Consider the following 61,302-nt stretch of genomic DNA (forward strand, 5'->3'; position numbering starts at 1 on the left):
GTGTTCTTCCACAACCCCCTATGATGCCAGAAAGTCGCATTGTCTCTTTCTTTTACTAAATGACTAAGTTCTTTGTTTACAATGTAAACCTTGTTGTTATAATAAGCTTCCGGTCTTTCGGAATACCTCGGGAGAAGTTGACCAATAACCACGTGTTTAACATGATAGCAATTTATTATGTAATCGGCAAAAACACTGATATCTCTTGCTATTTTCACGGGCTCATTTTCAGAGGACAAATCGTTGCCTCCAACCTGAAGAAAAACCGAATGTGGCATATATTCTTCAATTATATGCATAAATTGTTGCTTTTAAACACATTTATTACCGGGGCGAAGAGTCCCTCCCCCCAAACCAAAAAATTCCACCTGGATGTCGGTTCCGTCTAAACCTAAATTTAACCAACCTCGATCACAGTTTTCATGAGTAAAAGTTTCTAAACGACGAATATAAGAATTACCAAAAATTAAGGCACGCCGGACCATGGTTCAAAAGCAACAAACAATTCAAAAATAAATAATAATAAATTAAAAATTAAGTTATTAAAAATATATAAAATAATAGTTAAGGTTCGCTTTTACCTTCTAATCTGTGGATTCTTCGATGAATGCCTTTCTACAGTTTATTCGGTTTTTCAGATAAATTCAAAACGATCTTTTCTTTCTCCCAAAACAAAGGCGAATGACCGCATGTCCAAGCACATGTAGAAATTTGATATTAATTACCGATTTTAAGAACTGACCAATCAGATAATGTAATTAGATGATCATGCATTGAACATGATGTAGTCCTTGACCTCATGTTGATATACTTAAACAAAGAAATGCCTTCTACACACATGGCATTAATAAAATCAATATTATCGGAAATTCCAGCCAAAAAATCTTTTATTTACAATAAATGTTATTTTGTGGAAATTATTCCGCAATTTCATGGTAGGGATTTGCATAGCTGACTATATAATCATATGAAAAGGGCTTTATTGCGGTCTACTATTGTTTACGCAACCAACACTGATATGGTTTTTCAGTTCTCATGAATTTTCGTACCTTACATCTGAATCAGAATTGTCTCTTTTTAGCTGTCTTTCTTACTTCTTTTTTCCTTTATATTATTGTCTAAGTAGTTACTACTAGCCAGTCAACACTGAGGTTGTGAGTTCAAACCCCGCTCGTGTGGGTGCACTCGACTCCAATCTTAATTGCCTAGGAATGTCAGTGTTCCTATCGAAGGTCCATGATTTTCTCTAGGCGGAGTGGCATCCTCCACCAATAAAAACTGGCCGCCACTCCATTTGAACATAAATGCGGTACTTAATAGTGGCATAAAAACACCAACAATTAATCAATCAACCTTTATATTCTCACTGATCATGATCATTGAAATTTAAAGTATTTCTTAAACAAAATCCTGATAAAAAATAAGACAAAATTCTAACATACTATATCACTATATCACAACAGAGATCAGTTGTGTGTTTTGATATGAGATCGGAATCTACTTCTACAAATGGGGGATAGTAACTATGGCAACAGTTTTACATATTCCAGGCCTAGTCCAAAGTCAGCATTAAAACTGAATTGCAATCGTTATTCTTTACCTTCATGCGCTTGATTGAGTCTTCTAAATTTTTGATATATTGTAAAAATATAATTGAAAAAGCGCAAATGGATGTTTTGAATTTTCAATGATTGTCCAAAAACACAAAAAAATGAACAACAAAATAACTGTTCTCTGGACATGACTTAACATCAACACAAAGTACACATTAAATGTAAGAGTTTGTGTTTGATTTGACTCCCTTTCCTCGAAAGATTTTATATAATTTATAGTTTACTCAATTATAATCGAGCCTCTCCGTTTGGTTTTTTTCTTAAGTAATTACTTAGCCGTTTTTGATTACTTGATTACCAAATATTTCATGTATCAGAAGTGCAACAAGTTAATATTTCTAACCTATGAATGTACGTAAGGAAATATTTCTCAGATTTTTTTTATGGACTTGGGAAGATACATTTGTTTAATATTTCATTTGTCCTTTTCCGGAAATCTCTTTCGTAAAGTAAAGTAGCATGAGAGGAGGGTCTTTGACTTTTTTATTATGGCCTGGGAACATGGATTTTTCATAAATGTTCGAGTTTTTTGCTCACCTGGCCCAAAAGGTACACTTGGGCTTTTTTTGTGTCACTCGTTGTCCGTCGTCAAAGGAAATGGTCCGTCTTCGTTATCTATTTTTTTTACTATATTTTGTTATCTATTATTCATGTGTTTCTTTGTCGAATACATTCTCCTATTTATTTGTATTGTTGTCCTGTAATATAATGCTGTCATTTTAATGTTATATTTAACATTGACATTCAAGTGCAAGGTTTGGCATGCCACAAAACCAGGTGCAACCCACCATTTTTTTTCTTTGAAAATGTCCTGTATCAAGTCAGGAAAATGTCCATTGTTATATCAAAGTTCGTTTCTGTGTGTTTAACATTTTAACGTTGTGTTTCCGTTGTGTCCTTTGTTTTATCTTATATTTGAGTGTGGATTCACATGACTATAAGACGTGTCACGGTACTTTTCTATCCCAAATTCATGTATTTGGTTTTGATGTTATATGTTATTCCCATCGGATTTTGTCTAATGATTAGTCCATTTCTGTGTGTGTTACATTTAATGTTGTGTCGTTGTTCTCCTCTTATATTTAATGCGTTTCCCTCAGTTTTAGTTTGTTAACCCGATTTTGTTTTTGATCCATAGATTTACGACTTTTGAACAGCGGTATACTTCTGTTGCCTTTATTCGTCATCATTTAACTTTTTTACCAAAATCGGCTCATCTAAGTAACTACTGGGTCAAATTAAACCGAAAGTTAGCCTGTTATGTTAAACTTAACCCTGCTAGTCCGATCAATTTTTTTAACAAGGGATCTCCCCATGCACGTTTTATCTCGTGTGTGCATCTCCTTTATTACCACAAAAGATATCGACAACTGCTTTCTAAATTGTTCATTATATCATAATCAGACTTTTGTCTTTCTTTACCGAAGCAATCCAGTGACATCTTACAAAAGTTATACACCCATCACTCTTAAGTTTAACGGTTTGTCAATAGTACTCATTAACTATGTACTGTAAAGACCTAAGATATTTTGATTTCAGATCTTTGAGTAATAACTAGAAAAATCATGTCATGGTCAAAAGTCAATGTCATATTTTAAATGTTGCCCATTGTTACAGTTCCATTCATGTCCAGTGCAGGATGTTTATTCAATATTGTCGACATCGCGATATCTACAATGTTAACACGATATTGTGTCAACATAGTTTACATTGTTTGAACCCTTATATAATGTTTACATCGTTGACATCGCGATGTATACAATGTTAAAACGATGTTATGTCAACATCGTTTACATTGTTTGAACCCTTATATATTGTTTACATCGTTGACATCGTTAACATTGCGATGTATACAATGTAAACACGATGTCGTGTCAACATTTGACATTGTTTGAACTCTTATGTATTGTTTACATCGTTGACATCGTTAACATCGCGATGTTTACAATGTAAACACAATGTCGTGTCAACATCGTTTACATTGTTTGAACCCTTATATATTGTTTACATCGTTGACATCGTTAACATCGCGATGTTTACAATGTTAACACGATGTTTTGTCAACCTCGTTGACATTGTTTGAACTCTTATATATTGTTTACATCGTTGACATCATTAAAGGGAAATCACACTATACGCATCGTTCTCGGTGCCGCTATATATAGTTTCGTGACTGTATTATGACGTCGCCGTTTTCGTGTCCGTCGTAAAAGTTACTAATTTATAAGATAGCGAGACGCCCAAAGGGATGTTTAACTAAAGCAGGAAAATGATAATGAAGATATCATGTTTTTTACAACTGTTATAATTAAATTAAAAATACGTGGTCATAAGGAAGGGTCTGATTGTATTGGGGTTTACGGAATACAGGATAATGGGTAAATACTGCAGAATAAAAGGCAAAAAAAAAAAGAAGAAAAGATTAGAGAATGATGAGGTGCTAAAATATAAAGAATAAAAATATCGGTGACACAAACTAAATATCAATTAATGAATGACTCTCTATTCAGACCCTTATGATAAAAAAGAACGTATCTATTTAAAACACATAATCATCATGCATAATCATTACTAAGAACGTTTCAAATTCACAGCATATTCAATATTATTAAGCACCCTCTCGAACCATTTTCTCGAAAACAAAATAGGTGACATATACTTTTTTCGGCAGCGTATCGTCGCGATGCGGTATGTAGGGTTCAGGGTATATATATTTTTTTTTTGGGGGGGGGCAGGGGGAGGGGAGAGGGATATCAATAGGTCAAGAGTAACAGCATGTTAGCGTACAGCTTCCGGAATCTGTAGTTTTCTGTTCATCCAAGGAGGTTATATGATAACCTTCTTGGTTCATCAGAGTGTTGTTAATAAGAACAATGAGTTTCGACTTTCATTTTTTCATATCACATGCAGGAAACGTCGTTTACAAAATTACAGATATAATGAATAATAGAGATAGGTCATTTTGTACATATGCCGGGGGGAAACTTGATGCACAGCATTATTATTTACTGTTTCATTGCATTTAATAGAAAAAGAGTACTTTGTGGCAAATAAACCAAGATTTTTATAGAAAATCCACAGCCTTTATTACAGAGATTTTTGTTATAAAATTTGAAACATAGTTTACTCATTTCCTTTTCTATGATGTGTTAGTGTTTATTTTTTACAAAAACATAAAACCAACCTGTAAATTCTAAAATACCTCGTGCTGAGTCACTAAAGTCGAGCGCACCCTTAAAGGTGTACTTGATTTGGGCCATATTTTGTTTTGTTTAAACCAATAACTACATTAATAAACTTGTTTTAAGGAAATCAATGCTAGCACTGCATGCAATAATCCTATATCTATCAGCCATCATGTCGCCAAATATGAGAGTACAAGGATAAAGGCTGTGGATTTTCTATAAAATTTCCATATGCTTAGCATTGAATCAACACAAGGGTACATAATCCTTAAGGGCCGAGTTTGTGGCTTTTTAATACGTCATTTCAGGTTTTATCTTCCCGGTGCGAATGGACAAGTTAGTGAATTTATTCTGTTTGTAGTCTAAATGGAACGTGTTACTTTTCAGCCCGGATACCCTCAGTATTCCGAAGTAGAAGATTCTAAATCTGTAAATCCGGATCCGTAAATTATTTTTAATACGGCATGAGGCAGACATTAGTTTCCCTATACAACAAATGCAATTAAAAAATTCAGATGACTTCAACTTTGACAGTTACTTTATAATAAACTGTTACTGTAAGTAATGTTAAAACGTTTCTATAGATTGATGAAAATATCAATTAATAATCGAAATACCTTGAAAAAATGTTATTATATTTTGAAGTGAAAAGGTTTAAGTCAACACAATAGTTCCAAGCATTGCAAGAAACGCTCCTATGTTAGCAACGTCGTTCTCTGAGCGTTAGTCATAGTTCCCGCCAAAAATCGATAATAACATTATTTCCGTTTTAGCGGATTTAAAACATCGGTGACCTCCCTTTTTATTTATGCTTTTAAAATCTCTCCTGAAGCTGCAACTAATGCAGAAGTTTGAAGGAAAAAACATTAGTAGCTTTTTTTTATTTCAAGAAAAATCTATAATAAATAGAAATTAAAAATGGCGGGAAATGTTCAAAGGCCTTGAAAAATAAGGAAACTGAGAAAATAAATGTGTATAAGGTGAAGTTACAATTGAATGTTTTAGTTATACAAGTTAAAGATCGTTTTTCTATAATTTCGCCTTTAAAAAGGATGTCTGCTGGTCATGTTTTTGAATTCTTGTCATATTTTCGATTTTCTCAGGTTTTATCCATCCAAATGTATTAAATTTTTTTTTACACGACACCCCACTTTTGTCTTCATAAATCTGTTCAATAGATCATTTCAGATTTAGTGATCCGGCGGCATGAAATCCTTGTTATTTTTTCTTGGTTTAAAGGGTAAAAAACAATTCCAATGTTAACAAATAGTAAAGTCTGAAGAAAACCCTTTTCCCGCCATTTTCTAAATGTCTCGTATTTTGAAAACTACACACGAGACTAATGATTTTATTACTTTATTTTGTTTAAATATCAAAGTTGTTTTCATTTTAAGCAACCACATGAAATCCTTGTTATTTTAAATTAGAGCAGCAGACATCCTTAATTAGCAACTAATAGCGCTATTTCTATATTTCGGTATAACGCGATTCTTTATTTTTTGATGACGTTATGTCTCGAAAACAACATACCGCCTAAAATGTTGTAATAAGTATGATCTGTCTGCATGCAAAATTTCAATGAATTATTATTAGTAGTATAAAGATGCGGTATAAGTTCAAATGAGACAACTTTGCATTTAAGTTACACGTTTTATAAGTAAACCACTATAGGTCAAAGTATTGTCATTAACACGGACGTTTGGTTTTTATCGTGTAGCAAGCTATAAAAGGCACAAATAAACACTAGTGTAAACCTATTTAAACAGGAAAAATAACGGTCTAATACATGTAAAAAACGAGAAACCAGAAACACGTATGAACAATTCAACAAACGACAACTACTGAACAACAGATTCCTGACTAAGGACAGGTACAAACAAATGCAGTTAGTTTAACGTTTATATACGTACCATAGACCCAATATAAAATATAAACACGATTTTGACACAATATTGTTAGCATTGCTACGTGAACAATTTAAACAGAAAGGTATATATATAAAAGGGGAGGTGGTATGATTGCAAATAAGTCAAATTTCCAGTACATACATACTAAATGGCACATCTATAGATAACCGTATGGCCTTTAACAATGAGCAAAGTTTATATTGCATAGTTAACAATAAAAGACGCCGACATGACAAAAGGAAAACAATTTAAACTATATAACTAACTGCTTAACTTATTCTAAAAAAAAGAACGAAAAAAAATGTATATATAACAACAACAAGATGTTGACACTATATTGTCAACATTGCACGATCGTATCGATCTGCCACAGTTGATCAATTTAATCAACTCAGTCAACTCTATTTTTTTTTATATTTTAAACGTTGCACGATCGTATCGATCGTATCCAATCGTTACGATTGTGCCACAGTTGATCAATTTAATCAACTCTATATCTTTTTACATTTTAAACGTTGCACGATCGTATCGATCGTATTCAATCGTTACGATTGTGCCACAGTTGACCAATTTAATCAACTCAGTCAACTCTATTTTGTTAACGTTTAAAACGTTGCACGATCGTATCGATCGTATTCAATCGTTACGATTGTGCCACAGTTGATCAATATAATCAACTCAGTCAACTCTATTTTCATATTTTAAACATGGCACGATCGTATCTATCGTATTCAAGCATTACGATTGTTCCACAGTTGATCAATTTAATCAACTCAGTCATCTCTTTATTAAAATTATAAACTGATCACGAAAGTATAAATCGTATTCATTCAATACGATTATGCCACAGTTGATAAATATGGTCAACTCAGTCAACTCTGTATTTTAATAGATGTTCTTATAATCTTAGTCTAATACAATAACATACGCATGTGGCGCTAGCCGGCGTATTGACACAGCCTATGGTGATATAAGGCATATTAACACAGCCTACGGCGCAAGAAGGCATATTTAATACAGTGTTACTTTAATTCTAATTTAAACCTTAACCCAAGTCTCATACAATAACATAGTCTACGGTGCCGCTCAGCGACATATATACATAGCCTACGGCACAAAAAGGCATATAACCCTAACCTAAGTATGACACAATAAAATAGCCTATGGCACTAGGTGTTATATTGTGTAATTTTCAATTCTCAGTACATGTGTTTTTCATTTTTGTAATCTCAGTGCGTCTTTAGGAAATCTCAGTGTGTAATTTTTTATTCTCAGTGTGTAATTTTTAATTCTCAGTGTGTAATTTTTAATTCTCAGTGTGTAATATTTAATTCTCATTGTGTTTTTTCAAGTTTTTAAATCTCAGTATGCTTTGTTGTAATTCTCAGTATGTGAATTGTTCAAAAATAGTTTAAACATAGTTTTGACGAGAACGGCTTGCCATAAACATACGCATACGGCGCTGGCGGCGTATTGACAGCCCACGGCGTTAGAATGCATGTTTAAGACAGTCTTAATATTATTCTAACTTTAACCCTAACCTAAGTCTGATACAATAACATAGCATTGGCACAATCTACGGCTCTAGAAGCTGTATGTATTACAGTTTTAATGTCACCCTTACTCTAACCCTAACCTTATTCTGACACAATAACATAGACTTCGGTGCCGGGCGATTTATTGACACAGCCTACGGTGCTAGAATTAAGGCACATCAACACAGTCTACGACGCTAGATGGTTTATATTTGATACATTCTTACTATAACCCCAACTCTAACCCCAACCTGAGTATGACACAATAAAATAGTATACGCCCCTAAGTGTCATATTTACACAGCCTACGGCGCTAGAAGGCATATTTATTACAGTCTTACTATAACCCTAAATCTAACCCTAACCTAGGTCTAACACAATAGCATAGCCTACGGTACCGCTCGGTGACATATAAACACAGTCTATGGCGGTAGAAGGGGTATCAGGTCCGTTCGCGCCCAATACACTTTCGCACCCTACATGTTCGCACCTCGCACGTTCGCACCCAAGGTCCGTATGCACCAAATTTAAAATCACAAGTTCCAGTTGAATAATTGGAAAACCATGATTGTTGTTTTGAATTGCCTTGATGTAAATACTGCATGTATTTAGCTTCGTACGAGTAAAAAATTGAAAATTTTAAATGAAAAACACAAAAGATAATTATTTTTTTTACAGATTAGCCCCTTTGACCTCAATTAAATAAAAATAAAAAAAATTATAGCAATACACTAACCAAAATTAATTAATATTTAAAATAGATTCCACCCTTAAAACCCGGTCGTCAGAATCTCACTCTATTTAGAAACAATGATTAAAAATATTTTTTAACAATACACTATCCAAAACATGATTAAGATTTATTCAACACAAAAAAACACGTTGTCTCACTTTACTTTGAGACAATGACAACAAATATACTAACAAGAATACACTTGCCAAAACTTGGTTACAAAGTTATCAAACACAAAACCAATAAAAATTGGGCACGAACGTGTAGGGTGCGAAAGAGAAAGGGTGCGAACGTGAATGGGCGCGAACGAACCCGGATTCGGTAGAAGGCATATTTAATAGTCTTACTATAATCTTACTTTAACCATAACCTACGTCTGATACACTAACATAGCCTACGGCGCTAGGCGGCATATTGATACAGCCTACGGCGCTAAAAGTCGTATGTATTACAGTCTTACTGTCCCTGGGAACAGTATACACAGTAATATATATGTTCCTACTCCAACCCTAACCTGAGTCTGACACAACAACATAGACTTCGGTGCTAATCGATAAATTGACACAGCCTACGGCGATAGAAGGCACATAAACAAAGTCTACGACGCTAGATGGCTTATATTTAATACAGCTATAAAAAAATGTATATGCGCAATTAAGCCAGCATATATTTACATACTACAGCACAAGCAGGAACATTGAAGTCTCTTTCCTCTAATATTCATTTAATAATAATTTTTAAAAAAAAATCATGTTTGTTTACTCACTTCAGTTTCTTCATTTTAATGATCTATATATACTACTGTCATAAACTGGCTACTACAATACACATTTTGTCACATTCATATTTTTATCTCCTAAAACTGTTGCTATAAAACTTCTTCAAACTTGAATTAATGTTAAAAATGTTTTATCAGTGTTAAAAGTCTTTGAAACAGCAAATTCCTATGCTTCAACTTTTGTATATTTTTCAATTGTGTGTACAATTTATGTTCACTATATTATTATCTCCTTACCCATTCTGACATATATTATTTTCATAGAGTTTATCTTGATCAGTGCTGAAGTGGGAAATACAGTAATACAAATTATTTTGTTAAATCTTTATTAATAAAATTTATTAAGTAGTTACCATTAACAAATTGAGTTAATTGATTCCATATATGGCGTTCAATCGAGTCTTTCGGCATGAAAACACATTGAGTTGATTGATTCGACATTTGACGTTCTATCGTTATCGATCGTATCGATCGTCACGATCGAGTCTTCATCAAAATACATTGAGTTGATTGATTCGACATATGACGTTCAAACGTTATCGATCGTATTGATCGTTACGATCGAGTCTTCATCAAAACACATTGAGTTGATTGATTCGACATTTGACGTTCAATCGTTATCGATCGTATCGATCGTTACAATCGAGTCTTCATCAAAATACATTGAGTTTATTGATTCGACATATGACGTTCAATCGTTATCGATCGTTATGATCGAGTCTTTGTCATAACACGTATGTATTGATTTAAGTTGATTGAATCGACAAACAATGTTCAATCGTTATCGATCGTATCAATCGTTACGATCGAGTATCCATCATTAATAAATTGAGTTGATTGAATCTACAAACAATGTTCAATCGTTATCGATCGTATCTATCATTTAAGATTTGTTGAATAAATCGATCGTTAATGTGTCTATTCAATTCATTCTTTTTAATTGAATTGAACTAAAACCTGAAGGAAAAATCAACTCTTGTCGAATCAATCGATTGTCGAATACTGTACCTTAATGGATGCCTTAAGAAAGTTTATTGCTATAGCAAATCAAAGTGATGGATATCACACTTGTATGGAAAGATTGGAAGAGTTGTTTGGATAATTTCTTATTAAGGTATGGTGTGGACAAAAAAAAAACATAAATAAAGCACTATTGCTGAAAATTCTTCTAGTAAATGTTACCAACTTTTCTTATAAGACATAAGCTAAGAACTTTTAAGTTTCAACAAAAATAATCTAAAAATGTTGTTTGGGGGCATTTTGTCAGTTAAAACATAGGATATATGACATTGAAGATTAAAAGTTGTAGAGTTCCTTTTGATCAATTTATATTTTTCAGAACAGGGCATTTAAAATGTACTTTTTCAAAGTACACAAATTAAAAAAACTTATTTCAAATGCAGATTTTTTCTTGATTGCAAAAATATATATTCACTTCTTAAAAAAATTCAAATGATTAAAATAGACATAATGATTGATGAGAAATAAACTAATAAAAAATGGTTTGTTATAATCAAAAGTTTTAAATTTTTAAGCCAATTACTGATAAAAAAAAAAATGAACTAACCTAAATTGTTGATTAATTGCAAATGATTATTGGAAATTTATCAAGTAAATAATTGGCCTTACTAGAATAACTTTTATATATTTATACTTCATTTTTTTAAAATCTTGTTAATTCTTAATTAATAATTCATCTTTCAGACATAGTTTACAGATTCACTTTATATAATGTAGATCAAAAGTAATAGCCAATAAATGAATCTATCATCCTTATATATATCAAATATCTAATATATACATTTGTGTATTCAATTATGAGGTCAAAAATTCATTGATATTTGTTTATTGAGATGTATATTGAAGCATAGATATTATAGGGTCTGTATGATTATGTAAGAATGAGGTTGAAGTAATATGGTCAATTTGATTGACAGTAAAGGTCCACCATGTCCCTTAATGGTTGATGATAATGACAGTTGTCACTCGTCTAGTAGTGTATCAATACACAATTATCTAATCAATATGTTTAAAAAAAAGCCTTTCCATCAACACACCTTAATGACATACATTCCTGAATGAACTGCTCCAAAAATATACCCATTTGTTTACAGTTTATATGTATAGTATGTGCACATACATGAGAACTATAGGAAACTATTTTTCAGTGTGAATACATTTAGTAACAGAAGCTAACCTGTCGTGTCGTTAGGGAGGCCAGTGCCTAAGGAATGATTTAGAACAAGTTCCAATCTTTCCAAAAACTATCTAGAATATACCATTAAACTACTGAACCTGGGTTGTCTCCCTTGAGGTTGGATGTGGGATATTTTGCTCGGATAATTTTCTTGTGTTTTTGAAGCTTTTTACAAGGAATTTCGTCAACATATTTGGTGAGCTAGAACAATTTTGTACAATCACTATATTTTCACATAGCATGATAAGAAATACAACTTTAAAATCAATAGATCGGCAACACAAACTTTGTCAATGTGTAAAGTAATGAATAGTGAACTGTTTTAATCCACCCGTTAGATTATTTATTCAAAATGAACAGTGACAAAAGTGTAAACAATGAACCAGACTTAATATACACTGAATTGCAACCCTGTTCCCTACAATGCAGTCAAAATACTTATATACACAATAACTTTGATACGGAAATTACATCAAATAGCTCACAAGACATCATCAGACAATTTCTTGGTTCTCAAAGCGAGCATATGGCAAACCCGTTTGATTATACCCCGTCTACCAATATGTCTAACCAAGACCCTGACCCAAAGACATTAGTATTACAGAGCATTGAAGATCAATGTAATGGCCTACCCAAAGACACTTTCGTTACCCGATTGGTTCAATTTTGTGACAATGACGCAATAGCTCTAGAGCAACTACGATTACAATATTTTGTCATAGCAAAGCAAAGACCGGACTTTCCGTTTGCATCTGCAATTTTGAAAAAACGCATGCAACCAAAAACAAAGAAAGGCGAGCCATTGGTAAATAAGCTTGGTCGTGATTGCTTTTCCCTCCGTCTTGCAACTAAAGGCGAATTTTGCAATGATTTAAAAGAAGCTCTAAGTATTAAATCATCGATAAGGGACACTACTTGTGTGGATGACTTTGTCACATCTACCCCGCAGCTGTATGTAGATAGTTCCATTAGAGACACTTTGATACATGTCGAAAGTTCAATAATTGAATTAAAGATTGCCCACGAGAACGACAAATCTGCTTTACTGTGTAAAATTGATAGTTTACAAAAACAAAATGTAAAACTTAATGATGATTTCACTAAGCAAAAGGAACGCATGAATAACATTCAAAATCAATTAAACTTGGCTAGAACTGCAAATAATAAACTAAATGATAATTTAGCATGTGTTAAATCGGAACTTAAAAGTGTGTCACTAAAGCAAGTAGATTTAGCTAAGGATAACTCGAATACCACAGAAACAATGCGCTCAGCAAACAACAAAATAAAAGAAATCGAACTTGTTATTGTAAACAACACAACGGCTGTTTCGAAATGCGAAGCTAGAATCTCTAAAGTATCTGTCGTAGCAAATGAAACAAAAACCCGTTTGAATTCTGAAGCAGCACGCATCACAAATATAAGTGATATCCGCTCAACTGGAATTTGTAGTGTTAAAAGTAAGGTGCTTCTGTTAAGTGACCAAGTAAAGGACGTCAATACCGCTTTAGAGGATTTTCAGACAAAAGTTAATTCATCTATGACATCCACTAGTGAATTACGAAGACGCGTAGTTAATGTCGAAAAGAACGTCCAAGCGAGTAAAAGTAAAGTAATGACTTACGCAGCAGCCGCAGTTCAAACATCAGATAAATCTGTATCTGTTGAACCTGTGGATTCTCCGATTAGGTCCGAGACACCTCGCACTTCAACTTTATGTCCGACATCACCTGCACACGATCGAAATCGTGTATCTCAAGAGACAATATCTAATACGGATAATCAAGTTAGAAACATGCCAACTTCATCCAAAACAACGAACATTCAAGCAAATGACACAAACAGTATTTCGGTACATTTTCCAAGATCAGTATGCAACCCAAAAACTTCGGACTTTAAAGGTTTCACTCGTAAAAGTAGACGTGTTAGTCGTTTCTATATAGGCGGGATCGATAAATCATGTAGTTCTGAAGATAATATGCGATATTTTCTTTCCGAGCGGAATATACGTGTGACATTTTTAAGATATTTCAATAGACCATCAAAACGTACTGCCGCCGCTCAACTCAATATTGTAGCAGATGATGAACATTTAATAACTCATCCAGAATTTTGGCCCCAAGGAATTTACATGAAACAATGGTTACCGTGGGAGCAATTCGCCAGTGAACATTCTATAAACCCTTCATAATGACTGTTGCTAAAGAAAAACTTAATCTAATGTGTTGGAATTGTAGAGGTGTTTTTTCGTGTATACCGTTCCTAGCTGAAAGTCTTCGAATGTATAATGTAAATGTATGCGCCTTATCAGAACATTGGCTACGTACTTTTCAATTACATGTTCTTGATTCGATTGATAAGAATTATATCTCAATTGCAAAAGGGACTGATGAATTTAATCCTGAATTACTCACCTGCAGAGGACGTTCCGGGGTTGCATTACTCATATCAAAAGACATTTATCCGTTTACATCTTTAATTGAGGTTAACAGCGACAGAATTATCGGTATTGAAATAAACATACCAAACAGTGAAAAGTTTTATGTGTTCTCTTTATACTTACCTGCAGTAACTCAACCGTACGAATATTTCCGTAACGAAGTAGATTTGCTGTTCGAACTGTCTTCCGTATACGAAGAATTTGGTTCTGTGATTTTAATGGGGGACTTCAATTCGAAAATAGACGGCCCGAGGTGTAAAATTAAACACGACGAAAGAAGTAAACTTTGTAAAACTTTGATGGCAACTCACAATCTTTGTTCAGTAAATATGGAATTAATGTGTAAAGGTCCTGTTAATACGTTCCAATCTTACGAAGGTGGTCCTTCAACTTGCATTGATCACATCTTAATCAACCGTACAAAATTGCAACAAGTTAAACAAGCTAAGGTTATTGACAATCATTCATTTAGCACGTCCGATCATCACCCAATATTATGTACCTTAGAAACGGAATCTCATCTCCATCATCCACAAGAGACTAGTGACCCAACTGTATCTTGGGAACGCGCACGAAGTACTAACTCTATAGAGGATTACACTTTTGCAGTATCAACAAATCTATGGACGGTAAAATTTCCAAATACAGCCACACCTGATGTGATTGAATCGTACTATTCTTGCATAGTCAATGCTATAAAGAAAGCCGAAAAAGACACTTTACCGTATAAAAAGTTCGATCGCCACTCGAAACCGTATTGGAATCCAAACCTTACAGTTTTACGAGACTCGATGCGTAGTATTCGGAATGAATGGATAAACAATTGTCACTGTCATGATACAAACTGTGAGTTTTTTCAAAAATACAAGTCTTCAAAACGAGAATTTCGTACAGCTTTGAGAAAAGCATTTGACGAATATGAAAGTAATTTAGCAAAAACTATCGAAAGTAACCTTGATATCGATCAAAAAACGGTTTGGACAATCATAAATAATCGAAAAAAGAAATCAAGCGCTTGTAGTGCGTTAGTGAAAGATGGTGTGACTTATACCGATCCTAAAAAGATCAACGATATCTGGCTATCTCATTTCCAAAACGTATTTTCTCCGTCAACATATACCGACCCGAAGCGTGAAACTGAAATTACCGAAAAAGTGTCATCTATTCGCAAAATTGTCAACCGAGATCAGAAGAACATTACATTTAAATTATCAGATGTCAATGAAATTTGTTCAAAACTAAAGAACAACAAAGCGTGTGGCCACGACGGCTTGTTTTATGAGCACATACGGCATGGCGGTAAATTACTTATAAAACACTTACATCACCTCTTCAACTTGTGTATCAAATGTGCGTACATTCCGAACGACTGGAGAAAGAGTATGATAATACTTCTTTATAAAGGTGGAAACAAGCCAAAAACAGATACAAACTCATACAGAGGCATCTCGTTAGTGCCGAGTGTCACAAAGATCTTCGAGAAGATGGTCGACTTGCTACTTACTTTATTGCGTACTGACTTCCCGAATGTCCAACAGGTAGCTTACCAAAAACTCTTGTCTAGTTTAAACGCTTCATTCAATCTTAATGAAGTAACTATTCATCATATAACCAGATGCTCCGCAGGGCGTAGCTTTATACGACCGCAGAGGTTGAACCCTGAACGGTTAGGGCAAGTATGGACACAACATTCAAGCTGGATTCAGCTCTAAATTTGGATTGTGATTAAATAGTTGACACAGCATAGGTTTCTGACACAGAATGAATGTGTTCTAATGAACTTAAAATTTTTGTTTCTCTTAGAGCAATTCACTATGCTGTTGAATATTAATCCTCTCAAAAAAATGTTTGAAGAAATTTTCTTTTTTATTTATGAAATTTCAAATGAGAAAAATTGAACCCAATTTTTTTAATCACATCCCCCTTTCCCTTATTCCAAAACTAATCTCAATTAAAATTTCTAATGGAGTTTGCAACAATAACTACTCATTTAAATACATCATAAAATATTAAGATGTAAAAAAACTGCTTGTTATCACTGAATGGTAAAGATTATTTTAATTTATCAGTTGGTAGTAAAAAGTGAATATACATTGTATATTGTATATAACAAAGATTTAAGTTGATTCTGGACAAAGAAAGATAACTCCAATTAAAAAAAAATCTTGCTATTGCACAATATTTTGCAATTAGATATTTCTTGCTTACTATTCTGGACAAAGAAAGATAACTCTAATTAATTTTTTTTTTGATATTTCACAATATTGTGCAATTAGATATTTCTTGCCATTGCGCAATACTGTGCAATTGAAAAGACTTGCTATTGCACACAATACTTAATATAATAATTTTAGATCCTGATTTGGACCAACTTGAAAACTGGGCCCATAATAAAAAATCTAAGTACATTTTTGAATTCAGCATATCAAAGAACTTCAAGATTTCAATTTTTGTTAAAATCAGACTAAGTTTAATTTTGGACCATTTGGACTTTAGTGTAGACCAATTTGAAAACAGGACCAAAAATGAAGAATCTACATACACAGTTAGACTTGGTATATCAAAGAACCCCATTTATTCAATTTTTGATGAAATCAAACAAAGTTTAATTTTGGACCCCGATTTGGACCAACTTGAAAACTGGGCCAATAATCAAGAATCTAAGTACATTTTTAGATTCAGCATATCAAAGAACCTAACTGATTCATTTTTTGTCAAAATCAAACTAAGTTTAATTTTGGACCCTTTGGACCTTAATGTACTAAGACCAATTTGAAAACGGGACCAAAAGTTAAGAATCTACATACACAGTCATGACAGTTAGATTCAGCATATCATAGAACCCCAATTATTAAATTTTGATGAAATCAAACAAAAGTTTAATTTTGGACCCTTTGGGCCCCTTATTATGTTGGGACCAAAACTCCCAAAATCAAACCCAACCTTTCTTTTATGGTCATAAACCTTGTGTTTAAATTTCATAGATTTCTATTTACTTATACGAACGTTATGGTGCGAAAACCAAGAAAAATGCTTATTTGGGTCCCTTTTTGGCCCCTAATTCCTAAACTGTTGGGACCTAAACTCCCAAAATCAATACCAACCTTCCTTTTGTAGTCATTAACATTGTGTTTAAATTTCATTGATTTCTATTTACTTAAACTAATGTTATTGTGCGAAAACCAAGAATAATGCTTATTTGGGCCCTTTTTTGGCCCCTAATTCCTAAACTGTTGAGACCAAAACTCCCAAAATCAATCCCAACCGTTCTTTTGTGGTCATAAACCTTGTGTCAAAATTTCATAGATTTCTATTAACTTAAACTAAAGTTATAGTGCGAAAACCAAGAAAATGCTTATTTGGGCCCTTTTTGGCCCCTAATTCCTAAAATGTTGGGACCAAAACTCCCAAAATCAATACCAACCTTCCTTTTGTGGTCATAAACCTTGTGTTAAAATTTCATAGATTTCCATTCACTTTTACTAAAGTTAGAGTGCGAAAACTAAAAGTATTCGGACGCCGGACGACGACGACGACGACGACGACGACGACGCCGACGCCAACGTGATAGCAATATACGACGAAAATTTTTTCAAAATTTGCGGTCGTATAAAAAAGAACGGAACAGTTATAGTTGTTTTATTAGACAGCACTAAAGCATTTGACACAGTACCTCCTGATGGATTACGTATTAAACTCTTTGAATATGGTGCGACCGGAAAATTATGGCTACTATTAGATAACATGTACACAGATTTATCAAGTGCTATTCTGTCTGGTGGAAAACTTTCGAAATGGTTTAAACTAAACCGTGGTGTGCGCCAAGGTAGTGCGTTGTCTGCAAAGTTATATCTGATCTTTATTAACGATTTGATTAATGAACTTGAATCTAGCAACAAAGGAGCATTCTTATGACATTAATAGTAGTTCTCCCGTCCAGGCAGATGACATTTCTCTCATTGCCACAAATCACGAATCCGTTCAGAAAATGGTATCAATTTGTGAACAATACAGCGAATCATGGAGCTTCTCCTTTTCACCCACGAAAAGCAAACTGCTTCAATTCGGCAAAAAACTAACAGGTCCAGATATATTCTTATACAACGAACCTATTCTATCAGTTAAAAGTGCAACACATGTTGGCATTTCACTAGACACTTCAATGAAAACAATGGATCGTACACTGAAAGCGTGTCGAACATTAAGAGCAACCACTGCGTCTGTGATTCGCTCTGGTATTCACCCTGCTGTTCTCAACCCTATAGTATGTGCAAAGATTATTCGCCAAGTATGCTACCCAAAAGCTCTTTACGGATGCGAGATCTGGGGCAAGCTGTCTAAAACAGAAACACTTATGTTAGAACGGACGCATCACTATGTTTGCAAGTTCATTCAAGGATTACCTAGACGGACAAGAACTGATATGTGCCTTTCTCTCATTGGTTGGTTAAACCTAGACAGTTTTATTAATGAACGAAAGTTACTGTTCTTCGGACGAATTTGTAATTTACCACAAAGAGCGATTTCATTTCGTATTCTCGTACGTAAACTTTTTGAACTCAAGTACTTCAATCAAGAGTACACTAACTGTGCATCGGATTTTTCAAAGGACTGTGTGGATATACTCTACAAATACCATTTATCAGACTATTTAACAAAGTTTATGGATAGCGGAAATTTTCCGTCCCAGCGTATATGGAAGCGAATAGTTCACAGATCTATTTTTGAATATGAACTTAACGAATGGCAACAACGTATAAATATAGATAGTGACTTTAACATTTTCAAGAAGATACATAAAGTATTTCAGCCTCATCCTGCATGGACAGTTGCATTAGACTTTCCGTATTTGCGTAAACAGGCAAATTACATAGTATCCCTGTGTTGTTTGGTCCACAATACAAACAGTGATAGTATTTTATGCGATAAATGTGGTAAACTTTTCACCGACCCGTGTATTCACGCAATTTCGTCATGTGACTATTTATCCGACATTCGGGATGAATTCTGGTGCGAGCTTCTATGCTTAAATCCAATAACTTTCAGTGCCTTTCTTGGATCCTTAAATGACGAAGATTTCTGTTACATTTTGCTCTCATGCGAAACCGAATTTGAACTAGACTGTGAGCAGAAAAAACGTTTTCAATTTTTATGTGTCAAATATGTTTACAGATTTTGCAAAACATTTTCTCATTCCTAATTGACAATATGAATTAAGTTCAAAGTTTTGTGTGGTTTTTTTTTTTTTTTTTTTTTTTTTTCCCCTTCTCAATCCGAATTTACAATGTGAATTAAGTTGAAAGTAGTTTCAATTATTCTTATTACTATTTTTTATTTTTCATTTATGTATTTATTTATTTTTTTTTTTTTCGATTCAAATTTGTATATATTGTGTTATGCTATTATATTGTATTGATATCACTATCTCTCCTTAGGGAGGCTAATAAAGATATATATATATCCTTGGTGCCTTCTATTTTAAACCTTTTCTCAGTCTAGTAACAGTAACACCAATTTATATCATAAAATCTATTTGACAATAAATATATATATATATATTATTCATATAAACTTTTCCATTTAAGATCACAGATTTGTGCTATATGGTCTGATGGAAATACAACACTTGGTAGTGCTATATGCTGTTCTACCTCGCTATGTTCAGGCATTGGTATAACACGAAGCACGTCCATCGTGGAATCTATAAATATATAGTCCAACTGTTCATGGAAACTTCTAGCATAGTTTGTATAATCCAAAATTCCACAACTATTCGTAAGGTCCAATCCATGAGAAAATGAGGCTCCTTCAAGGGTTAAGTCAGGATCTGTAACAAAATAAAAATAACATTAAAGCTATTTTCCTAATCCATGTAAAGCAAGACTTGAGTTTGCTTGCTTGTTGTGTTTTATATTGTACAATTGTAATTGGGATAATGTCCAATCAAATTTAAATATAATATATACAGGTTAAAATATGTCTATATATAATTTTGAAAATTTCAATGCTAATTACAAAGCTTGAATTAACATTTATACAAACAAAGCAAGCAATCATACCAAAGTTTTACTCTATAAGCATAAGGAAATACGCTGTAATTGATGTGAAAAATGTAGTTGCTCCCTTCGAAATTTATATAATAGTAATAAGTTTTAACAAATTTTGTAATATATATATATATGCTATTGCTATCTGGATATTGCTAGTATACTTATTCTTCCTTTCACTTAAAAAAAAACCCAACCAAAGCATGAATGTAGATTTAATTTTAATGAAACAAAGCGCATAGCAGGTTATTTAACAGTGTGCACCACATTTTTTTATGTTATTTCGAATAGACAGAAAAAATATTACAGTCATTTCTTATAATTTAATTCTAAATTCCATTTTAAACCGTAGAAAACCATGAAAAACGTTGATGACGTCACGGTCACATGACTAAATAATGTCTATGGGCTCATAACAAAATAACGTCAGCCAATCAGAAGACGCGTTACATCCAAAATTAAATTATTAAATTTTAGCAGAACACATGTTTCTTGAATAACTTAAGCTTTCATCAGGTTTCTTCCAAAGATTTTAGGCAAAAATATAAATAATACACAGCAATCAAACTGAAGAAACATTTTAGAAAATTAATAAAAAAACAAAAACATCCAAGATCCTTACTTTAAGTACAGCTGCAGACTTATGGACTAAAACTTGACATACTAATGTATTATTGATATCACACAGGCAGTACCAAAGCACTGGAAATTGGGTGGATAGTATTGTCAGGGATGATTGTCAACCAACAGTAGTACTTAAGCCAGAAATGCCTTCTTTTCAAATATTTCTGTGTCACTCAGCACAGCAATACAATGAATAAAATATACACTGTTCTTTTGTTTCTTATGTTTTTTTGTTTATTGTGCATTTACTGATTTTGTGTTATGGATGGATACCCTATATATTCTTAGAATTGCTATAAACTCAAATTTTGCCAAAATTTTGTTTATGTTTAACCTACTCTTCAAAATTTATTTTGATTGTTCTATACTTTGTTTATGCATTGTTATGTATTCATACAATAGGAACTCCATGTACGACATTTTCATACTTTTACATATCCACATAATTTTCCTTGTGTAAATTGCAACCAGATGCTCCGCAGGGCGTAGCTTTATACGACCGCAGAGGTTGAACCCTGAACGGTTGGGGCAAGTATGGACACAACATTCAAGCTGGATTCAGCTCTAAATTTGGATTGTGATTAAATAGTTGACACAGCATAGGTTTCTGACACAGAATTAATGTGTTCTAATGAACTTAAAATTTTTGTTTTCTCTTAGAGCAATTCACTATGCTGTTGAATATTAATCCTCTCAAAAACATGTTTGAAGAAATTTTCTTTTTTATTTATGAAATTTCAAATGAGAAAAATTGAACCCAATTGTTTTAATCACATCCCCCTTTCCCTTATTTCAAAACTAATCTCAATTAAAATTTCTAATGGAGTTTGCAACAATAACTACTCATTTAAATACATCATAAAATATTAAGATGTAAAAAAACTGCTTGTTATCACTGAATGGTAAAGATTATTTTAATTTATCAGTTGGTAGTAAAAAGTGAATATACATTGTATATTGTATATAACAAAGATTTAAGTTGATTCTGGACAAAGAAAGATAACTCCAATTAAAAAAAAATCTTGCTATTGCACAATATTTTGCAATTAGATATTTCTTGCTTACTATTCTGGACAAAGAAAGATAACTCTAATTAAAAAAAAAATTGATATTTCACAATATTGTGCAATTAGATATTTCTTGCCATTGCGCAATACTGTGCAATTGAAAAGACTTGCTATTGCACAATACTTAATATAATAATTTTAGATCCTGATTTGGACTAACTTGAAAACTGGGCCCATAATAAAAAATCTAAGTACATTTTTGGATTCAGCATATCAAAGAACCCCAAGATTTAAATTTTTGTTAAAATCAGACTAAGTTTAATTTTGGACCCTTTGGACTTAAGTGTAGACCAATTTGAAAACAGGACCAAAAATGAAGAATCTACATACACAGTTAGATTTGGTATATCAAAGAACCCCATTTATTCAATTTTTGATGAAATCAAACAAAGTTTAATTTTGGACCCCGATTTGGACCAACTTGAAAACTGGGCCAATAATCAAGAATCTAAATACATTTTTAGATTCAGCATATCAAAGAACCTAACTGATTCATTTTTTGTCAAAATCAAACTAAGTTTAATTTTGGACCCTTTGGACCTTAATGTAGACCAATTTGAAAACGGGACCAAAAGTTAAGAATCTACATACACAGTCATGACAGTTAGATTCGGCATATCAAAGAACCCCAATTATTCAATTTTGATGAAATCAAACAAAGTTTAATTTTGGACCCTTTGGGCCCCTTATTCTGTTGGGACCAAAACTCCCAAAATCAATACCAACCATCCTTTTATGGTCATAAACCTTGTGTTTAAATTTCATAGATTTCTATTTACTTATACTAACGTTATGGTGCGAAAACCAAGAAAAATGCTTATTTAGGTCCCTTTTTGGCCCCTAATTCCTAAAATGTTGGGACCAAAACTCCCAAACCCACCTTCCTTTTGTGGTCATAAACCTTGTGTTAAAATTTCATAGATTTCCATTCACTTTTACTAAAGTTAGAGTGCGAAAACTTAAAGTATTCGGACGACGACGACGAAGACAACGCCAACGTGATAGCAATATACGACGAAAAATTTTTCAAATTTTGCGGTCGTATAAAAATTAATCACTCCCGAAAAAAAAGTTAGTTATCTAGTATCTGATCAGACTTACTAGTACTCCAGCTGTAATTATCTGGTCCTAAATGTTTCTTTGTGATGAACTCATACGCTCCACCTGTAGGAGAACAGTTGAAATCTCCACAGAAAACAAAGGATACTTTAAATCCCTGAAAAAAAGTATTCATGGGTTATAGAAATGAGACTCAAGTATATGCCCTCCAATTGATGGAAAATAATTTTAAAATTGTATTACCTCTGAAATAGAAAGAAATGCTTTCTCTCTAGTGTGCTTATTCTAAACATTTTCTTACCAAGAACAAAATTAAATCTTTTAGTTATTTGGTTACCCTTAAATGCTACATGTATGAAATATCTCATATTTCTCGTATAAAAATAATACTGATTTGATGAGGACTGAAGAAAAAAACACAAAATGACTGGTGAATCAAGCTGAGAAGGATCTGCCTATACTTCTGAAGCACCTGACATCAACCCTGGTTTTTTGTGGGGTTCATGTTGCTCAGTCTTTTTCTATGTAGTGTATTGTGTACTTCTGTTTGTCTTTTGGTCTTTTTCTTTTTTTTTTCCCATGGCGTTGTCATTTTGTTTTCAATTTATTAGTTTGAATATCACTTTGGTATTTTTCTACTCTTAATTACTTCTGTGGATTCACATATTTTCATGGTTACCATGGTTACCAATATATATTTGCGGTTTAAGGAAAAATTGTTTTTTCATGTATAATTGATTTTGTGGTGTTTGATTGGCTGGAATACAAGCCTGAGATTGACTGATTTATTAGCAGGTGTTTACTGCCACTTTCAGCACTGGTTTGCTATTAGATAGCTGTCAGTTTTTATCCTTGGAGGACTCCTAAGTGCCAGGTAAGAATCATCAACCTTATGCAGAAAAACCGACAATCCTAGTCAATTAAGATTGGAGTCAAGTGCAACCTGCCCTGTGCAGGATTTGATATCATAACCTCAGTGTTGACTGACTAGTGATACTGTAGTATGACTACTTACACCACTCAGCCACCAAGGCCCCTACAAGACATATTTTTTTTTACTTTGGTGATCATTTAAATTTGTGGCTCAAGAGTACAAAAGAAATCAATGACAATTGGTATCCAACTGATAATATGATAAATTCAGAAATTATTGCTATGTTATTATAATTGCGAAAGGGTTATAATTGTAATAATTTAAACTCGCATTTTGAAATTTTTTATATGAATAATAAAATTGAGAATAGAAATGGGGAATGTGCCAAAGAGACAACAACCCGACCATAGAGCAGACAACAGCAGAAGGTCACCAACAGGTCTTCAATGCAACGAGAAATTCTCGCACCCGGAGGCGTCCTTCAGCTGGCCCCTAAACAAATATATACTAGTTCAGTGATAATGAACACCATACTAACATGACTCAACTCCAAATTGTACACAAGAAACTAAAATTAAAATAATACAAGACTAACAAAGGCAGGCTCCTGACTTTGGACAGGCGCAAAAATGTGGCGCGGTTAAACATGTTTGTGAGATCTCAACCCTCCCCCTATACCTCTAGCCAATGCAGAAAAGTAAACGCATAACATTACGCACATTAAAATTCAGTTCAAGACAAGTCCAAGTCTGATGTCAGAAGATGTAACCAAAGAAAATAAACAAAATGACAATAATACATAAATAACATCAGACTACTAGCTGTTAACTGAGGTCAACCTTAAAAATATGTTTGTTTGCAGTTTTCCGACTGTACCTTCAGACTGAAGGGTCGGTAGGTAGGGAAAATATTTTATTTTATCAGCCAAAATACAGTTTAAACAAGCAGTTACACTAAACCAAGTTTCTTGTGAAGAAAAAAAACATTTTAAAACAACAAACACTGGACATGCTGAAAACCAACATCAAATGAACAGGCATTTTCAGATAAAAAACTTTTTAACCAAAACTGAAACTTTAACATAGTGTCATTATCCAATTTATGACATAACATATGGTATAATTATTAAATACTGGAACACTTATAAACAAGGAATGTCATTATGACTAGAACTGTTTTAAAGAAATATATTCAGACATGTATGCTTCTTGACTAGAATGTTTTCATGAGTAGAGTATTTTCATCAGAAAAATGTAGATATTAAAGATTTATAAGACAATGTATTAAAGAGTGTATTTTTAATAAAAAAAAATAACCATTGAATCTTCCTCAATTGAAAAAAGGTAACTTGAAAAAAAAGTATTAAGACATTTGACTGTTTTCATATTTCTAACAATATTTAATTATATGTCATGTATGTGATAAGGTTATATTTTTGCCAGGCTTTAATGAAAACCAAAGAAATCTAAAGTTTGGGTTGAAATCCATAGCACCCCATTAAAAGTAAATTGTCTGTACTGAAATGTTTTTAATGCATAAAAAACCAGATGCTCCGCAGGGCGTAGCTTTATACGACCGCAGAGGTTGAACCCTGAACGGTTGGGGCAAGTATGGACACAACATTCAAGCTGGATTCAGCTCTAAATTTGGATTGTGATTAAATAGTTGACACAGCATAGGTTTCTGACACAGAATGAATGTGTTCTAATGAACTTAAAATTTTTGTTTTCTCTTAGAGCAATTCACTATGCTGTTGAATATTAATCCTCTCAAAAAAATGTTTGAAGAAATTTTCTTTTTTAAGAAATTTTCTTTTTTATTTATGAAATTTCAAATGAGAAAAATTGAACCCAATTTTTTTAATCACATCCCCCTTTCCCTTATTCCAAAACTAATCTCAATTAAAATTTCTAATGGAGTTTGCAACAATAACTACTCATTTAAATACATCATAAAATATTAAGACGTAAAAAAAACTGCTTGTTATCACTGAATGGTAAAGATTATTTTAATTTATCAGTTGGTAGTAAAAAGTGAATATACATTGCATATTGTATATAACAAAGATTTAAGTTGATTCTGGACAAAGAAAGATAACTCCAATTAAAAAAAAATCTTGCTATTGCACAATATTTTGCAATTAGATATTTCTTGCTTACTATTCTGGACAAAGAAAGATAACTCTAATTAAAAAAAAATTTGCTATTTCACAATATTGTGCAATTAGATATTTCTTGCCATTGCGCAATACTGTGCAATTGAAAAGACTTGCTATTGCACAATACTTAATATAATAATTTTAGATCCTGATTTGGACCAACTTGAAAACTGGGCCCATAATAAAAAATCTAAGTACATTTTTAGATTCAGCATATCAAAGAACCCCAAGATTTCAATTTTTGTTAAAATCAGACTAAGTTTAATTTTGGACCCTTTGGACTTTAGTGTAGACCAATTTGAAAACAGGACCAAAAATGAAGAATCTACATACACAGTTAGATTTGGTATATCAAAGAACCCCATTTATTCAATTTTTTATGAAATCAAACAAAGTTTAATTTTGGACCCCGATTTGGACCAACTTGAAAACTGGGCCAATAATCAAGAATCTAAGTACATTTTTAGATTCGGCATATCAAAGAACCTAACTGATTCATTTTTTGTCAAAATCAAACTAAGTTTAATTTTGGACCCTTTGGACCTTAATGTAGACCAATTTGAAAACGGGACCAAAAGTTAAGAATCTACATACACAGTCATGACAGTTAGATTCGGCATATAAAAGAACCCCAATTATTCAATTTTGATGAAATCAAACAAAGTTTAATTTTGGACCCTTTGGGCCCCTTATTCTGTTGGGACCAAAACTCCCAAAATCATTACCAACCTTCCTTTTATGGTCATAAACCTTGTGTTTAAATTTCATAGATTTCTATTTACTTATACTAACGTTATGGTGCGAAAACCAAGAAAAATGCTTATTTGGGCCCCTTTTTGGCCCTTAATTCCTAAACTGTTTGGACCTAAACTCCCAAAATCAATACCAACCTTCCTTTTGTAGTCATTAACATTGTGTTTTAATTTCATTGATTTCTATTTACTTAAACTAAAGTTATTGTGCGAAAACCAAGAATAATGCTTATTTGGGCCCTTTTTTGGCCCCTAATTCCTAAACTGTTGAAACCAAAACTCCCAAAATCAATCCCAACTGTTCTTTTGTGGTCATAAACCTTGTGTCAAAATTTCATAGATTTCTATTAACTTAAACTAAAGTTATAGTGCGAAAACCAAGAAAATGCTTATTTGGGCCCTTTTTGGCCCCTAATTCCTAAAATGTTGGGACCAAAACTCCCAAAATCAATACCAACCTTCCTTTTGTGGTCATAAACCTTGTGTTAAAATTTCATAGATTTCCATTCACTTTTACTAAAGTTAGAGTGCGAAAACTAAAAGTATTCGGACGACGATGTGATAGCAATATACGACGAAAAAAATTTCAAATTTTGCGGTCGTATAAAAATGGCAGCATATAGCTCCTAAGGACATGTTTTAATATAATTCACACAGGCCACACAGTTTGGGTATATTTAATATTGTATTAAGAAAGAGAATAATTGCAATGAGTGGGGCAGCCCCCCTTATCTTAAAGGAGCATACCCATTACAATCGAAGATAGATTTAATATAGAGAGAGTATATTTATTTTTCAAGCTAACCATTCATTTTCCCTACATCTTTGTGTAGTTAGGGTTCTTATTGATTTGGCATGATCTATATCCATTAACATTTCAAATGAGCCCATTTCTCCGTACTGGCGTGTTTACAGATATCCATGAAGATTTAAGTCACGGAGGAGTGGTTTCATCTTTGTCGTCTTTACAACGATTTGTAGAAAATATGCCATACTTCAAGCTGCTGTCGAATTATTTAACCACTGAAATTGGTTCCATAAAGTCAGGCTCCTCAGATTCTGTACTCGATTTGTTTGAGACAGAATGGTTATCGTGTCAGTTATGAATACCCGCTGCATCATCTTCAATGATATCATCACACATCATTACATGTGCCTGAATCTGTATAAACAGTTTACTAATAAACTTTTTTGTTTGTTATTTGTCTTAAAATTGACACAAGACGACAGCGTAAAGTACTTCTCCGTGACTTCATGGATACCTGTAAACAATTTCCATGTGCTTATAATTAAATGGTCACACGAACGCTTGACGGGAAGCTAAGAAAAACCGAACTTGAAATGCATAATTGACCCAGACTTTAAATCATTTCCGGAAAGGACCCAAAGTTCCAGATCGTGTCAATAGAAGTATTAAAAAAAATTTCTTCAAATTTAAAGCATTAAAATTTTCACAGTCGGGAGGATTTTCAAGGGTCGGTCGGTAAACTGCAAACAAACAATATTTTGATTTAAGCCTGACATGCCAGCTACAGACTTCAATTAAACTGATTGAAAAATTATGTCTTCATCATATGAATATCAGGCACAATCCTCCCCGTGAGGGGTTTAGTATCATACCATCATAAAATATATGAGAAGAACATAACCCGTGTCATGCCAACAGCTGGTTTATTAAACATGATTTTCTCAATACATTTGTATTGCAAATAATTTAATTGCATTCTAGTCTTTTATGACAAAATCAAAATAATAAATGCACGCAATAATTTCTGATTTTACGGTATCAAATGGATAATGATGAATCCCCAGTATAATATCTACCTCTGCCTTCTGTTTCTGTATTACATCTTGTAAATGTCTGATGATGGCCACTGTCTGTAATGATCTAATACAACATGCCTTAGGGTGGAAGTACAGATGTGTATTGGCTACACATAGTCTGCATCCTGGGTTTAACACAGATTCTAAAACTAGTACCTATAAGAAGAATATATTACATGAGCTGTGTCGGATAAAAATCAACCTTATAATGCAAGTGCAGGTACATTGCTAATCCTTACCATGCTGAGTTGTTTTTAGAAATTGTCTAAATTTCGAGTATTTGCAAAAATATGCAAGTGATAAGCAAATGAGCTGTACCCTGATGCTGATGCATACTGATTGCAATAAATCTAAGATAGGGGATCACGGGGTGGGGTGATAAGAGTGACGAGGTGGGAAAGGGTGGGCGGGAATTTGCCCCAAATATGGTCCTCTGGTGCAAAAAGCATCAATTTTGACGTTTTTCCGTTCTTTTTCTTGACCTGCAAGTCCGAGAGATGCTAATAGATGCATCCATCTGTAGTTTTCATGTAGAGTGGACACCAGTGAACACTTTTATCACAACAGTTGTTAGGTCGCAGTGAAACTGATCTGGGTTCATCAGTGTAAAGAAGGTCATTTGCACCAAAATTTACAAAATTTTCGTTTTTTTTTTTAATATTTTGAACTTTAACTGGACTTGCAACCGGAACTTAGTAGTCGTTTCGTCGAATTTTGATAATGAACACAATCAGTCGTTATGTGCCTTTAGGTTAACACTCAATAACAGTATTTGTTAAGGTTTCAGTCCTCTACCCTCCGTGTTTCAGACCTCCAAAAACCCCAATTTTGTCCGATATCAAATTTTGAAGTTAATATTTGAGCTCAAAATGAAGACATGACAATCAATAGTGTCCGATTGAGGAAAAGAGCATACACTACAAATTAAATGGCATTTTGATGACCTCTAAATGTATGGATGTATGGAGCGCCATTGATGCCAAAATAACGGTGGTCTGTGTATCACTGTAATATTACGGTCACGACAAGGGTTTAACTTAATACTTTCAATGATTTTGGAACATTCAAATACGAAAAAAAATATGAATGTTGGTCTGTTCTACAGGATTCTTATATTGTCTTAATTTTCAAACAGTTACAGACTTTGCATAAAGATGATTTTCAACCCCAAATGAGTTAACAGATGAATTGATATTAATAGTTGATTTCTGTCATACATGTATCATACATGTCAAAGTTAACTCCTCAAAATCTTCCTGTTCCTGTTGAACCACATAAACAGATTTTTGTACTTAAATGTTTGTCTAAATGCCCTGGTGGTCTCTTTATTATGCCCATACGTCCATTGAAGGATGTCATTGGATCGGTCTCTTGTTAAAGACATGAAAGAAAGCACTGGCTGCTTCTACACAAGGCATATGGCATTCTGATGAATGGCAAAGTTCCATAAATTAGGACGCAAATAATATGTCTATGTAGATCTAGAGTGATAAGTCTTCTTGCAAATTGTAACATTGTAATTTGGTATGTAAAAAAAACTGGCTCAGGATAACAATTAAATCAAAATTGCATGTTCATATTCATATTACACCGATATAAATCTATAATATATATAAGATCCATGAAAATCCAACAGGGCTGAAAAGACTAGACTGATGGAATGGACAAATAATTGGACAGACACCTAGTATTTCTATATTAGAAATATGGGGGGGGGGGGGGGGGGGGGGGGGGGGTAAAACAAATATGCATGAAGTGAAAAAAGTTTAATCTCATTGAGCATGTTGAGACTACTGTTGGTTTAAAGAAAATAACAGACCTTTTCTTACTACATAATAATGAGCATAATCAACATGATTAAGGAATTATGCTTCTGCAAATTTGACAGACCAAGAGACCCTTGACATGCTTGATTAGTAGTCAAGGTCATTGAAACCTGAACGTGTAGAAATTTGCATGGTAGTTTTAAAATTTTCCAAGGTACTTTTTCATACAATTTTTCAACCCTACTACATCAGTATATGTATCTACCTACTTGTACTACGCTTCCTCTTGTATCCATTTCTTGTTTTAATGTTTCATTTGTAGAAACAATGTTTTTTATATCACTTTGAATATCATCTTCATTAACAGATTTCCTGATTTCTATGCTACAGTCTTGTACTTGTCTGAAAAGAAAATGAGTTATGGTAAACCAACACTGCAGAAATGACCAAAGATAAATAAAATTCTGTTCAATCATTAATGAAAGTGAAATAGAGAAATACCTCACTGAATCCGTATGCATGTGAACTTCAATTTAACCCCTTACCTAGAGATGGATAACACATGAATCTTGCATGATCAATTATTTAAAGGAAAAGAATGTCAACATAGAAAGTGAAACAAATCAAAGAGCAGATTGCTCTGAGGGATACGACTGCCGTTGTTTCATTGACACCGATGTATACATGTAGCTGGATAATATTATTTTTAAAACTAATTCAACTGCACATGTAAAATAGTTACAAAATAGCCAACCCCGGATAAAAGTGTTTAAACAATGTAATTAGACCTATTGTGTTTTATTTTTGTACTATCAATTTCAAGTTTACTTTCCACAGCAGTCACCGAGACTCAGAGTGAGAAAAGGTATTTCACCTCGTACATTATCTTATTATCTTATGACCTATTTTCCTACGTTATTTCTAGGAGGCACCCCATTCCTAACTCTTTAAATATTTAATTTCTTTTGGGTCAGTGATCATGAGTCCATGACTCCTTTCCGTACACATTTATCGGTTTAAACTGCATTCGTTTTTAATATAATACAACGTTTATTGACAGAACGAGCTAATACTCGATTAGAATTCACGGAAGTTATTTCCGGAAGGGAGACAACTCGATACGATAATATGGAAGACTCCATTTCGCCGAAAGGGGTGTTCTACGATGTGGACGATATTTATTTTAATTTAAATGATGCATATGATTTAAAATTATGCAACAATAACCCTCAATAGCGGATATATATAGAAAAGATCACATGAGTCATAAATTAATTAATTGAGTCATTGTGAGTGGGGAATCTAGAGCAACCATGCAATCTAAAACCCCTTGAATTCAAGAAAACTATACGCATGCGCATAATTTCCAAAACAAACCCTGAAGCAAGAACATATATTAAATGTTTATTAAACGACCTAGATATCATGCTTCTCTATTACAATCTCAAATATCAGTTTCATAACGGTAACATATAAGTAAAACTCCACTTTAGTTCTTATATGACAGAAATAGATTGATTGGAATTCTGAGAACTCTCGCATTTTACCAAAGCTGGGAATTCGCTCTGACGTGTTTCTAAATTTATAAATACACTAAATATAAATACTGCTGAATTCTGATTTTCCGTGTTGTTAAAAACACGCATATAAGTCAAGGGAATTATGAAACATGAAGATTATGAAAAGAACATTATAGGAAAGTTGTTTAAGTTCAATCCCTTTGTTTGTTTTTACCTTTTAAAGCAAGACAATCATAAGAATCCGAAATGTTCCTTAATGTTTAGAATAAAACGATTGACGTGAGGGAAATGCTCTGAGCCACCGGTATAAGTCTACAGATTGCTTGAAAGCAATCGTATCCCAAAAAATCATTCTTTTACAGGTAAACATTTTAACATATATTTTTAATCTTTAATATGAAATTAAATAGATCTAGAAAAATCCAATTGCAAGAGTTAGTTTAATCTATTTATATCTATATTTATGTTTATATGACCTATATATAGAAACAAAGCTACATATTATTGAGCTCATGCCCTGTAATTTTTTATTTTAAACTTTTAATAATTTGGATAAATGTATTACATTGTTATCAATCAAATATGAGAATCCAAGTCAAATTGGTGAACATGAATTTGTCAGCTAGTGCCCCTTCCAAAAACAAACACGATCCATACGAAAATGGTCAATTCATAAATAGTCTTGCTTTATGAATGAAAATAAGTTCTTTTCAATGCCAACAAATAATTTTGATAACTGGAGAAAAATAATTAATATTACAACCCCTAAATACAAATCCAGCAAGAATATGTCTTGCCACTGAACTTAAATAGTTTTGAATCACTTGTAATCTATCATACTACAAACCTAAACTTAGCATTTCTGTAGAAGGTAGCTTCTCCTTCTGGTGTTGTACCTCCTTTTTCTTGGAGCACTCCACTATATCCCAGAGACTCGAAAGCTGGTAAGAGATCATTGATAAACACTTTCCTGTCAACTTCTTGTAGACAAATCAAATCACTGTTATAACCTATAAAAGAACAATACTAAAAAGGTTGACATTTGATCTCATTATATTCCTATGGATTTGTCAAGCCATAATAATAAGCAAAGGTACCAGGCTTAAAAACATGATAAAACCAGGTCATGCAGGTTGACTGGTTCAACCCACCACTTTTTCTTAATATGTCCTGTACCAAGTCAGGAAATAGGCAGTTGTAATCAAATAGTCTGTTTCTATCTCTGTTGTGTTTTTTTTTTGTTGCAGTTCAGTGTTTCTGTCGTTACATTGTTTTCCTCTTAAAATCATGACAATTCATGCAAGTGCCAAGGCTGCTTGAATTTCCTGATCACCAACATTTTGGCAAAGGACTTACAAAATTTGGGATATTTTGCAATAGACATGATAGATATAACCATGATAAGAGTAAGGACAAACACATTTTTCAAGGGCTAATGGGATTTTTTTTTTTAATTTGAGAAATTTAGTCTGAGGACAATATTCAGTCAGGGGAGTTACTTGTACAAGTGATTTTTAAAATCACTTTCTCAAGTGATATTTTCAACATAATAAGAGTTAATTCCCTTTCATTACTTTTTTAAAATCACTCATTCAAGTGATTATTATTGTTTGGAAAATCTTTAATAAGAAACCAGGATTATCCCTCTCTTTCAGAGGACAACATCACAACAGGGGTCTTCTTGACATTAAGATAACTATAAAAAAGGTAAAAATAAATAAAAAAACTAACTTGTAAGCCCTGAGTAAAATTTATTTTCTGAGCAAAAAATAGCATTAGCAGTAGTACATGAATTACATGTTTTTCATAAAGCAGAGGTTTCAAACCACCAAAACTTAAAATATAAAAAACAATTATTGCTGAGTTTGGCGGTAATATAAGCATTGTCTATATGTTGATAACATTTGGTTGAGGCAAATTTAAGTCAGAGAACAGAAACCAATTATTGGACGAACAGACAGCATGGACAAGGGTGAAATTTAATGGCCCTACACTACAAATAGGCATAAATAGGAACAGTAAGAACAATAATAAACTTAAAATGCTTTGACCAAAAACAAACACAAACATTTAACATACATTTGTCATGTTTGTCATGTTTGTAGAAAACTAAAGACCTGAGCAGTGATAAATAAGATTTTGCAGGTCATAATTATAATTTCTAGTGAAGTAAATTTATGGAATATACTCATTCTTAGTATTGATCACTCTTATAAATGAAAATAAAACACTTCAAAGGGTGTCTTTCATCACCTACATGTATTTTGAAATAATGTATATCACTGGTACACATGATTTTAAATCACAGCACAGAGTTTTTTCATTCAATTAGAACGTAAATCACTTGTGGAAATGATTTAAAATCACTTTTGCAAATGATTTAAAAACACTTGTGCAAATGATTGAAAATCACTTAAGCAAATGATTTAAAATCACTGCACAGAGTGAATTAAAATTGGTGTTTATTTCTGATACCAGCAGTATTTTCAATTACTTTCTAGATGGTGAAAAACAGATATAAATTTTTTTTAATTCAAATTTAAAAAAAATAACTTTATATTTATCAATCATTTCAAATGTTTGTAAATCGTATAATTTTGGAGGGCTGAAACAAAATGTGTGGATAACAATAATTGAATCTTGGTCAAAAGAGGCTCTTGACTGCTGAATCTTGTTATTTTTTGCTTAAATCTTTCTTCAATGATTATTTTTGCTTTTCTATATATATTTATAATGAGTGGCTTAAAAATACCATTTAAATGTTCTTTAATGAATTGGTAGCCATGTTTGTTGATGGATCAAAACTTCAGTCACCTAAAAAGGGGGGATGAATCGAGTGACTTTAATTTACTGTTCCTTCAGAGTGATTTCAATAGAACACTGGTTAAGAAGTGATTTCTGATTGGAAACCCCTCCCCTGTTAGACATCCAATATCAGAATATTAATCTTTTTATTTAATGACCAGGACTAATCATTGATTCAACTCCATTGCAGGTTGTCAAATTTTGCAGATCTAGATCATTTCAATCTTTTTGTCAGAATATAACTATTTCAACAAATTCAAATTCAGATAACTTTTTTGTTGTAATCTGGTTCAGCAAGGGGTCCTGCTGTCTAGCACAAGATCATTTATGAAGGAAATCAGATCAAATCTATATTTTTTATGCCCCACTTACGATAGTAGAGGGGCATTATGTTTTCTGGTCTGTGCATTTGTCCGTCTGTCTGTACCATGAATAAATGCATTGCATTTTTGTCAGGAACTACTTGCCAAAGATTTCAAAATTTGGTGTTAGGATTTATATAAGTCAGCTACTTGTATACCCAGTGATGTGTTTTCCAAATTCATCATTATGAATTCAGGGAAAGAAGAAGTCATTATCATCACTGTAAAAGTGTTTGGATTTGTTGGTATATATCACCATTACCACTGACAAGGTCAATTGGCTATAAATACCTTGTGTGCTATAAATGGTAAGGAACACGTGTACTAAGTTTTAAGTTGATTAGACTTCAGCTTCATCAAAAACTACCTTGACCAAAAACTTTAACCTGAAGTGGGATGAACGGATGCAAAGAGGAATGGAGGAACAGACGGACTGACGGATGGACAGACAGAGGTAAAACAGTTTACCCCCCCTCCAAGTTTTTAAAGCAAGATTCAACGCTATAGCTAGGGTTTAGAGTAATAAAAATCACTTGTAATCGTAATGGTTTAATCATTGCACAGTATGTGACCTTCATAATGGTCAAATCCTATGTTTTTGTACTGCTATGCATGCTTTTTCAATAAAAGTTTGACATCACAATGCATTTTTTATAGTTAGGAAAACCCATGCATGAGACCAGTATAAATAATAATGAAAATCACTTGTATAAATTATTTCAAATCATTGCATAAAAAAAATATAAATCACTTGTACAAATGATTTTAAATCATTGCAGAGTGATTTACATGAATTAATATAAATCACTTGTACAGCTGATTTCAAATAACTGCACAGTGATTTTCAGTAATAGTTATGGTCAGATCATATGTTAACAGTTTTCTTACTTATGAATTCGTACAATGCATGCTTTTGCTATGGAAATTGTGATGTCAAAATACATTCATTAAAAATAGTAAGAAAACCCATAAGACCAGGATAAATAATAGTGTTAATCACTTGTACAAATGATTTTAAATCACTGTACAGAGTGATTTCTGTGATGGTACAAATGATCTTGCTGCACAGTGATTTTTAATAATTTGATATAACATGCATAAATCAGGATGTTAGATCAAAAAAACAAAAATGCAGACTCCCATTGATGTACAAGATCGTCAACAACAAAGAAGTGTACCTCCTATTAGACCAACTAGAGTATCTAGCAGGGGTGGATCTAGCCATTTTAAATTGGGGATCCAACCATGTCCCCATTCAAATGCATTGATTGGCCAAAAAGGGGGGGGGTCCCATCCCCGGAGGTTGCCACAGCACAGTCATCAGTGGAGGATCCAGAACTTTCATAAAGGGGGGGTCTCCAGTCATGCGTCAGTGATCCCCTATATAATCAACCAAATTTTTCCCACAAATCATTTGCAAATCAGGCCCTCCCCTGGATCCACCTATGGTCATTTGAGACATTCAAAACACAAATGACCAATCTCACAAAATATAAATGAACATTTGTTTTTATCCTGTATTAACCAAACAGAACCAAGTTGCCAGTATATATAGAAAGTTGAATGTGGACAGTATACACAGAAAAACATGTAAATTATTTGTTTACCATCTTTGATAAAAGAACATTATCTTGGCATGTAAGTTGTTATGGAGTTTCTTCATAAAGATCTGCTTTATTGAGTCTGAATTTATCAAATAAATATTTAATATTTTTGTTTGCAGTGTGAAGAAATTATGAAATTATAATAAATCAAGAAGGCACACAATGATTTCATATTTATATTATTGTGCCAAAAATTTCTGACATTCTGATTTACATGATTTTGTTTAAAACTTTTTAAGTCATCCGGAGTTATTCCCCTTTAAGTTAATTTCATTCCCAAAAATCACTTGCTGAAATGATCTTTTGTATCTGAATAAAAATATCACTCATTGAAGTGATTTAAAATCTTCAGAAGGTCCAATTTTCAAACCACGCAAGTACTTATATTTCTATCGAGAGTACATATTTTTTTCAACGTCAAAATGTAGTTTAAATGTTGAAGTTTATTGGAAAAATATTCACAGTACCAGCAAAAATCTTATAAAATCTCCAGACTATAAATATTTCAAGGCTATTTTTAGTCATTTTCAAGTAATTTTTGCAAATTCCTTTATTTTGTCAATGTTTACAGTGTTTCCCACCATATCTTTGGAAAACCATGTAGTTTAGGAACAATCTCACAAAATTACAACGAGCTACAAATTGGGGGAAATTCAAATTTTCAAGTTTTTATACCTATAGCTATGTTTCTAAGCAAAAATAAAAAATCACTCAAATAAGTGATTTTAAAAATCACTTGTACAAGTAACTCCCCTGACTGATATTTTGTATGCAATTTTGTCTGTAGCAAATTATTTGAAAGCAGATATTCATTTGTTATACTAATTACCTGTGATTTCTTTTATAAAAAGCTGTTTTCTGTAATCTATTGCTAATGCATAAGGAGGACAGTATGGAAACAATTCATTTCTACTGAAGTCTGAGTCAGCATAAATATCAGCTAGTATATTATAACTAACTACTCTTATTCTGAAATGAGAAGAACATTGTTAAATTTTCCATATAAAATGTTTTATATACAAATGTATACATGAAACATGTAAAGGAGACAGTCACAGCACTTCGAAATTAAAATAATGGTCCTTACTCCTGACTTTCTAGTCTCCTGTTCAGATTTATTTATATTATGTTTTGTGTTATCTCTTGCATATTTTAATAATGACCATTTTGAACATCACTTTAATAGTAAAATGATGTTAGGAAATATGTAGTTTACCTTGATTTCTTTTTTGAATATATGAATAAAATATGATTAATAAAAGACATACTGGAAATACAAATAATCACTTGAAGAAATTTTGATTGGCTAATTTTCATATTCTTCTCATGACACAAACTATTACAACTTTCATGAGTCACCTAATTCTGACTTGTTTATAGATGTCAGCATGGTCAGAGCTCTGACATGTTGTCTGACTATACAAAAGTATGTCCAAATCTGTATGTAATAATTAGAAGATGAGTCTTTTTATTGAAGTATGATTACTAATGAGACAACTCTCTCCTAGAGAACAAATGAACAACTATTTGTCACTGTATGGCCTTCAACCATGTGCAATACCCATACAACATAGTCAGTTATGCAGGGTCTAAAATGCATGTAAAAAATTACCCATCATCCTCCAGTGTATTCTGTGTGTACAAATGTCTGTTTTCAAATGGACATACACCTGGCCCAGCCTCCACATCACACTTAGACAAACTATTAAACTCTTCTCCAGAGCGATGACCAAGTTTTGGCATGCAAGTCAATTTTAATTTATTTCCTAAATCAGAAATCGAAGGTGTGTAAGAAAAACCTTCAGAAAGTTTATCCCAAACTTCTTTAGTCTTTTTTTTCTTTTGTGAATCATCTTCCACAGATTTATACCGATACCAAATAAACGTTGATTTTAGTAAGTCACAGAATTCAGCGTGTATTTTAGGATAAATTGGAAACCCAACCATAATGTTCGTTGGTAAGACAAGAGCAGTGATAACAGGTACATTAATTTCTACTGGTAACAATTGATCTTCAATGTGTAGCACTGCTCCTTCCACAAAAGTCTGGTTTATAGGTGTAGCCTCATTTTCAATTAGTTTTTCTTTCACAGTAAGCCATATTTTTAAGTCAGGTTCTTCAATAGAATCTGTTGTCTCTTGTTTCTTCCTTTTTTTCTTTTTAGACAGTTTTTTTAACATGCTTGCCTTTAGTCTCTCTATCGTTTTACCCACCTAAAAATTAAAAAAAAATCTATAACAATTATAAACTATGCAATTTGTTTTTTTAGCAAATTGGTTCTTCAAAATGAAACAGTTTGAAATACTCATTTACATTCTAGTGATGAATATATGCCCCTGTATTCTTATACATGTTATATGAGCCACTAGCATTGACCTACATATGTATACCCCTAAGTCTATCAATGAAAAGGAGGGGAAAACTGAGCCAAGGATACTTCACTACAAGCATTACAGGGGTCCTTAGATATATTGTGGTTTCTTAAAGGAGAAGATGACAAAATGGCTGCACGCAGAGAATAGGCTATTTGCCAATTCCCATAATTGATCCTGTAATTAGAGATCCCTTTTTTAGTTGTCTCCCTTATGAGCAGTCAGTGGACTTACTTAAATAAGTGATTTTCTAAATCACTGATTCAAGTAACATTATTTCCATAAAGGTTGGAAGTTAGAGTTGTCTTTCTTTAATAATCACCTATTTAAGTAGTACAAATTAATCACTTGAAGAAATGATTTAATCTTATTGTAGCTTTAACAATGTTTAAATATAGAATACTAATGATCCAGGGACTAATTATGTTTCTAAACTTATCAGAACCAACATCTGTGTTGTCTAGGATGACCAGGTCATTTCAGGTGATGACCTTGTACTGAATCTAGGATAATGACATAAAAATCACTTGTTTAAGTATCAGACCTCAATTTCCTTCTCAAAAATCACTTCTTTAAGTATCATTCTTTTAATAACCCCCACTAATTTCAACACCCCCGAACAGCGGAATTTTTATCGCGAACAGTAGAATTTTATTACATAATCTGAAAGATGAAACCTTGAACTTCACAGGAAAAATACTCCCACTGCTGGGAAAAATCTTTTAAGAAAGTATCAGTTCTTATGTAAAGCCATTATTATAGCATTTTTTCAACTAAAATAGAATTTTCAGCTAAATGATAGCATCAAAGGCATAAACCTTGCTACTTAAAAGAAGCAAAAATTTTTTTTTTTTTAATTTTACTAATTAAAAGATATTATTTAAACCTATGTGTTTAAAATTTTGAAAAAACTACATAATCCCAATTTGTGACAAATCCTCGAATTTGCTACTCAAATAAGTGATTTAAAAATCACTTATTTCAGTAAGTCCCCTGACTGATGAGGGACATGAATTTTTATTTACAATGGAGAGCTAGCAGAAAGGGCAAATCTACCTGTAGATAATGTGAGTAATCTATAAGGTTTTCAAATCTTTTAATTACATTAATTTGTTGTTTAACTAAATACTTTTGACATCAGAAATTATTTTTCATGAACAATTTGTTAAACCACCGATACATCACTTTCAATTCATCATGATTTGCATTGGACAAAGCCAATTTTGTCCGGTATGGAACCAGTCTACGATTGACAAAGGGAAATAATTTGGTTAAAAAGTGTGTAATAACAGAATCAAATTTGTAATTGGCAAATGGACTACTGATACTCTAAATTTAAAATCGATTGTGATAATAAAACTTTAATATCTATGAATTTGAGCATTTTTATACAGAATGGATATAATATTAATTTTTGATTTTTTTGCAAAGTTTCCCTTTAACAGGTTCTGATACACATGATACATGTGAATTTATGTGGGAGGTATATTGTAACACCCATTATTATGTATATTTCTGTGTCTGCATTAAGTATAGACATATCAGAATTTTATCAAGGTGTTGTTTACAAAGCGAAAGAAGCACATCATCATATATGAACAGAGGGTAGTAATGGGGGTACTTTCATGACATTTTTGCCATAATGACCATGATGACTTTAACAGAAATTTTTTAACCATGACAATAAATGTACAATTTTATAATCATGATAATATAGACGATTAAAAAAATCGACTGATTCAACGCATCAGAAATTATCTGAACAAAAATTATTTCAGACCTCTGACGAATATAACCATAAGGATATTTTGATGAATCACGGTACAATTAAAATTTTAACCAATTTGTCGCTAATGGTAGCCAAAATGACTTGTTGACGCCTGACAGTAAAGAACATACTACCCCCAAAACAACGTTTTATATCAAATTTACAGGTGGTTAAATAAAACTACATGTACCTCTTCAACTTGAATTCTTTCCAGGTTGACAGTTTTACAGGGTCCCCCTTCATGCTTATAATTTACAGTGATCTGCATTCGTTCCTCTTCTGGGACACATCGCACAAAAACTCCTTCCATGTCTGACATTCCAACCAATGCTATTGATTTGTTTCTAACAAATTTACTTAAGATGTTTATTGCACAAGTTTTTCTTGATAGCATTGCCACAAATATTGCAACATGTCAATCTGGTCCCTGTACTGGAAATTTAACAGGTAGAGCATGCAGAATGAAAAGGTAGGAACTAGTCCTGTAGTACTTTCGTATCTTCAAAGTTAAAAACTTTTATTTAGATATTTACAAGAATATCCAAGAATATCTAAAATGTTTATGCTTATATAAAATGCTTTTTGTGACTTGTGTGACTCATTTACTATTCAGTTATTCATGAATGATATGGGAAAAACATAAGAGATAATTTTAGACTGTTGTAATTTCAAAATTACCCCCAGGTTATTTGATAATAATTTTCCTCATATGGAAAATGTGGACACGTCAAAAAAGTGACATTTGCTTCGAGACGTTTCGGCCATGAACCCGTTCGGCCGTATGTCGTTTCGGCCATTCACCTGTTCGGCCTTGGTTGTTTCGGTCCATTATCTTTTCATACATGATAGAACGAATTAAGTGGGAAGTAGCCATTTATTTATCCTATTTGATAAGACTTTCGTAATAAAGGTATATAATTTTTGTTTGTTTGTTTGGTTTTTTTTTCGTTTTTTATGTGTCCTGTCTAAGATTATTATACTAACTTAGTGTAATAGTCCAAGGTCCTGTAGACGTGTGGTGTTGCATTACTAATTGTTCAAGAAATCACATTTAATAAATAAAGACTACACAAATATTTCACATCTTTATTGGTCACTCTCATCATCAATTAACAATACATAACAAGAACAATTTTTAATTGCATTCAAATCAAAAATTTGTAAAGTTCATTTTGATTGGATAACGTCATTTATTTACATGGCATCAATTGACAGTTGATGTTATGGGACGTACGCACATGCGCAGACGGCCATGCTATGACAAATTTCAAATACATGTTTTAACGTTGTTTTCTGTAAGTTTCATTAGAAAGGAGATAACACTATTGTATTTAAATCTCCGACGACATCAATTGGGGTTTTGATGGTCGCAAATATCCGTTTACTGTCTGCGCTAAGTAAACTTAATTTGCGACCATCAAATCCCCAATTGATCATGTTGATGCCGTCGGAGCTTAAAATACAATACAGTTTTCTCTGAAGTGCACGAACACAAAAGAAGTTAATTGCATTCACTCGGAGTCGGAATATAGTCGGAGTCTGGCCGTATGCCTACTGGACCAGGAACACGTCGTGCGTACATATACCCAATCTGTATGAGGAATTCTGAGGTCTTCAGTGTGTTAGCGTCTAGCCGGTCCCATAAGTCAACAAGTTTAAATTACCCTGAATCTGGTGATGGGTCTCTCGTTGGTACCGGGTCACTTGCTGCATGCTCACTAACGAGTCTGTGGGTTAGTTTTACGTTCTTGAAATAGATATAGGAAGATGTGGTGTGAGTGCCAATGAGACAACTCTCCATACAAATAACAATTTAAAAAGTAAACCATTATAGGTTAAAGTACGGCCTTCAACACGGAGCTTTGGCTCACACCGAACAACAAGCTATAAAGGGCCCCAAAATTACTAGTGTAAAACCATTCAAACGGGAAACCCAACGGTCTAATCTATATAAAAAAAACGAGAAACGAGAAACACATATATATTACATAAACAAACGACAACTACTGTACATCAGATTCCTGACTTAGGACAGGTGCAAACATTTGCAGCGGGATTAAACGTTTTAATTGGCTTCTTTACGGAAGGCAGGAACTATCCTACAAAAATAAAGGTGGGCCCGTTCATCTTTGCCATTGAAGCGTCTATGCCATCCTGCAGGATAAGAAAAGAAATTAAAAATATAATATTGTAATTGTAGTGGATTAAATTACAATTAAATAAATAAATATAGATAATTGATTCACTTACGCATGTTACGTTTGTATACGTATTCAATTAAATAATTGGATTAAATAAGTGATACAATAAGTGTTAAGGTAATCGACAAAAGCGCGTGTCGTCATAAACCAATCAATTTGTTAATTAATTTAATCATTTAAAAACATGGCAACTTTTTATTCAATAAAAATTAAGTAATGAAAATAACGTGTTTGTAGAGTTATTAAAACTGACGTCATGTTCTTCATCTTCAACAATTGCATGGTTCCCCTTCCAATACACCGTCCATTACTGGGGTACACTCGAAGAAGACATCTACCTCATTGTTCCTTATTCTTCTTTAATGAACAAGTGAAACACCTAAAATATAAACATATTATAAATCAACTAAAATTGAAAAAAAAATTCAAGACTTACCGTTGGGACAATTATACTAATAGTCTATGTTAGTGTTATAGTCCCAGGACTGACAAACTTAAGGCCAAAACTGCAGACTTGGGACAGACATGAAAACGCGACAGGGTTAACCATATTCTGTGAGCTCTCAATCCTTTTACTATACCTCTAGCCAATTTAGTCTAGAATAAACAACCACACAACAAAATGCAAAGTAAAACTCAGTTTAAAAAAAGTCCAAGTCCGATATCAGAATAGATAACACAGGAAACTAAGCAAGTGCAGGAGTCACCAAGCAGGGGGCCTTCATTTCTGTATCTTCTTTTTTTTCGCTACTATTCTCTAATCTTTAAAAGTAATGAATATTATGTAAATACTTGATACCTGTATTCTGGACATTGTTCTTTTCTGTAATCAGTATATTTTTACCCAATTCTTTATTGTTGGTAGAGTTATTGTTTCTTTTTGGTACCCCATTATTCTCTAAAGAATTCAAGATTTTTTAACATTTTTTTTCAACTCTTTTGGTGTTTTTTTTGCCCATTACTCTTTAGTCTGCCAGACGGTTAATCTCATCCGCTCTAATATCTATCACCATATATTATCTCAAAAGCCAGCATTGATCTTTAAAAAAAAGAGGGGTTTCAACTTTCAACCCCGATCCCCCCTTTTTTTTGGACCAGCCTCTGCCTATAGTCTAATGTTGAAAAAATATTATCTGGTCCTTCTCGTGCTGTCGTGGCTGATAAACACGGACAAGGATATTAAGCATTTTTCGGATGAAGTATTCAGTGCAAAAGTAAGTAACTATACGGGATCGTTAGATACGGCATCCACACGGAGTCACATGCATGTCATCTTCGCTAGTGGAGGAGGGGATCAGGTTGTAATCATTGGCTATCGAAGATGCAAGCGCGTATATATTTCATACAAAAATTCCCGGAAGCATAAACTATTGTCAATTCATTCTAAAAATGTGGAGAAATAAAAAGATTTGTTGTTCGATATTTTCGAAATGAAGTTATATGCATGCGTGCAATTTAGGTATCCATTAAAGAATCTTGAGTCGTTAAAAGATCAATTCAGTAAACTTGACAGTTTCAAAATTAAATTCAGTGGCGGATCCAGGGGGGGGGGGGGTTCCGGGGGTTGGAACCCCCCTTTTTTTTGGCCGATCAATGCATTTGAATGGGAGCATATAGTTGGAACCCACCCCCCCTTTACTCTGGGTTGGGACCCCCCTTTTAAAACAGCTGGATTCGCGCCTGAAATTTGTGGAACCAAGAATTTGTACAGTAATACAAATTATTGGTGGAACTTTTTATTTAATTAGAATACATAATTGAAACTTGTGTCTGTTTATTAGATAAATAAGATATAAACTGTGTCAAAATAGGTTCAGGTATTGGTGCAGTTACTTTACAATTCTTGTTTTCCTGTGTCAATTTCTAAGCCAAATATAGAAGACAAATATAATACAATTGTATCACATGCATGTCAAAATCAGTGATAGAAAAGGAAAAAGAATAAATAGTGCACATATTATTCTATATATAATTTTGACTCCATGGCCGCAAAAGCGATGTAAAAAAATAAGATGTAGACAATTAGTACTGCAACTGTCGGACCTCGAAAAAGACGCTTAGTTAACACATGGCTGCAAGATCCAAAATCTAAATGTTTTTGTTAAATTTCCCTATTTTCGTAAATATTTTCGATGCACATAGCATCAATGATCATCGGAATGATGAAGAAATAAATATAATACCATCCCCGAGTAAAACTTTTAAACTGAAAGTTGGCTGTTTTTCAGATGGAAATTTAACGCTATTTTCTTTGAAACCCTGACGTCAGTACGGAAGCAGGACAAATCGCCCCACTGGCAAAACGCCCCACACCAAATCACCCCACTTTTTCACCAACTCGCCCCACTATTAGAAAAATTAAAAAAATCGCCCCAACCTGGTTAACCAACTCGCCCCACATTTTAAAAAAATCGCCTCACTTGTGAAAAGGGTTAAATCCAGTTAATTTTTCCCCTGTCAACTCGCCCCACTTATTGATATATTTAGTGTAGTGATACGTAGTAAGTACGGAACGGATATGAGCTCTGCGCCGGAGATTGGTCTTTATTTTAACGTATGCCATGCCGTAAAAGGGTAGGTAACTGTCTTTCGGTCACTGCCTTCTCAAGTATTGCCAAATGCCAGCTAAACACTTTCCAGCTTAAATTATCTTTTTGGTGTAGGCTAATCGGTAAGAACATAAACCCTATAACATTAACCAAATATATAAGAAATATTGAAGCACTCGTTTTGCATGACACAGACGAAAAGTGCGGGCGAGGTCTCTGAAACTAAGATTTTGGAATCTGAAGTTTATAATTAGCTCTGCCTTAGTCCAAATAATTATGACGTCTGGCAAGTCTATTTTACTAGGAAGGCGTGCCAGAAAAAAAAATTAAAATAGCCTTACCAGACTTCATAATTATTTGGACTACTTCTGCCCTAGTTAACATACCGGTTTAGGATAGTGATATCATAATATTCCGGTCACAAGTCGATTCAGCCCCTATAAAAATATAAAAAAATACTTTCAAAGGATACAAGTGGTATAGGTTTGATTTAAAAATAAATGTAACTTTTTGGTAGTGATTTTTATCATACATGTTTATCAATGTCAATGATGAAAATTATGCATTAAAATTATAGTGCCTAAGTTAAGGATACAAAAATGTTTCTTTCAGACATATTCAAATTAATTTTATTAAATAGATGAACCATTTAAAATTATGTTAATAATTAGATTTCTATGTAGAATTTTGCTTGATATATTATTGCCTATAACAATAAATATTTGTTGACTTTGCGTTGGGTTTGTTATTATTTATATATTCAAGACCGTGTTTAAAAGCCTAAACAGGATTCTATACATGACCTCGCTAATTAGCGACAAGAAGTCACTGAAGAGTCAAAAAGCCACTAGACATGCTAGAAGAAAAATATGTTTCAAGAAGAAAAAATAATAGCGTCAAGAAAGTTTATTTACCAATTATATGTCCCCATTCAAATGCATAGATCGACTGAAAGGGTGGGAGATTCCAACCCCTGGAACCGCTCTTTCCTGGATCCGCCATGGAGGAAGATTTCACGGTAGCGGTAGCGGCATTAGCTAACTCCTTAAAAGCTTTATATTTAAGAAGATGGAAGACCTGGATGCTTCATACTTTGTATATAGATGCCTCATGTTACGAAGTTTCCATCAGTCGCATGTCCAATGTTCTTGACCTCATTTTCTTGGTTCAGTGACCATGGTGACTACTTGAAAAAAAAAGTTAAGATTTTTTATGTTAAATTCTCTCTTATTATTAGTACATTTTGCAATAGGATAACTATATTTGGTATTTGTGTACCTTGCAAGATCCTCATGCCCGTCAGACAGTTTTCACTTGACCTCGACCTTATTTCATGGATCAGTGAACAAGGTTTATTTTGGTGGTTAAGTCCATATCTCAGATACTATTATTATATAAGCAATAGGTCTAGTATATTCGGTGTATGGAAGGACTGTAAGGTGTACATGTCCAACTGGCAGGTGTCATCTGACCTTGGCCTCATTTCCATGGTTCAGTGGTTAAAGTTAAGTCTTTGTGTTTTAGCTGTTTTTATTATACTATATGCAATAAGTCTACTTTATTTTGTGTATGGAAGGATTGTAAAGTGTACATAAACCAACTGGCAGGTGTCATCTGACCTTGACCTCAATTTCATGGTTCATTGGTCAATGTTTAGCTTTTTTGGGGTTACTGTAAAGTTTATGTGACAGTTGTAGTAGAGCTTTATAGTAAGGACTATCAACATAATATCTATGATTAGTAAAGAAGGCGAGACATTTCAGTGTGTGCACTCTTGTTTTTTTATCAAAGTCAATTTGAAAAGGTTACAATCATGACAATAAGACATGTTAGAGGGGTGGAATAGGGCATCATTCTGAATTCTGAAAAAAATATTCTTCTAATTTCAGAGCAGTGAAACAAAATGTCTGACGATTCTGCCTGTCTGTTTAAAGTGGTAGCTGGTGCAGCTGTCGTTGGTATCGGCTTATTAGTTATTTTACTACCTATGAGTTTCCATGGATTAAATTATTATGAGGTAAGTGGTGATTGCTACATAATATAAAAAAGAAGATGTGGTATGATTGCCAATGAGACAACTGTCTACAAGAGACCAAAATGACACAGAAATTAACAACTAAAGGTCACCGTACAGCCTTCAACAATGAGCAAAGCCCATACTGCATAGTCAGCTATAAAAGGCCCTGATAAGACAATGTAAAACAATTCAAACGAGTAAACTAACAGCCTTATTTATATAAAAAAAATGAAAGAAAAACAAATATGTAACACATAAACAAACGACAACCACTGAATTCCAGGCTCCTGACTTGGGACAGGCACATACATAAATAATGTGGCGGGGTTAAACATGTTAGTGGGATCCCAACCCTCCCCTAACCTAGGACAGTGGTATAACAGTACAACATAAGAACGAACTATAAAAATCAGTTGAAAAAGGCTTAACTCATCAGATGGACAAAAATACAAGTGGATGTGGCCGGGTACTTATACATCCCCACACAAAAAGACACAATGAACAGATCTGAGAGTACTCGCAGTTATCTGACAGCTAGTTCAAAGCCACTAACAACTAATAAAAAAAATCATGCATCTAAGACTAAATCTGGTTGTATTGCAAAGTAAACAGATGAAATTGTTTTAAACAGATTTCCTGTTCATATTTTGTGCCATGACACTAAACCCTCCTATCTCAGCCCTTTATGTTACTGGTAGAGATGGTTTCAGCCTGTGCTTTCGCTCCAGGACTTTGGGCAGCGTACTGGAAATACAAAGAAACATTAAATTCAATAAATAACAGGTTTAAGAAACCTAGAAATGACCAAAGATGAAGATTTGCAGAGCAGTGTATTTGCTCATAAAACAAATACCGGTAACCAAGATTTATAAAATAGTTTCATAATCAATCATGCTAATAGACTAAGACAATAAGTACATAAATATCGCTGTATCTCCATGTGAAATTTTTTCCTTAAATTCAATAGAATTTCAATGTATTTTCGAACTTCCTTTTTGGGATAAAACGATTTATTTACGGTGAAAAATACCAATAAAAAGTTAACTAATTCAAGGAAGTGTTTGGCCTTAGTACTATCAAATTGAATAAAATAAATAGATTCACCAACTAGAATTTAAGAGGTGTCTGTTTACTTAAAATTTAAAGAGCTGTACACTAGTTGTCCTTAACAAAAACTTACCTCAGTCAATCAAGTCTGTGACGTCCCACCTTCGAGAAAAAATAAATATACCCACCAATTTCCACCGACTTTGTTACACTAGAACTTGAACCTCGTAATTCCATGTACTAGGGACCAAAGTCAGACCAGTTAAAAAAACATTGCATTCAATCTATTCCGGTTTAATTCTCAGTCCAACCAGAGCAATCTTTAAATCACATTTTTCAATTTCATTTAAAATCAGTTCAGAACCTTAAATAAAATCTGTGATAATACTTAATTCCATTTCATAGTGAGGCACGAACAAATCTGAAGATTGACAACCGTTACTATAAAATATCCCTCAGATTAACCATCTTTCTAAATATTGCTATCAAAATGTACCACATCTCTTTATAAACCCGAAATCATAAAATATCTAGCTAGTGTACAATTCCTTCTACTTTTTTGGTAAATTATAAATTTAGAAAAAGTTTGACTCTAAAACTGAAAAAAAATATTATATGTAAAGAAATGAATATTAAACTCAAACATTGAAATTCCAATATGAACTTACCAGAATGAAAGTTTTCCCAAATCTAAAGAAATATTGTCCAGACAAGGTTTAAATATCCATAAATCTTTTAAAGTTATTTGAAAAGTCTGTTGTAAAAAAAGGTTCAACTACAAACATGACAAATGTGCAATCATAAACAAAGGAAGATAACTCTAACTCAAACTGCAATATAGTAAGAAAATTACAGAATTGCAAAATGAAAGTAATGTTAACCCTTTGATCTTTTTTTTTGGATATTTCAGAAGTTGGTGGTTACTGGTTTCTGTGTGACTGTTAAATTCTTTAGATATTATGGTTACAATTTTCTTTGTTATTTATGTCATGTATATATGTAAAGTTGATAAATATATATCAAATTTTATATTTTGAGAACTTTTTTTAACTTATTTTTAGGAGAAATCCCACAAATGTTAATAAACATTTCACTGTAAGAAGAAAGTAGTGAGAAACTATCAATGTAGCTTGCAATATTCTTTATTTTCACAGATGGGGTTTAAGAGACAGAAAAGTACAGGGACGGTAAAATTAGACAAAACGTACGAGAGTGGACTGCACTTGATAGGACCTGACTTTGAGTTTAAAGTTTTTCCAGCAGATAGCCATGATGTTAACTTGTATAATATTAAAGCCTTTACTTCTGATAAACTAGAGGTTTGTTTAATTCAGATAGCCATGATGTTAACTTTTATAATATTAAAGCCTTTACTTCTGATAAACTAGAGGTTTGTTTAATTCAGATAGCCATGATGTTAACTTTTATAATATTAAAGCCTTTACTTCTGATAAACTAGAGGTTTGTTTAACTTACTGTAAAATAAATATTTTTTAGTTTCTCATTTTTTTCTAGAATTTTTATTTATTAGACAGTTTGTTTGAATTGTTTTATGATAGTCATTTTGGGGCCTTTTATAGCTTGCTGTTTGGTGTGAGCCAAGGCTCTGTCATTCTGTACTTCAATCTAATAGATTCTATAATGGTTTATTTTTTAAACATTGTGACTTGGATAGAGAGTTAATGTCTCATCGCACTCATTCCACATCTTCATTTTTCTATCTAAGCTCAAATGACAGGTGGTTCGACACCTATCTTAAGGTGGTACCTCACACTACAGGGTGATAACTCTGTAAACGTCAGCTAAACGTTTTAATCACATTGTATTGTTAAGGAAATATGAAGCTTCTCAAATCTCAATGATAAAATTAGTGTTTGTCAAACTGCTATGTAACCAGTGTAATTTTTCGAATAAAGTGGTTGATTCAAATTTTTATTAAAATTATATTATTGTCAAAGGGTCAAAGTAAACAGTTTATGAAAATTTTGTGAAAATTAAACGAGCCAAATTAATAAGTCCAAGTGTTGGGTACCACCTTAATAGACTAGGATTGCAAGTTTTCCTAACAAAGATTGGTTGTCCCTTTTGGTAATCCGTCTTCCTTCTCCGATAAAAATGAATTTACTGTCAATTCAGAAATTATTGCTTATAATATTGTGATTTTGACATTACCAACAAAAATATGAGAATAGCCACAGCAAATTTCAGAAAACTTTGATATAGATATAAATGTCTTACATGTATCAAATATCAGAATGTAAGTTATAATTATTGGGATGCTCAACCAGTTCCATTATTGACATTAATAAAAAAAACTCACAATAATTTTTGAAATAAGGCCATGGAAAATTAATTGTGGTTTCCCCTAACATAGGAAAATTCAGGCAGGCTTTTTTTTTTTTTTTTTAGTTACCATGCGTTATTTTATATCTATATGTTTTGTTTCTACAGCAGAACTTTAATCTTGCATATTTCCACCACTTTTTGTTGTCTCTTCAAAAAAAAAAAAATTTTTTTTTATTAATTTTTTAAATTTTTTTCCAGAAAAATTAAATGACCCGGCGGTAAAACAATGACCCGGTCAGGTTAAGGGAAACCATGAATTATTTTGTTTATTGTTATTCTGAAATTTTTTTAGATGTTTTAATTATTGCCAAAAAAGCAACAGGAAAGGATTAAAGCTTACATCTTTATGTCAATCATTATATGTCAATTAAGATTTCATCATTTCTATACCATATTTTCAAAAATCAATATGTTTAACCTCAAAAGTTTGCCAATTGTTCAACAATGCATGAAATAATTTCCGAAATTACAATATTGTGTTCATACTGATATATTGTAAAACCAGGTTTAATCCACCATTTTCTACATTTGAAAATGCCTGTACCAAGTCAGGAATATGACAGTTCTTGTCCATTCATTTTTGATGCGTTTTGTTATTTGATTTTGCCATGTGATTATGGACTTTCCAAATTAATTTTCCTCTAAGTTCAGTATTTTTGTGATTTTACTTTTTTGTAGCTTGCTTAATATTTGCCATTGAACATTTTAGGTCAAGGTTTCAGTGTCATTTCAGTATTTCTTGCGTTCCTATGAATTGGCAGATCTCCACAATAAATTTAACATGGATTATGAAGATGTAATGAGATCTAAAGCTATAGATGCATTAAAGGTTTGTAACTTCATTCTATATTTGTTATTTGGATTGTTTTTTGTCATTTCAAAATTTTGTGAAAATAACAAGCGCTGGCAAAATCACTGCATAAATGTTATTCTAAATGTATGAAGTAGAGGTAAAAGTATTGCTATAACTTTACAAACTTACTTTTGGTAAAGAATTTCACAGACTTCTATGTTTTACAGGGTGCCATACCTGTGTACAATACCAGAGAGGTTGTCAAGTTGAGGAAAGAAATAGAAGAGGTTATCTACAAGGCTATAAGAGAAAGACTTGGAGGAATTTGTTGTGCGCCACAGGAATATTGTAAATCCTGGAAATTTGGTAAGGTTTTGACACACATCTCAAAATCTTTTTCCCCTGGTTGTCATTCAAGAAAATCTGGTGGTCCTCACCATTATTCCTACTGCAAAATACCAAAATTGTGTCAGTCCGTTGCATAGTTTTGTTGGTAAAAATCTTCGGACCACCATGCACTTTTCGAGAACTCTATTACATTTCTTGATATACAATGTAAACAAGTTATAATTTTCTTTGATATTTTATTCTAATTGGATAGTATTACTGTTTTAATGGATTTAAAACCCCTGGTTTTGTATCAATGTATAGGAAATCAACTTGAAAGTATTCATCCCTTGGTAGAAATTAGTTTTAATGGAATTTCTCAATTTTGAAAATAAAAAAATTGGTTTAGAAAGGTAATTGTAAAGTATTTATACACATTCTGGCTTTTATCTGCAGTTTTATTGTTGAGTCTGCAACATTTGTTGTGACTGCCTATGCTTAACATGGTAATGTTAGATTCTGTTGTTGGCATCAGTTTTCTCTGGTCACAAGACTGTCCTTGATATATAGGTTTAACTATTTTTATGATTATTAAATTTCAGCGTGTCCCTTAAACTGTAAGAGTAGAGACATCTGCAATGATGAGGATAAAGGAGTCTATGTAGATGTGAAGTATTTCCAGCTTGGTAGCATCAGAATCCCTCATACTGTAGAGGAAAGATTTCTTCGTCAGCTTGTTCTACAGGAAGAAACAGATAGAGAGAAGTTACTACAGGGAGCTCAGATTGTAAGGAAGCAAACTGACTTTGAGGTATGGAAACTTAAAAAACTATAATTCAGAAATTATTGCGTGTATTTATTATTTCAATTTTAGAAGAAGTGACATAAATGCAATATAATCTGGAAAAGCTTCATATAAATATTCACATCAGGTGTCAGAATGCAAGTTCTTATTATTGTGATACACAGTCAGTCACACTATTCGCAAATAAAAATCTCGCAATAATTTCTGAATTTACAGTAGAGTTCATGTAATTGCTTGTTTGTTGAACTACCCGCTAGTAAACTTCATAATGGTCATACAATCATAGATCAACAAAGTTTATATAATATTTGCACTGAATCATCACACTTTGAAAACCCGCTTGTAAACTTCATAATGCTCATACAATCATAGAACAACAAAGTTTATATAATATGTGCACTGAATCATCACACTTTAATTAATATATAAAGTTAGGAGATGTGTTTTAATTGCCAATGAGACAACTATCCATCAAGATCAAAGGGGTGAAATGTTAGCACCTATAGGTCACCATATGAGCAAACCCATACCACACAGCAAGCTATAAAAGGCCAAGACATGAACAAATGTAAAACAAATCAAATACTAAATATCAACAGCATGGCACATGTGCAAAACTACAAATGAAAAACAAATATGGTATACAGCAACAAACGACAACTGCAGGCTGCTGACTTGGAACAGCCACATAAAGAATAATGCAAGGTTAAAATTATCGTAAACAAAATGTTGAAAAAATTAACCATCAAACTGTAACTTATTAAACCATCTCATTTTGGTGCATACTGGGTACCATCATGCTTTATGTTAACCATTGCATGCAATTCATTAACCCCATCACACTTAGGAGAAGTGCAAATTGGAATCATCCAAACTTTTGAATTTCCCATTATAATATAAAATCCTGATTACCGGGTAAGTATTTATAAATATGCTGCTTCAAAGTGCAATTCTTGATTAACTTTCATTAAGAACCCTAAAACCTACAAAAAAGAAACCCAAGGATATTTAAATAATGTGCAATAAGTGGCAAATGGAAATAAGAAGAGTAGTTTTTGTCATCTTTGGAGTTCTAACATATTTTATAAATGTTTTGCAGGTAAGGGTAATAAAGAATAAAGCCTTAGAGCTGAGTGAGGAAGCAGAATCTACGTCTAGACTTTTACATGTTACAGCGGCTGCTAACTATACATCGGAGGTATGTTAATATACAATATATAATGTTGTGGATTCATTCTATATTTTTAGTGAAATGAGGTTCCATAAAAAATAATCAACCCAAGATCTTGAGGCTATGGTCAGGATCAGGGCAAATTGTTTTAGTCATTTCAATGGGTAAAATCATGGTTATGTTGCTGGAATTGTAAAGAAAACATTCAAAAAATATTAACCAATGAAAGTGAAGTTATGTTATAGTTATGTTAACCCCCGGTCTATAGGACATGCAGACCTTGATCTGATTGGTAAAGCATGCACTATATTCACCATACACTTAATTGAATAAAAAAAATCAAAGTTTACCTAACAAATAAGCAAACTTTAACTTTTAACCACCAAGCACACTCTTCAATGGTTGATCTGTAAAACATATGATATATTTGTAGGTTGAAGGAGCTAGAAGTATTGGACTTACCAAGCTGTACAACAATCTAGGAATAACCAAACAAGAACATAAGAATAGCTTTGACTATTTACGTACCCTACGAGGAATGGACAATATATGGCTGACTGTTGACTATCAACAAAAAATTATGGGAAATTTAGGTTCTAGATAAATTACTGAGAATGTTGTTTTTTTTAGATTGTTACGAATATATATTTTAACAGCTGGTCTACCTGTCTTTACTGATAGAGAAAATTATTATATTCATAAATTTTGAATTTGTGGTTTGTATGTCATTTTTTTTTTTAATATGTTTAATACGAAAAGATATATAGTATCTGATTTCAGATATCAACATATTTTTTCTTACAAAATAAAGTTACTTTTTTATAATCACTTTTCAATGGAATTATTAAGATCCAAGGCTTAATTTTCAATCTGAAAGAAATGTCAAGATTTTTTTACCTCTGCCTTTTTTTGATAATCCATGTAGGAGATAAATTCAGTATTTCTGATGAACCAAAATATGGTTAACTGAATACTAACAGTGCTTTCATTGTAAAAAAAGGTGCTACTGAAAAAAATATATCTTTTTATACAATTTCATGGAATAACATTAGCAGGACTTTTCAATGTGTGTGACTTTCATAGCTGATTCAAGGTCATGTTTTCAAACTATTTCAGTGTTTCATGTGACTTTCAAAGCTTCCTAAAGGTCATTATGTATTCAAAACAGTTCAGTGTTTCTTGTGACTTTCATAGCTATTTCAAGGTCATAATGTATTCAAAACATTTCAGTGTTTTTTTTAACTTTTTATATAAAGCTGACCAGCTGATAAAAAATGGTTGTAGTTTATTTTTTTCAACATAAACCTCTTAACTTTTATACAAACCTCATTTCGGTTGCATTCCGATGATTCCTTTAATACTTATATAATTGACATATATTTGATATTATATATATCGACAATCTCCACCTTTGGCACACAGCTTTTTACCATATTTTACGCTATATCACGAAAATTTCTTGCAAGCTTATTATTATTTAAAACACAGCAGAAAAGCCCTGAAATGCCCATAAATCATGTTTTAAGATTTTTATTTTTGGTGTAAGAACATTTATTGGTGAATTTAAACTGTACTGCTGTTTTGTATTTTATAATTCTGTTTTGTAAATCATTTGTAAAATTGAAACATGACATTAACCATTGAACATTTGTTATTGTGGTTGTTAATCAGGAAACACAATTAATTGATATTAATAAATGTGACAATCTAATCAAAATCAAAATTCAGATCCATAATCATCAATGTTCATGGTAATACATGTATGTTAAAATGATAAAGACTGTACCTATCAGTAGATTAATTTACAAGTGAAAACGTTTAGTTAGTTTATTTTCCATATCAAACAGTTTCCACAGTATTAGATATAAAGCAATATTAGTTATTTGATATTGGCAGTATTCGAATGTAATCATAGATTTGTTAAGATAAACCAGTATATTTTATTCAAAGGTGTCAACTTTCCAGTTAACTATGTGAAATAGGATCTTGATTAAATCTTCCACCTAGATATTTTGCCTCAAATTGAGATTTGCTAAGATGACATCTGTGTTTTTAATATACCTATATACTGTTATACAAAGGTGTTGTGTTTTTTTACTGTTTTCAATTTTCAATTTTATTTTTACTTTTGTTTTCTTTTTATATTAAGGTTACATATGATACATGTATGTTTTTAATAGATCATTTATGTTTTAACTATAAAGTATCGATTTAATGTTGTCTTGTTAATGTTTGACACTTAAAACAGCAAATCTTGCGGTCACAAAAAATTGGAGCACGATTACTGTAACCAGACTCAGAATTCCTCCAATCAAAATGCTGGATTTTGCAATTGAAGCAAATTTGGTACCCTGGAGTAATGAGTAAAGTTTATGACCTTATGTCCAGAAATCATATAAGATTTTAAAATTGACTTTCCTATCTATCAGAAATGTGCAATATTTAAAATAATTTTCTACAAATGTCCAGAATCATGCTATAGACTTCCTTTTCATAACAAAATGTCATTAGACATTGTTAGACATGATAGGTTATAATTTTCAGAAGTTTTTATTAAATGACAATTTCTTTTTAAACTATTGCTTGGCAGTGGAATAAGTTAAAACTATAAAAAATGAAATTTTCAGGACAAGATACAAGTTATGTACTTGACAGTATTTTTTGGCAATGGTCCAAACAGATAGAATGTCAGTGTGTTTTGATTACTGAAATAACATTAATCATGTTAATGGCACCAATTTTAAAAGTAGAACCTGTATCTGTTTGCACTTAGAAATGTTATAATTTTAAGAATGAGGTATTACAAAATTATCAGGGTTTTTATTTGATCAGAATTAAAGTAGTAGCTTTAGATTTAGTGTGCAATGTAGATGTTAGTTTGTGTACTTACGGGTAATACACTATAATATTGAAACAAATAATGCTTGTTATTTTCTTAATTATAAGTTAAAATTATGGTATTAATTCTTCGCTACAAGGTTAACAAATAATTTTTTATATCCTTGTCAGTTGGTCTATATTGTAAATCATGCTTCTTTGAATATTTAAAAATACATGGTTTGTTAATTTTTGTGTAACGGCTATTTGTTTAAATTTGCCAAAAAACCATCCTACATCGATGATGTGTATATTTGTGTGAAAATAAACAGTATATATTTGTTGTGAGCCTCTGTAGGGTGTTTGTTTTACCAGACAATGTTGTAAGATTGTTTTTATGATAGTTTTATACATGCATTATGATCCTCTTTTATTTTTATTCTACACAGTAGTAACTTATTACATGTATTTTTTCTGTTTTGTTTCTTGTAGTATTTTTCTACATAGTAATAACTGTTAACATGTGTTTTTATTTCTTTGTATCTTGTAGCCAATTTTATATTGATTTGTATAATGTATATAATTAAAATTTTCCATTTCTGTTATATAAGATTTAATCTTTTTGCCTGAAAAAAAAACAACCTGCCAAAATAGAACGATGGAATTATTTGTCAGAAAATTTAACCTTTCTGAAATTTATTTGACCTGTGCGACTACTATGTCATTCCATGTTGATTTGGTTGGGTACCAACTTTTGAAGATTTAATAGGTATATATTTACAACAAATGAAAAGGTCATTGAAGTATAAATTTTCTACAGGCTTGAATGAAGACATTAGAAAATCCACAAAAAATACTATTTTTTATCAATCCACATACCATAGTACCACTCAAATGCAATTTTTTCTCAATCCACCCACAAAAATACAGAAATCAGTGGTGTCTTAATTTTTCAATCTCTAACAACATAAAAAAAGAACAAGCATTCTGTGAGTATTGATGGCAATACAGTCTCCTTCTGGTTAAAAATTGTAGAACAAAGTTCTATAAACTTGATATGTAACTGCTCATGAAAAAACAATACACCAAATATTGAAACCAATATCTTGAAGCATGAAAAAAAGTGTAGAAAACTGATTTGCCAAAGTGACGGAGTGCAAACCTAAAGTCCCCTTTCACCTAGTCAGTTTTGAAGGTATTTGTTGTGAGCCTTCAATCATATGTGATGTGGAATATTCCATTTGCCAGTTACCGATTTGATTGACAGTTATTACACACTTTTTAATCAAACTAATTCCCTTTGTCAAGCGTAGACTGGTTCTATACCGGACAAATTGGTTTTTGCCAATGCAAAGTATGAATTAAAAGTGATGTATCAGCGGTTTAACTAATTTTTCATAAAAAATAATTTCTGATGTCAAAAGTATTTTGATTAACAACAAATAAATGAAATTAAAAGCTTTGAATGCCTTAAATATTACTCACATTACGCATAGGTAAATTTGCTCGTTCTGCTAGCTCTCCATTGTAAATAGAAATTAATGTCCCTCATAAGAGGGACAACTGAAAGAGGGATCTCTTATTACAGGGTCAGTTACGGGAATTGGCAAGTAGCCTATTGAAGGTGTGTATGTATATTTTCTCCAGTGTTACTAGTCAAATCTTTCCAGATGGTTGATACATTGGGGACACAAATGTATTGCATCATGGCAAAACAAATATATAATATGCAGCAAGCAATTGCAGGCAACTGTACAACAGTCATGAACAACGAGAAACTCATACCATATAGGCTATAAAAGGCCCGGACTTGAAAATATGAAACATTCAATTGAGAAATCTTACGGTATAATTTAAAACAAAAACAATTTATGAAAAACAAATACGAGACATGTACAAACAACAACCACGGAATTACAGGCTCCTGACTTGGGACAGGCACATATAGAATATGGCAGTGTTACACATGTTTGAAGGCACAAAACCTCCCCAATAACCTTGGATAGTAGTGTAATGGCACAAATCACCCTAAAAAATTAAGCAAAACAATACTTAACAAAAAATAAATATGAGAAACACGCACAAGGATTGCCACAAGGTTAAACATGTTTGCTCATTAAAATCCTTTAACTTAGACTTTTGCCTTTTGAATACAACAAAAAGTTACATGCCAATATGTATAAAGAACAACACGAGAGCTAAAATTTCCACTTTTATTTTGTAGAAATTTGATCATACCTAGCTAGTCTTATAACAAAAACATTTGATAATCCATTTTGGTTCACATACACACATCACACAATCTCTTCTGATTTGACAAGATAATAAAATTTAAAAAGTACACATGTCCATTGTATTCAATGTGCACTTTTTTGTTTATTGAGGATTAAAACCATTCCATTAAAATAAATGTCAGAGGATAGGAAAAAAAGGGTTAATTTTTGGAATTGGCTTTAGGGTCATATAATGGTTGTATGTCCATTTGATATGTACAAATTACACAAGGAATTACGTTGGCTGTGGGAGGATTTTCCCCTACCATCCAACTTCCATTTCAAATGAATAAGTTAGTATAGATAGATTTAAGTGTAAAATACTGAAAGAAAGGGGAGAATGCGTGATATTAAAACAAAAGGCTCCCAAGATTTTTTTTCGTTTCATAGTTAGTTGCATTTTTTCTAATGTTTCTCTTGTTTTCAAAACATTTCATTGGTTGATAATGTTTGTGACACATCTTGACCTAGACAGATTTCCTCTAAGATCCTATCAAAAAGTGATAATGACTTTCACACAACTTTTTGTGGATTGCCAAACCAAAAAACAAACCAAAAAACAACGAAAAGATTGACAATTTAGCATATAGTATCATTAAAATAGTTCTAATAATAGATTTTAAAAACAAAATTGACATGACTGAGGAAACCAGAGAAAATAAATCTGGATACAGCTTAATAAAGAACCATATAGAGAAAAGAGCTAAGATTTGTATTGACCCCAACAATACAACATGATTTCTCTGGCATGTTTGACTGGAATTGTAAAACCATCAGAAATTCTCTCACACTTGCACCGTCAATGAAAATATTTAAAATGGTCCGTTTCTCACACATACTATATCACAACAAATAATAAATAACTTTATATGAAACAAAAGCAATAAAATATAAAATGTGATAACAATTGTTGTCTGTTATCCTGCACATTGTAATGGGAGACAACCCACTAAGTTAATATCAGCACTTGAATATGTTTTTGTTATTTTAACATTCACCGTTTTAAAATCTAATGCATTCTGGGTAATATTTTCAAAAGCCTAAACCAAATGATATGATTGGATAAGAACACCATAATCTATAGAAATTCAACCAATAATGCTACATTGTTTTCATTGTTAGGTACAAACTATTAAATCACCCATAGTCCTTCAGATTTTGAAACCATGAATTGCTGTTAAAACTGAACTTAACATAGAACTTTTTGAATATTGTTAGCTTAAAATGAAATTCTAAAATTCATTACCTTAATGAAACAAAAGTATTTTCTTCAAATATCAGTATGCTTTCATACAGAAAATCTAAAAATAACTCAAAATATTCAAACACTGATTCTACATATCAAAATATAAAAGACATAATGCATTAAGAGTAAATTATGCTTCTTCTCCTGATTAGACAATATATCTATAGCTTTAGAAAAAGATATACTACAATATATTCAAAAGAAAGTCTTGTGGCTGATATTTTCCCCACATTTGACTTTTGAGTAATTTCAGAATTTAGAATTAACCAGATGCTCCGCAGGGCGTAGCTTTATACGACCGCAGAGGTTGAACCCTGAACGGTTAGGGCAAGTATGGACACAACATTCAAGCTGGATTCAGCTCTAAATTTGGATTGTGATTAAATAGTTGACACAGCATAGGTTTCTGACACAGAATGAATGTGTTCTAATGAACTTAAAATTTTTGTTTCTCTTAGAGCAATTCACTATGCTGTTGAATATTAATCCTCTCAAAAAAATGTTTGAAGAAATTTTCTTTTTTATTTATGAAATTTCAAATGAGAAAAATTGAACCCAATTTTTTTAATCACATCCCCCTTTCCCTTATTCCAAAACTAATCTCAATTAAAATTTCTAATGGAGTTTGCAACAATAACTACTCATTTAAAAACATCATAAAATATTAAGATGTAAAAAAACTGCTTGTTATCACTGAACGGTAAAGATTATTTTAATTT

At 32.5% G+C, this 61,302-nt stretch overlaps 3 protein-coding genes across 4 annotated transcripts in view; 1 reads left to right on the forward strand and 2 right to left on the reverse strand.

Moving 5' to 3' along the window:
* The window catches only part of LOC139502564 (uncharacterized), a 6,024-nt gene extending 5,752 nt beyond the window's left edge, over positions 1 to 272 (reverse strand). The window contains exon 1 of the mRNA XM_071292064.1: positions 1 to 272. This exon is cut by the window's left edge and continues 44 nt beyond it. The gene's annotated coding sequence lies outside the window, so the exon portion shown is untranslated.
* A 19,634-nt stretch (positions 273 to 19,906) lies between these two features.
* LOC139503519 (2',5'-phosphodiesterase 12-like) lies at positions 19,907 to 41,720 on the reverse strand. Of its 2 annotated transcripts, XM_071293312.1 has the most exons (9): positions 41,670 to 41,720; positions 41,182 to 41,490; positions 38,463 to 39,064; positions 37,680 to 37,819; positions 32,927 to 33,089; positions 30,829 to 30,961; positions 28,794 to 28,949; positions 23,228 to 23,342; positions 19,907 to 20,215 (listed from the first exon to the last, which is right to left on the reverse strand). In XM_071293312.1, exons 2-9 carry the CDS (start codon positions 41,383 to 41,385, stop codon positions 19,947 to 19,949), a joined length of 1,782 nt encoding a protein of 593 aa, XP_071149413.1. In that variant the 5' UTR covers positions 41,386 to 41,490; positions 41,670 to 41,720; the 3' UTR covers positions 19,907 to 19,946. The 2 variants fall into 2 exon arrangements, with proteins under 2 accessions (XP_071149413.1, XP_071149414.1); XM_071293313.1 differs by lacking the exon at positions 41,670 to 41,720 and having other exon boundaries at positions 41,182 to 41,529.
* A 4,036-nt stretch (positions 41,721 to 45,756) lies between these two features.
* On the forward strand, positions 45,757 to 57,674 carry LOC139503051 (uncharacterized). Its single transcript, XM_071292725.1, has 8 exons — positions 45,757 to 45,863; positions 47,631 to 47,758; positions 49,960 to 50,124; positions 51,861 to 51,980; positions 52,172 to 52,310; positions 52,874 to 53,082; positions 54,176 to 54,274; positions 54,681 to 57,674. Exons 2-8 carry the CDS (start codon positions 47,645 to 47,647, stop codon positions 54,849 to 54,851), a joined length of 1,017 nt encoding a protein of 338 aa, XP_071148826.1. The 5' UTR covers positions 45,757 to 45,863; positions 47,631 to 47,644; the 3' UTR covers positions 54,852 to 57,674.
* Positions 57,675 to 61,302: the final 3,628 nt, after the last annotated feature.

This window comes from Mytilus edulis, chromosome 14 (assembly GCF_963676685.1).
Source record: "Mytilus edulis chromosome 14, xbMytEdul2.2, whole genome shotgun sequence".
Lineage (NCBI taxonomy): Eukaryota > Metazoa > Mollusca > Bivalvia > Mytilida > Mytilidae > Mytilus > Mytilus edulis.

What these genes read in the sequence shown, in the direction of transcription:
- LOC139503519 (XM_071293312.1), bottom strand. Translation starts at nt 41,385, where the DNA reads ATGCTATCAAGAAAAACTTGTGCAATAAACATCTTAAGTAAATTTGTT. An exon ending in AATACACTGGAGGATGATGG is followed by an intron (nt 37,820 to 38,462) that starts GTAATTTTTTAC and finishes TTCTCATTTCAG; the next exon opens with AATAAGAGTAGTTAGTTATA. An exon ending in TAATTACAGCTGGAGTACTA is followed by an intron (nt 20,216 to 23,227) that starts GTAAGTCTGATC and finishes ATTTTGTTACAG; the next exon opens with ATCCTGACTTAACCCTTGAA.
- LOC139503051 (XM_071292725.1), top strand. Translation starts at nt 47,645, where the DNA reads ATGTCTGACGATTCTGCCTGTCTGTTTAAAGTGGTAGCTGGTGCAGCT. An exon ending in TTGTAAATCCTGGAAATTTG is followed by an intron (nt 52,311 to 52,873) that starts GTAAGGTTTTGA and finishes ATTAAATTTCAG; the next exon opens with CGTGTCCCTTAAACTGTAAG. An exon ending in CTGCTAACTATACATCGGAG is followed by an intron (nt 54,275 to 54,680) that starts GTATGTTAATAT and finishes ATATATTTGTAG; the next exon opens with GTTGAAGGAGCTAGAAGTAT.